Source organism: Magnolia sinica, unplaced genomic scaffold, assembly GCF_029962835.1.
Source record: "Magnolia sinica isolate HGM2019 unplaced genomic scaffold, MsV1 ctg379, whole genome shotgun sequence".
NCBI classification, from domain to species: Eukaryota; Viridiplantae; Streptophyta; class Magnoliopsida; order Magnoliales; family Magnoliaceae; genus Magnolia; species Magnolia sinica.
In genome coordinates, this window is record NW_026682826.1 from 1 (window position 1) to 51,899 (window position 51,899).

Sequence of the window (51,899 nt, forward strand, 5' to 3'; positions counted from 1 at the left end):
ATGGACGGTGGGACCCACCCCACCTGCGGAGCTCACCCTGATGGATGTATGTGATCGTCCAGGCCCTGGACGGCCTGGATGTTAGATATGATATATATTATATTATATTATATTATATTATATTATATATTATATAATATATATTTTTTTATATACCTGTTGTGGTGGGCCCTACGTGGGACCCACCTTTGCCTTCCTAGTGCAGCCTGCTGCATGAACAACAGCCATGTGGTTGTTCCTCTTGTCAGCAGCAAGCCCACAGACCCCACATGATGTATGTGTCTTATTTACACCATCCATTATTTCGACGGTGGGGCCCACCATGATGCAAGTGATGTATCCATGCCGTCTAACCATTTGTGAGATCATTTTATGGCATGGGATAAATGAGTGAGATCCAAAGTTCAAGTGGACCCCACCATTTGCAATAATAATGGGGTACAGTGACATCCACCGTTTAAAACTTCTTAGGAACTACAGTTGTTCCCACCCAAGCCGATATTTGATTTTTCACTTCATCTATCTCTATGCTAACTTATGAATAGGCCGGGTCTCAAAAATACATAAGGGTGGGCCCAATTTGATACACATCATTGGTGCGGCGCAATTGATTCGACCCATTGGATCGGCCCATTTAAATCGGCCCATTCGACTCGGCCCATTTGAATCGGCCCAATTGATTCAGCCCATTTGATTCGGCCCATGTGAATCGGCCCAATTCGAATCGCCCATTGATTAAGATTCCACCATGATGTATGTGATGATGTTTTTTGGCAGTCATGCCTTGGGAGCAATGATGATTTGACGTCCACATTGATGGGCAATGATGGTTAGATGTCCTCATTGTGACCTTCCCTTAGGCCTTGTTAGGCCTATTCTCTGCGTGGGTTAACCCAAATAAGTGGGCCCCATTCGCCGTATGTGATTGATCGATTCCGATTTATCGATTCCGGTTTTCGATTCCGATTATGGGTATGTGACACCATAGCATCATGATACATGTCCATACGCATCATCTGCATGCTTATGATGAGATGAGTGATTGATCATAACATATGTCATTGGGCAAATTGTTATGGACTCCTTGGTAAGGGAAGTTGCCCATATGAGCGCGCGGTATGCACATGTTTGCTGTATGACTGGATTACTGTACGCCCTAGTGACATCAGGGTCGTAGCCTCTACAGGAGTATTGTGGTTGACAGGATTAGATACCGAAAATCTTGTTCTACATGGGGTGCTATAGATATCCCTGGGTGAAAGTCCTTAAACCCTTATGGTACCAGGAGGTTGCTCCAACATCTAGATCGAGTGGGTGCATGAGCGCCGAGTGCCGATTTGTAGAAGACCGTGCTTTCCATTGTGTCATGGTCGGTTGGAATGGGGTGAGACCTTACCCACCTGAGAGGAAGGGGCAAAGCTAGGCTAAGTCTGACCAGCTCAAGGAATGAGTCCGCTATCGACGAGCCGAGCCTAATATTGGCAGGCGGATAGTGAGGTCTCTTCCACTCACCTTATTGCGGGTGATGGGGCGGCAATCTGGTTGGAGTGTACTAGACCCCGGTTATATTCCAGAGTTGAGTTGAATTGATATGTGGAGTCAGATGAATATTTGTATGCTTGAGTTGCATCTTACATCGCATGGCCTTTGTATGACCGATATCATTCATGCCTTGCATCGCATAACCTTGGTACGGCTAATAGTATTCATGGATTCATCAGTATGTTCCGCATTACTCTAATACTGCATAACTGTATTACTACCTTGCGCACACACTCTCACCACCCTCTAAGCTTTCTTAATCTTATGCACGACCGTTGCTTGCAGGTAACGTTAGACCACAGCAGCGCTGAGGCAGGAGCGCATAACAGATCATCTTGAAACTTTTGTCTATTATTATTGTATTTTCCTTTATGCTCATTGTACTTGTAAAGTTTTTAATCATAGTGAAAATGTGATGGAGTTTTTTATTGTTGTTTGTGGGTTATACCTTTGGTTATGCTTATTATAAATCAAACTAATGTTAAAAATCCTCATCGTAGCATCCCAAGATCGGAACCTGGCGAATGGGCACTGGGAGCCGAGAATGGGGTACTACGGAGACTGTCGGCGTCGGATTCTGCGATCGAGAATTTTGTGAGCCCGGTTTTCAAGTTTTGGGCGTGACACCTTTTCTTAGGCCTTGTTCGGTCGATTATCAAGGTCGATTACCGATCGATTGCGATTATCGTGGCCGATTACTGATTAACGATCGTGGCTAATTATCGTGACCGATTGCCGATTCTGATTGTCATGGCCGATTGCCGATTCTAATCATCGAGACCGATTATTGATCAATTCTGATTGTTGTGGCCGATTGTCGATTCCAATTATCGAGGCTGATTATCGGTCAATTTCGATTGTTGTGGTTGATTGCCGATTCTGATCACTGAGGCCGATTATTGATCAATTCTGATTGTCGTGGCCAATTGTCGATTAGTGATCGAGGCTGACGATTGTCGATTTTGACTGTTAGGTCGATTGTATAGGCCGATTGTCGAGGTCAATTATCGTGGCTGATTCTGATTGCCGATTCCGATTGTCGAGGCCCAATGTGATGTATATGAGGCCTATGAGATGAGGCCCAATGTGATGCATTGAGGGCCAGGCAATAGAGCCCATTGTAATGTATGCTAGGATCATATGAAAAGCCCATCGTGATGTGTATTAAACTCTTAAGTGAGGCCCATGGTGTTGTATATTTGGCCCTTGTGCGAGGCCATGAGCCCACTATATGTTAGGCTCTATGTGGGCCATTCCTTGGGGGCAATGTTGGTTAAATGTCCACATTGTTGAGGTCAATTGTCGATGCCGGTTATTGATACCGGTTATGAGTATGCGACAGCATAACATCATCATACATGCCCATATGCATCATTTGCATGTTTTGAGATGTAGTTGACCATTGCATATGTCATTGGGCAGGTTATTATGAGACTCCTTGATAGGCGGAGATTGTCTCACATGAGTGCATGGTATGCGCATGATTGATGCATGACTGGATTGTATGACTCATGTATCTTGCATTGTGTTTTGTGATCACTGTATACCCTTATGACATTAAGGCCGTAGCCTCCACAGGCATATCGTGGATGGCAAGATGGGACACTGAAAATGTTTGGTTTGAGCATCGGGCTGCCATAGATGGCCCTGGGTGAAAATTTCTAAATTCTCTTGGTTCTAGCGTCCATACACCAGATTTCGATCCTGGGATCCTACAAGGAGGATTTTAAACATGAATTTGTCTCGTAAGAAGCATAACCACAAGTATACCCAAATCACAAGAACAACATCATCACCACATATCCACTAATATAATCATTTGAGTAGAATGTTGAAAGGGAAATACAATATATAGATATCAAAGAAAACTCCGAAAGTTCAACCGCATGCTCTTGCCTTAGCTCGGCTGCATCTTAACATCATCAACACGCATCTATCGTGCATAAGCTTATAGAAAGCTTAGAGGGTGATGTGTGTGCACAAGGTAAGTGCCAAGTATTTAATACAATGCCATAGTCATATAATATCAAGAATACTGGTAATCCATAAATTGTACAATGTCAAAATAAGCATGAATACTGACAAGATCGTGAGTTATCAGAGTAAATAGAAATACTAACAAGATCACAAATCATAAGATAACAGAATAAGCAGAAATACTGACAAGTCCATAAGGAGTCAAATATCAGATGTCGTCTCTAAACTATATAAATGCACAAACACAGGTAACACAAAATGCCATATGCCGCGGATGTAATGCAATATGCGGTGCGAATGGAATGATCATGCTGGAGTGTGAAGTCGGGATGATAGTACGTAGTATCGCAGGCTATGGGGTCTATCACAAGGGACTTCTATCCAAACCAGTCCCATACCTAAATTTGGATAGTCAGACTCAATGTGGTAAACTCCTGATCTCAGGTTAGTCGCGCGCCCCAACCGAAATCCTAGCCATTGCGAAGGCACACGTAACAAATAGTTGCGCACCACCAACCCGAGTGGATAGTGAATGAATGAATGCATGAATGAGTATGCAACTCCTGCTCACTAAATCCACATATCAGTACAGTTCATCTCTGGGATCATCACCGGGGTCTATTACACTCCAAACCAGATTGCCGCCCCATCGCGCGCAACAAGGCGAGTGGAAGAGACCTCACTATCCGCCTGCCAATATCGGGCCCAGCTCGTCGATAGCGGACCCATTCCTCGAGCTGGTCAGACTCAGCCTAGCATTGCCCCCTCCTCTCGGACAGGTAAGGCCGTACCCCTTTCCAACCGACCACGACACAGTGGGAGACGCGGCCTAACGGTATACGGCCCTCATGCGCTCATGCATCCACTCGGTCTAGACGTTGGAGCAACCTCTGGAACCAAGAGGGTTTAGGGACTTTCACCCAGGGATATCTATAGCACCCCATGTAGATGATTTTCGGTGTCCCATCGGCCATCCACGAAATACCTGTGAGCCACAAACCCGATGTCGCTAGGGTGTACGGTGATCACAATGTAAGATGCATGAGTCATACAATCCAATCATGCACCACTCCTACGCATACCATGCACTCAGGTGAGACAATCTCTGCCTATCAAGGAGTCTCATAACAACCTACACAATGACATATGCAATGGTCAATCATAACTCACAACAAACATGCAGATGATGCGTATGTGCATGCATCATGATGCTATGCTGTCACATACTCATAATCGGTATCAATAACTGACATCAACCATCGGCTCCAATGTGGACATTTAACCAACATTGCCCCCAAGGAATGGCCTACAGCCTAACATACAGTGGACCCATGGCCTCACACAAGGGTCAAATATACAACACCATGGGCCGCATCACATGGGCCTAATACACGTCACCATGGGCCACATCCATGGGCCTCAATTATATCACAATAGGCCTCTACCCATGGGCCCCAAATACATCTCAATGGGCCTCCTATACGACAAGTGGGCCGCACTACTTGGGCCTCTCATACATTACAATGGACCGCACATACGGGTCAATATACATCGAGTGGGCCACAATACATGGGCCTGAAATACACACAGGTGGGTCCTACACATGGGTTTTCAAAATAGAAAAATAGGTGGGCCCCGTTCATGGGTCAAAAATATATCATGATGGGCCCCATGGATGGGCCGCACCAATGGGCCTCAAATGGACTTAGACTACACCAAAAATCTTTTCACTAGTTGCAGGTACAACACGTGCATCACTGTACACTTTCATTTTATGGGGCACGTGGCCACAAATGATGATCCACACGGTCCAAACATTGCCAAGGTAAATCGGCACCAACTAAACATTTTCTATGTAAATCAGCACTACTCAAATATTGTCCATGTAACCCAGCACCATCCAAACACGTCCAACACCGTCCAGCACTGTCTGGATGGTTGGATGAGTTAAATACATCGAGGTGGGTCCCACCTGCCATGGACGGAGCCGTTATGCAACACATCATCAGGGTGGGTGCGCCCAGTGTCTGGCTAGATGGACGGATGAAACACATACATCATGGTGGTTTGCACACACAGCACACACACATATATTTAAAAGAAAACACAAACACCTGGTGGGTCCCACGTGGGGCCACCTCACATGCATGATACTTATAGATATATATTATATTATATTATATATATCCACCTCACATGCATGATACTTATATAGATATATATTATATTATATTATATATATCCATGTACATATATCTTATACCAGATATTAGTCCAGCGTGCTGGACGCAATCCACAGTGGGATCCCACCGTCCCTGATGGACGGTGTGGATACACACATACATTATATAAGGTGGGGCCCACAGAACAACGGCCACCAGCCAATCCACTTCATCTGGTGGGTCCCACGTACATGGCCCACCAGATACATACAAAATATATATATTATATTGATATTATCATTATTATTTATTTGTTATAAAAACAGTGGTCCCCACATGCCCAGTGTCTGGACGTGGAAATACAAAACATACATCGTTTGTGGGGCCCTGATCTGGACAGTCTGTGCATCAGAGGGATGCCACGTCTAGACCCTAGACGGTGTGGATATAACACAAACATCACTGTGCCACCCCACGTGATGGACGGCTGGAGAATCCATAGCATCACGATGGGCCGCAGGTGTGGCGAAAACATACATCATGGCGGTCCACAAAGCTTGCTGTATCAGAGCAGCAGATGCAGCTACTTGCTGCAGGCCCTTCAAAAAAAATAATAATAAAATGAAATAAAATAAGAAGGGATGGACGGCTTTGATAAAACACATGCATCACAGTTGGGACCCATGCGGATATGGCCCACAGCTCTGGAATAAGCTGATATTTGTGTCTTACCCTCCAGCAGAGCATGTTGCTGGACGGTCTGGATAACTCAACATCAGGGTGGGCCCGTGATCTGGTAAAACGGATGGACGTTTGGATGTATCACATACATCAGCAGGACCCACAGGAGGCTGACGTCAATACAACATCTATATAACTAGTGTGCGGCAGGCCAGTCAATCCACTTCCCACCGTCCAGTCCCTGGACGGTGCGGATACGTACATCGATATGAGGTGGGCCCCACACGCTGCCATGGTAGGGGTCCACGTCCAAATAGATGGACGGCTTGGATACAATTCAAACATCATGGGTGGGCCGTTGCTCATAGGGAAAGAGAGAGAGAGGGAGAGAATAGGAAAAGGAAAGAGAGGTATCGGCGGTGATGGAGGGGCCTCGCCTCTATACGCCCCTCATTGATACAAAAATATACATCAAGTGGTCCCATTACAAGTGGGCCCTAAATCAAAACCAAGATGATGAACACCCACCTTAGATCTCTTCTTCATTCTTCCGCCAATGCGTGCTAGAGCTCCAAATGAACAACTTCAACGGTCGGGATCAAACTTGGATGGTAGAGATGGGAGGTAGGAAGTGGGCCACACATGGCTTCTCATGGAGAGGCTTAGACGATTCTTGCTTGGAGAATGAAAGAGAGAGGGAATGAAAGAGAAGTGATGGGAGAGGGATGGGTGAAAGGTGATGGGTGTACTTGTTGTAAGGAAAAGTTGACTTTGGGGGTTGCTTGGGGATGGGGTTGTACTTTGACATGTGAGGTGATGTGTGATTGATTGATGAGATTGATGGGATTTGATGTGATGTTCTCTTGGGTTTACAACAGCGCGGTGTTTTCCTCGAACTGAATGCGGGCCCACATCTTCTGTCCTGGGTATCACCTCGGCGCGCGAGACGCAACATCGGAACCGCGGCGACGGCGCGGTCGCTAGAGTACAAGTCTCGGGTCAAACCGACTCTAAAATACAGGGTACAACTCAGGATCATGCGCCACTGCTATTTACGCGTCGTGGGTCACCGAAATTCGACCGGGAGGACCGCGAAAGCCCATGGAACAGTACGAGCTAGGACACGGGTCTTACATATACCACTTTCGCAAGTACTCTTGATTGCATTTAGCGTATGCAACAAGCCTTTAAACCCTTAGGTTGCCCCTAGTGGACGAGTTGTAGTCTCGTGAGGGCCGAACACCAGAAGGGGGAGGGGGTGTAGCCTTACCCGCCCGAGGGTAGGGGGCATAGCTGGGCTGAGTTTGACCAGCTCGTAAATGGGTCCGCTATCGACGTGCCGGATAGATATTGACAGACTATTGGCCAGGCGGATAATGATACACTCACTTGGACTGTGCTGTTGGGAGAGGGGCAGTGTCATTTGGAGTGTACTAAACCCCGGTGATGATCCCAGAGATGAACAGTACTGATATGTGGACTTATTGAGCAAGAGTTGCATACTCATTCATTCATTCATTCATTCACTATCCACTCAGGTTGTGGTGCACAACTATTTGTTACGTGTACCTTCGCAATGGCCAGGATTTCGGTTGGGGTACGCGACTAACCTGAGACCAGGAGTTTACCGCATTGAGTCTGACTATCCAAATTTAGGTATGGGACTGGTTTGGATAAAAGTCCCTTGTGATGGACCCCATAGCCTGCGATACTACGTACTATCATTTCGACTTCACACTCCAGCATGGTCATTCCATTCGCACCGCATATTTTATTACATCCACGGCATATGGCATTTTTGTGATACCTGTGTTTCTACATTTATATGGTTTAGATACGACATCTGATATTTGACTCTTTATGACTCCTCATTTGTATAGTTGATTTGCATCACGTATTCTGATATTGTTCCTTATTTGTATAGTTGATCTGTATTACATATTCTGATATTGTATGATTCATGATCTTGTCAATATTTTTGCTTACTCTAATAACGTATGATTCATGATCTTGCCCCTATTTCAACATTGTATGATTATGGCATTACGTTGAATACTTGGCACTTACCTTGTGCACACACTTACACCACCCTCTAAGCTTATGCATGATAGATGCGTGCAGGTGATGTTAGGTTGCAGCAGTGTGGAGTTTGGAGTATGTAGCTGACTTCTGTAATTTTTACATATGTATTTTCCTTTCAACATTGTATTCAAGTGTTTATATTAGTGGATATGTGATGATGATGTTGTCTTTGTGATTTGGGTATACTTGTGGTTATGCCTATTAAGAGTTAAATGTACATTGGAAAAAAAAAATTTCTTGTAAAATCCCAGGATCGGAATCTGGCGTTTAGACGCTAAGAGTCGAGAATGGGGTGCCACGGAGGCTGTCGGCACCGGATTCGACGATCGGAATTCCTGTGAACCCGATTTCTAGGTTTGGGGCGTGACACGCACCTTATCACAACTGCGGTATGTTCTGAATTTTATACAATAAGGCCATCCCAAGAAAGATTTATGCATGAAGATGCATTTAGAACATTGCAAATTGCCAATGACTCATATTCAAATGAAAGAGTCCAAGGTCAGGATCATCAATAAAGCATGATTATAATGTCATAGCTTTTGTAAGGCATTTATACCAACATGAATGGTCCAGGTCATCATCTAAGATGCAATCGTCCGACCAATATTCTCCACAGTGAATCCCATCACCAGAAAGTGGGCCCCACTAGTAAAAACTGAAAGGAAGAGGATTGGCTGGTGTACCACACACCAGCTATATAGTTTGAAGTCAGCAAGTTCTGTGTCTCCTATCATGAGGTATGTGTTATATCCAAACCGTTCATCCATTTGGAGAGCTCGTCTTAAGGCTTGAGATGAAAAATAAGACAGATGTAAAGATCAAGTGTACCACACTGCAAAAAGCAGTGGGGGATTGAACCTCTACCATTGAAACCCTTTTGGGGTCACAGAAGTTTTGGAGTAATATAAAAAAAAAATTTCCTCTTCATCCATGTATTTGTGACCTTATTAACAGATTGGATAGAAAATAAATGTTATGGTAGGCCCTATGAAATTTTTAACGATGAAAATCATTATCCTCGGTGCTATTTCTGGTGTGGTCCATTTGAGCTTTGGATATGATTCATTTTTTGTATAATGCTCTAAAAGGATCTCTAAAAATGGATGAACGATGTGGATATAATAAATATATCATTGCGGGGCCATGTAACTTTGATCTCATTTGAACCGTTCGTACAACTCGGAGCTCGAGGAGCGTCGGCGCTTGTCTTCGCACGACACGTATCTACACCAGCTATATAGCTGTTGTGTGGTACACCAACCAATCCCCTTCCAAACCGAAAACACAACTGTGGCGTGCAATTCCCAACCCCCGCATTGCATGATGCTTTATATAAACAAGACAAAAGGAAGAGAACGAGAGGGAGCAGTGGCGTTAGCAGGGAAGTGGGCCCATAGAACAGTGGGCCCACTAGCAGTAGCTGCCACAACTACAGCTATATTAGCGGAACTGCTGCTGGCAGTAGTAGCAGGCGCATCCCACTGCCAGTGTTAGTAGTAGGAGCATTTGAGAGAAGAAGCAATGGGCAGCAATGAGGTAGTAACAGGGGTTGAATGTGGGTGCTGTGGCATGTGGGAGGAGTGCACCATAGGCTACATTGGGTGGGTCGAGGAGCAGTTCGGCGGCACGTGGGTGTGCGGCCTGTGCAAAGAGGTGATCAAGGACAAGTAGGTCCGGCTCGGAGTGGGCATCAAAGCAGCGCTACGGCTCCATGCCACGTTCATGAAGGCCCTGAACGTGGATCCCACACTCCAGATTGTGTGGTATATGATCGAGCTGCTCAAGAAGTTCATGTCCTCCAATTCTTCTAAGGAGAGAATCATTAATAGCTCTTAGCTAGATGAGAGTAAGAAGCACTTAACCCCAGTGGAAAGAAGCTAATTGAGAATGTATTTTGTACTTCTAACTTTTGTTAATAGATTGCATCGTTGTCTGAAATATTGTGTGAGAGAGAGAGAGAGAGAGAGTATTTTCACTGGCCATTGAGAAGCTCTTTAGGTTGAGCTTTACCCACAACGAATTTGTGGGGCCCAATGTGATGTGTGCATGGCATGGAATCCGTGCATCATGTGCACTCCTGTTCTCCTGGATACAAATTATGAGGCTGATACACTACAACAAATAAGACCAACAGCGGCACTTTACGTGCCTCTTGCACCGGCGCTGTGTAAAATAGGGCCCAGGGCCCTCAAATAGATATTTAAGTTTTTTATTTCTAGATCTGTAAATCCGCAGATTATCAGAGGATACAATATTGGAATTAGGGATTTCCTAAACTCCGTAATGGGAAGAGGATTAGGGCTTTCCTAAAAAATCCCTTTTATGGTTTATTGTTGTGAATGTTTAAGGTGTGCACAACATGTGTTTGATGAAATGTCTCTGTTCTAACAGTTTTCAATTTATATGTTAGAGTTGGCATAGTATTTCAAATTCAAATGTTGTTTGCGGCTATGATGATATGGATTTTGTTCTCTTCTATTTTCCCGATCTGAGTTAATTGCAAAGTGGCTTGCCAAACATGGTATTTCTTTAGCACGGTAGTTTATAAGCACACAGGAATGATAATCATGTCACTACGAATCAGCTTACCAAACATGGTAGTTTATAAGCACACAGAAATGATAATCATGTCACTACGAATCAGCCGTCATGTAACGGTGCCACTGTTACGCTGTCATAATGGCCGTATAACGGGAAAAATGACCCGCATTGTATTTCTTTAAAGAGACAGATGGCTCTTGTGGCACAACTTGGACCTATCAGAAACAGATGGATCCACTAACTGTCCATAATAATCGCAATAGGACCTAAGATAGGTAGTTAGGTACTTAAACTTAGGTTAATTTTCCACAACTTAAAAACTGGTTGAGACTCTTCAACCATACACATGGCATAGTTGTACAGCAATCCTGACTGTCCAAATCACTGAACCAACTATGGATGGAGCTATATCAGTGCCATGTGTAAGGTTGATGAGTCACCTACATTCATTCCCAAGAACTCAGGATTCAAGAAGCCAATAAACATTGCTTATACTTTTTTCTTGGTGCCAATATATGTAGCAGGTAATATCACACTCAGAGAACAAGGTCTAGACAGAATGAGTACTCAAATCTGCTTCGCTTATCAAAAAGTATTTATATATAATTGATATTTATTATGCTTTTCATAATATCAACTCAAACATTACATTGGCAGTTACAACTGCAACCTTCCTTACTATTCATAATGAGGAAGTAGTCCTCAATTGGCAGTTGGAAAAAGAGGAACTGTCTGATTCATTTTTCACCGATATTGTCAACTGTACATTGGAGCAGTGATGAAGTGAGATAAGTTCATTTCTTTTTATAATTGCTGCTCATAATTTTCATGACCATGACATTGATCTGTTTGCTCTTTCATTTTTGATGAATGTCTTTTTGCTTTTTGTTTTTTGTATTTCGAATCTTCTTTGCGTCTCTTGCAGGATCGAGATAGTTATTGGAAGATGATGCAGAAATATATAGGTTCAGATGTTACATCAATGGTGACACTTCCAGTTCTTATATTTGAGTCCATGACAATGATTCAGAAAGTGGCAGAGGTCTGTGCTATTTGCACTTTAAACCTGATGCTTGTCAATTTTGTGCAATGCCTTCAGCCTTGCTTATCACATATTGAGCATTATAAATTGCATTATCCTCACATATGCTGGAGTACTCCCACTTGTTAGACCTGGCTGATGAATGTGAGGATCCCTACATGCGGATGGTATATGCTAGTAAGTGGTCTTCTCTACTGTGGTGCTTATGAGTTGTGTGCATGTATTATCTAGTGTAATGGAATATTGGCTATTGTCTGCAGCATCATGGGCAATATCTGTTTACTATGCCTATCAACGAACCTGGAAGCCCTTCAATCCCATCCTTGGTGAGACTTATGAAATGGTTAATCATGGTGGCATTACATTCCTTGCGGAGCAGGTGAACTGTTCATAAGTTTACTTTGATTTTGATTTCTCATCTTTTGGCTGCTGATATTTCACAAGAACACTGTCAGCTGATTTTTTTAACACATTCATGCATACACCCACCGCCTCTCCCAACGACCCACCCGTTAATTGCTAAACCATGTTAACATTATTTGTTGTGGTTGCTTTTTCATTGTCATTTCCATGGTGTTGTTCTACGATGCTCAATTCCTTTCTTTTATCATGCTTCCAAATGTCAGGTGAGTCATCATCCTCCAATGAGCGCGGGGCATGCAGAAAATGATCATTTTACCTATGACGTGACATCCAAGTTAAAGACCAAATTTCTGGGAAACTCCGTTGATGTGATTCAGTCCTTCTAAATGCACATTAGTGCGTGGTGGTGGACTTTACCTTAGCAAAGGCACAGGGGTAAGTAAAAGAGAAGAACTTTCTCATCTTTAAAGAAAAAAAAGAAAAAGAAAGAGAGGTGTCAGGGCCCACCTGGGCTGAGCCACCTATGCTTAATTGATCTGTCAGTAAAGTGTGGACTGCCTCACCTACTAGGGAGGTGTCAGGGCCCACCTAGGCTGATCCATGCCATCACTACACCAAAATTGCTAAATTATAATTTTCATGTTTTGCTAATTAGGGATTTTTGTACGTCTGGAAGTATTTCAAATCCTTGAGGGATTTATAACTGTACCTCCGTTGTTAATGGATTTATACACCTCTTCCTGTTCCAAGAGATGATATTTCTGTCTACCTTCTGATGCTTGTTTAGCATCAAGATCTAGTGCTAAAGGAATCTACTACGGCGAATGACAAAGAAGATCAGTGGACCTCTAGGAGGAATCCGTACATCTGTGATTAGAGAATTTCTCCATATCCTTGAGCGTCCTTATGTATTGTTTAGTGGTGCTCTGTTTTGAGGGGGTTTCTGTTTTGGTTACCCTCTCTTTGCTCTATTTGTGTTGACATACGGTATCACTCACCACCAAAACTCATGACAGTTGATATAAGGCCAATATAGAGTGAGCTCTGTTCAGTCCAAATCAGATAGTTAGGTTTTTTAATAACTGTTTTGAAAGATGTGTTCAGGTTGGATTATATATTCCTACTTGCTGAAAATTAGTTTTCTAGGTTGTTTTGGTTAATAATCTTGTTCTCGACTTTGCATCGAATTAAACCACATGCTCCATCATTTGTGCAGGCCCCCATCAATTTCTTTGAGTTCCATTCCTGCGAATGTACTCCATAGGCAGATACTTCATTCAGAATTAAACCACCTACTCCATCATTTTTGTTTTTGTTTTCGAGGGGAAACTGCTTCAAGTGTGACCACTTTGGCATAAATTACTCTGGGCCCCACAAAGTTTACTAAGTACGCACGCTTGTAGGACGCAATCGCTCTATTCACACGCGTGACATGTGTGTACGAGAGTTCTGAGCTGTTCATCAGGTGTGCCCTGGACCATATGCACCGTGGCTCGAATACCTGCAGGCTGGTAAGGTAATCAGGTGGGCCATGTGAATATATTGAACATGGACTATTGTTCAATCCTTTCTAACTGTCAATATTACTCATACAAGCATGGCTCACCTAGTGACTGGACCGGCCTCTTATTTTGCCACAAAACATATCAGGATGTGAAATACCAGATGAACGACCGGGATCTTGCATGCACATGCAATGTTCGCATGTGCAAGGAGATTCAACCCCTATCATCTTAAAGAGGAATTATACTGTCTTTAGCATTCTTGGGTCACGCCTCCTTTCAAGTGGGCCCATGATATAATATATTGATCTAGACCGTTGATCTGGTGCATCCACTATTGTTTCTTGTTTTGTGGTGTACGGTTTGGACACATCAACAAAGTTATAAGTGATGTATTCGTACTTACATATATATATATATATATATATATATATATATTAGGGACTGATAGAGCGCATGCTGCTCGTATCAAGGCAGTTGATTTATTTAAATATAAGGGAGCAAAAAAAAAAACTATGATATCTGGTTGAGTTGATTCTTTTATTTTAAAGAAAAACAAAAACCAAGATGGTCATGGTTTGCCAAGTATTAAACATGTATAAACTTTGATATTCTGGTCAAGTGTGGAGGTTCATACACTTGCACCTGGATATTGGCATAAATCCACTCAAATTAAACCACATGCTCCATCATTTGTGCAGGCCCCCATCAATTTCTTTGAGTTCCATTCCTGCGAATGTACTCCATAGGCAGATACTTCATTCAGAATTAAACCACATGCTCCATCATTTTTGTTTTTGTTTTCGAGGGGAAACTGCTTCAAGTGTGACCACTTTGGCTAGCTATGTTCTTCTTGCTGTAACTCATTAATGTTTTATGCTTTTTTGATACCTCGCTAAATCAATTTCTAATATAACATTGATGATAATTTGTGCTTTATTTTCTTTGCAGTCAGCGTAAGTGAAATTAAAGCATTTTATGAGCTTTTTAAGAAGATCAGCAATGTTGTATGTTCTTCAAAAAATAAGCAGACCTGCTACTCTGTCATTGCAAGAAGAGTACCAATTAGCCCTCTGTCGTCTAATGTTGCATTCTAGTATTGGGATTTTCCATGTTGCTCTATTTGTCGAAACCCCATTTTTTTTCCTTTGTCACTCCTACGTGAAATAATAAAATGCTATGCTTTAGTTTATTTATATAATAACATGTGAATTGTGAAAGAATCGTCAAAATAAATAATGAATATTTACCTGAAATAACTTTTTATATGTTGAAGAAGTTTCACAAAATAAAAGGTAACAATAGGTAAATGCAAACATAAAATTGTTTCTATATATGAGCCATGTTTAGGACTGTCTAATATGCAGACGCATTTAAGTGTCGACATGATGTGACTTCATAAAAATGCCTTTTTTTAATTTTTAACTAAGCTATCCTTTTATTGTAAATGTGGGTAGTTGCCGATTTCTTTTCTTTTGATGTATTTTATGTTGTTCCATTGATGAACTTTTTGGTTGATCCATGACTGAAAGTTATGTAAGTAATAACTTATCTTCTGCAAGGAGCATTATGTTTGTGGTTACTATCCCATGGATTGTGCTTAGTTTTTAATGATTTTTCATATTTATTTATTTTTTCAATTTTCTTTAATTACGGAGATCTTTTTTGGTGTAGTTCTTGGATTAGGAGGAAAAACAGAGAAATTGAAAAAAGAAAGGAAAAGAAAAGATAATGCCTTTGGTACTTGTTAACATTTGTGAAATTCGATCTCCTTTCAGTTTTTGTTTAGAAATTGATATTTTCAAATTTTTTTTTTTTAATTTCCATTGCAGTTTAGGAAGTTTATTTCAGAGTTTTGGAGTTTCTCAAGATGATTTGAAGCCACATTCAGATTGAGGAGGATTGGAAAAAAAAATTCCAAATAATTTTTAAGTTTTTCATATCATATATCACACTTGATGGTGATTGGTTACCTCCTGCATCTTGCAGGTGTACATGTCAGATCTTACAACACTAATTACTTGGACATGTGAAAGCCGCAGTGATATAATCAAGGTATTCAGGCATCACAATGCTTATTGGGCTCCCATTTCATTTTACTTAGGGCTATTGTGAAAAAATGGCATTCCTCCTTGATGGCTGGCAAGCTGATAAGTGTTCTTTGATGTTGAACAAGGGGTTTGAGATAATAGAGTTGATAGTTGATGTGTAGTACTACTTACAGGTGCACTCTCATTTACAATTGTGTATAAAAGAACATTGTTGAGTCATTGATATATTTTAAAGCTACTAGAAATCTATAGGCCTTCTGTATATAGCCTTGTTAGGAAAATGGTGGATGGTAATAGGTCCTTTCATGTTTGTACGTGGAGGATAGTTCCATGTCTTTATCTCCGAATCATTTAAGTCATCAACCATTCTCTTTTTCTCATTCTACCATGAATTGCTGATTGGGTTTGCATGTCTTTATCTCCATAGCTCTCATCCTTGGAGATGGACTCTATAACTTCATCAAAGTACTGTCTTTCACCATCAGAAGCTTCCATGGTAGATTGAAATGGAAGGACCCTCAGAATAGGTAAAAAACCATGATAAGGGTTTGAACTGTTTCGCATTTGAAATTATTTATATGCAAGAATAATTGTGAATATTTCAAAGTCTTGGTTGAGTTTGTGACTTGTAACTTTAATTCTGATTAATAAGATATAAATTGGCTATCACTCTCAGCTGTTCAAGTAGTTTTGGTTGGGTTTGTGACTTTACTATGGTTCTGGTTAATAAGATATAAATTGGTTATCCCTCTCAGCAGTTCAGGCATTGATAGTTCCCAGTTTTATGACCTTGTAAGAATTACAACCCAAGTGCAGCATGGCCATGTAATGATGGATGTTGTTTCTTTATTGCAGGCCCTTGTTTACATGTTACCACATTCACGCACATGTTCGATGATAGCAAAAGGGGTGGGTAGTTCAATTGCAAGAAGAGAATCATTGCACGTGAGTTGTCTGCATTATAAAACACAACTTTCTTGATTGTAATCTTGTCACCTACCCTATTGAATAATGACAACTGTTCAAGGTCTCCATTAAATATGAACCATTGGTTGTAACTGTCTCATGGCTCATTCCAGGCCCACCAAATCAATGGCTTTGGTGACCAGAAGGTGTGCGCTTTAGGATTTTTATTTATTTATTTATTCAAGACCATTTTTAATTTATTGTTATAAATATTATATTTTTTTATTGTGAAGTAATATAAATTTTGTTTAATATTCAGTTTTAATTGTATTGCATCATTTTTTATATTGCAAATATTAAAAAAATGCAGGTTTCAATTGAATTATATAAAAAATATTATTGGCCTGCCAGGACCTTTCAAATCGACACAAAGACCTTGCCGGCGCTTTTCCGTGAAAAAAGTGTATAGAAAGAGAGCATTTACTGGCGCTTTTTATACTTGAGAGAGAGAGAGAGAGAGAGAGAGTATTTTCATTGGCCATTGAGAAGCTCTGTAGGTTGAGCTTTACCCACAACGAAATTGTGGGGCCCAATGTGATGTGTGCATGGCATGGAATCCGTGCATCATGTGCACTCACTCCTGTTCTCCTGGATACAAATTATGAGGCTGATAATTATTTTTTTGGTGGGCCACACTGTGTAAAATCATGCCTAAAACTTCTAAAATCATATGATAAACGTTGGGCCCCACAGTCTGGAAGGATTTTAATGGTGGGTGTCCCAATCCAATCATTCCATATGTCGGGGGGCCACTTAAGCTTTGGATCGATCTAATCTTTGGAAGACAGGAAATGGAGGAAGCGCACATGATGGATGGATTGGATGTCCTGCAAACATCATGGCGGGCCCCACACATGGCATTGTAGGTTAAAGTTAACCTCCAAAGTTTTATTGAGTATTTGGCCGGATCCAAGCTTAATTTGTAGGTAATGGCTGTGGTCGTCCCAGAGTTCCTGGACCATTCTAATCGGGTTTGGTCTTCCATTGTCCTGAGTCCTGCGCCCGGTCATGTTTTTACTACCCGAATATGATTTGTATTGTGTACATATGATTTTAACTCGTCTGTCGATTTCTTTCTGACTTTTACGACCCGAATATGATTTGTATCGTGTACATATGAATTTAAGCCGTCTGTCAATTTCTTTCTGACCATCTAGTTTATTTAGCACACAGGTCGCATCTAGTGATTTTATTAGGCTAATGTTTGACCCTTCTAATTACTAGCTTGGATCTTTTATACCATGTTCCTATCTGTGGGAGGCCAGGAAGTGTGGTAGATCGAGATCATTTATCATTCTTCATTTTTAAAACAACACAACCAATAAAAGCATGCACTAGCTTTTAATAGTCTAATAGACAATCCCATAGTACACAAAAACAACAATGCCTAACACTAACAAACTACTTTTGGAGCATTCCAAACACTCTTATGCATAAACCCTAAATGACACTCATAGTTGAAAACTGAAGAAAAGAGAGAAAAGAAGAGCATGGAAACAAAACACCTTGACGTCAACACACACAAAGTACGATTCTTCCTACACAATTCCATTTAATTATGGAGCATCGATTGGGCCGGAAAGGTAAATGAGGAAGGTCCGATAGTCGCCTGATGTATCGGACTGTATTGCATCCCGCAATGACTTCCCATGTATCTTTGCATATTCAACTTTTATATAGTTCATGTCGATCTCAGCCCTTGTCACCATTACCCTTATCAGCGTCGTGTCGTTTGTCCCCAAGCCTTTCATGGCCTTGTACAACACCTGAGAAATTTTTAGATGAGATTGAACTATTTAGGGTGGTGGATATACATAGGACAATATATAGTTAATTTGGGCTACCACATCTTGTTTTTGGACCCAGTCATGGACCGGGCTTGGGTCTAATTGCATAGTAAATGCACACATATCTACTACAACATGTATGGTGTGATACCTCGGCAAAGCACTTAGCAGGATTCTCAGCACATCCTAAGAGAGTAAGAAGTCCAAACATGAAATCTCCTGATGTTTCCTTCTTTACGGCCTGCAAAAGGAGTTTACTAGAGAATTATCAGCAAATGAAACAAAAAAAAAAAAGGCATGTATTTCCATAGAATAGTATTCATGTAGTGCTCCTAGTTGCCTAGGTTTAGTTAGATGGTCCAATCAATCAATCTGAACTATATATCCATTAAGTCCTTAACATACTTTGGTTGCCAAATCTGATAACTGCAGGTGTAATGAAAAAATTGACTGATTTTTAAGCAAGGTGAACCATACATATGCATGTGTGTTCCATACATATACATGTATGCATGTTGATGTAGGATAAAGTTAAGGACAATTACGTGTATGGCTAGGATTGAAAGAAATCTTACTTGAAAGTTCGATCCAAAGGTCTAGCGTGCATTATAACTTATGATGACCATAACTTTGTGACTGGTTATAAGTTCTGTGCATATAATATGTCATTTAAAAGATATCAATGAACTCTAAGTGCTAGCCAATGCCAAGGGACATTTGACTATAAAATGTGTTTGTAAAAATAAGACATTTGAAGGGTTAATTTTTAGTCAGTTATAGTTTTTATTATTTTAGGGTTTGAAGAGTCTTGGAATATCTTAAAGTCCTTATTGGAGTTATGTAAAAAAAGTTAATTTAATTTATAAGTTAATTACTATTTTTAATAAATTTACTATTTATGGAAAAATGTACTATTTCAAGAAAATTATGAATTTAGGGTTTAAGGCTTATATAAGTATTACAAAAGTGTTTTGGAAACATTCTTAATTTCATTAATAATATCACTCTTATTTATTAAGTTTTAGAGATTCTTGCATCTTTGTGGATTTAAAGCTATTTTTTCAAAGAATACGGTGATCTTTTCTCTTTTATCTAAGGGCTCGCAAAGTGATTTTTTTTTTTTTTTTTATTAGAGTGATGTTTTTTCTTGGGTAATGATGTCTAATAATTGATCGGGTATCAACAATCCTACGAGTGGTGTTATGAAGAATTAAGTATTATCTTATGCAAGCTGTAAAGCCTTTCAATAAGTTTTTTTTTTAAAATAATCAATACAATAGATAAAAGCGATGATTGTTTTATTGACTGAGGCTATGGTCGCAAACATATTTGGGGTAACAAATTATCCACCATCATTGAAGGGGCTCATGGGCTGTTAGTTTGTGGCCAAATTCCTTTTAGTCAAGGGAAAGGATTGAGTCAGTTTAGAAGTGATTTATTATTTTAGGAAACATATTATTTCAAAAAATTTATAAATTTAGGATATGTGGCTTATATAAGTCATACGAAATGACTTTATAAATAGACTTTTATCAATAATATTACTTAAAAATAAAAAAAATTTATAGAAATTTCTCCCTTCTTGTGGTGATTTTTGAAAAGAAGCATCTCTCAGCATGTGCACAGTTGAATGTCTTACACGTTCAATTATTATTATTATTATTATTTTAGAAAAAGCAAGCAAGAAGTAACTCTCTTATCATTTACCCAGAGTAGAGCCGGAAAGAGATACAAACAAAAGAGGGCCAAGAACCCTTAGAAGAAAAGAAAAAAGAAAAAGAAAAGAAAATGAGCATACACCCTAGGTTTGAGGGGAAAAAGGAAGAGAAGAAGAAGAAAAGGAAATGGAAAGAAGCCACCCAAAACATGAGGGCAAGCACTAAATTATTATACTTTTTAGTAATTAAGAAACTAGATTTATCTCCACAAATTATACTTTCATGGTAAAATTCATTTATTGAATGAAAAATACTTTTAAGAGTAAATCTTAAAAATTCATTTATTGAACCAAAAGTCTTTTAAAAGAAAAACCCTAAAAATTTTAGGAGCTTTTTACTAGTTATCATTGCTATTGTCATCATTTAAGCCTTAGCGCCCAACTAATTGGGGTTGGCTACATGTATCTTTTAACATTCCACTTTGTCAAGGGTCATAACTTCAGCTAAACCGTAGGTCATCAAGTCTTTATTACTATCTTCGGCCATTCCCTTTTGGGCCTTCCTCCTACCCTTTTAGAAGCTCCAACTTGAACTAACTAACTCCTAATAAACGCAGCTCTAAGTCTTTATTGCACATGACCAACCAAAGAAATCCATTTTCTCTCATTTTATTACCTATTGGTGCTACTCTTAAGTTCTTTCAAATGCATCCATTTATAATTCTATCATTTCTCGCTTTTCAACTCATCCATCTCAACATCCACATTTAATTTATGCTCATCTTATGAACATGTTGTTCCTTAATTACCCAACATTCTGCCCCATAAAGTGTAGTTGTTCTTATAGTTATCCTATAAAAATTTTCCTTTATTTTGATTAGTACATGACAACCGCGTAAAACGTTAGAGGCACATCTCCATTTCTTCTACCCAACTTGAATGATATGGCCAACACCCTTCACAATCCCTCCACTCCCATGAGTAATCAATTTAGGATATCGAGAGTGTTCAATTTAAGAAACTTTTTGATCAATAATCTTAATTACTTCCTTATTTCTACTCTTATTAATGTTTTTACAATTATACTCTATATACTTTTTTTTTTTTTAAATCCGGCTCATTTTATATCTTTTAAATTCTAAACATATTATGGTGGGAACATTTGTTGCAAATGAGCAATCACACAAAAGAGATCAATCATGACAATATTTTGTTGATAATTTTTGTATTTTAATGGTAACACTATAATACTAAGTAATACAACCATACTACCAAAAAAGGTAACAAAATGTGTATTTTTTCCTCATACACAAAGTATTCTTTATCAACATGTCTTTTACTTTTTCCAACACTAAAAACATAAGTTAAGGAAAAAGATGGAAAAAAATTCTAATGATTAAATTTTATAAAACAATATATTTCTACAACAATATAGTTTTACATTAAGGAATTACTCAAAAAAAATATATAGTTAATTTTATATTTCCATCATTCCTATCATTTAATAAAACACTAAATAATGCCCGATTAATAAACTTTTAAAGAAAAAAACTGGTAGAGAAAGGTACCTTTTCAAGTGAGTTCCCATACAAACGGTGATAAACAGAAGCGACTGCAGCTAAATGGGCTCTGTTACTTTGGGTGAAAATGCGGATAAAAGTCTTCTCATTTGTTCCCCATTTACCTTCTCCATCCTTATATAGCTTCTTAGCATCCTCTTCCACCGTTGATTGATTGGCCACCGTTCCCTCGTCACGTTCGGCATTTAAACATGCAATTAACAACTTCATGATAAAATAAATTTTATTATATTAGTTTTTTAAAAATTCATGAAATTATCTCCTACTTCATTAAATGATTAAAAGTATTGGTTTTGATAGAACGTGGGGCCTTGCGATAGCTCCCATGTATCTCTGGTTCCCAGCTGAATGACACATGTGTGAAAATCAAGGCTATTGATAAGTTATTATGCACTAGGAATATACATTAAAATCAAGTAAGGCTACTCATCAAGGGGAGCCAAGTAAGTGTTACTACCCTTACTGTGGGGCCCACCTTGATGGTTTATTGTATATCCATACCATCCATCCGTTTTTAATCCCATTTTAGGACGTATCTAAAAAATTAAGCAGATCCAAATCTATGGTGGACCACACCACATGAAATAGTGGAGACTGAGTGCCCACCATTAAAAACTTCATAGGGCCACTGTAAGAAAATCCGTAATGTTTATATTCCATCCAACCCATTGATAAGGTCAACCAGGGCTGGATGAACGGAAAATACAAAGATGAGCTTGATCCAAAACTTTGTGGCCTACAAAAAGCTTTTAATGGTCATTCACCACTTTTTTCATTGGTGTGGTCCATCGGAGATTTGAATATGCTTAAGTTTTGGGATAACGTAGTAAAATAAGCTGAAAAAACTAGATGGATGGCGTGGATATACAACACATTCATCAAGGTGGGCCCCACATGGTAAGGATAACACTCTTCTAAGGTGTTACTTAGGTAACACCTAATCTGCTCCTAGTTTGACCAACCTAATTGTTGGACGAATGCTAATTTTTTTTGGGTCCATGTTTGTTCATAATGTTATCTTACCTAATGAATAACATAGATCTATGACACATGCTCTAGCCACTAAGATTTCTAACATGTGTTCATCCCCTCACATTAAGGTCCCTCCTTGAATCATGGCCCACTAAAGAAGGAGAAAATCTCTAATACTCCAGCGGTGTGATGGAGGAGATATTGGTACTAAGAAATTGCATACATGACACATAAATAATGCAAAATTAAAATATCCCAATTATGGGTCCCACTTTCAATGCATCATGAATAAAAAGTACGCCTCATAGGATTATTCGACTAATATTAGATGGTTAAAAATGAAAATATCCAACTATCTTATTTCAACACAGAAGTGTTCACTAATCATAAGTTAGAATTGTTCAACCAATTTTATCTTAATATTGTGAATTATAGAATGTGGGTTTCACAATTTACTCTGTTATTTTATTAATTATGGCATTGTAAACTTTTTGATTGCATGCATATCAAGTTCCATACTCTGCCAGATTATCAAATAACTCAAATAAAATGCTGCGACTGAGCTTGGATCGGAGTATCAAACTCAAGGGCCAGGCTCAGGTTCAAACTTAAGGCTCGTTTCTCAATCGGGCTGGGTTCAGACTCTGTACAAGAACATGTCAGCCCTGGTAGAGTGTGACCCATTAGGATTTATAAGGACAATTTTATAACACGTACAATACATAAAAATCATCGTCTACTCATGTTATTTCTCTAACCCATGCCTTCCATCACACACACACACACACACACACACACACACACTCTCTCTCTCTCTCTCTCTCTCTCTCTCTCTCTCGATCTCTCTCTCTTTACTTGCTCCAACCGTACCAACCCTCATGATCTGGCCCAGGCCCAACATTAAGTGTCCAAAGCATTCTATTCAGTCGTTAAAGTCATTCTTAGTTATTTTCAGGACATGATTCATCCAAAGTGGGGCCCAATATTTGGATGATTTAGATATATATATATATATATATATATATATATTAAGCATATATGGTGGATGAATCACCCCATCTTGAAACTGGGTTAAGGCTATCACTGTAGTCGATTTATAAATATATAAAAACATATTGTTGTAGGTCTTTTAATCGGCGAATGTATACTCCACACAATGCATGCCTCGACATGTGATTGAATGCATATTTGTGAGTGATCCAACTCGTCTATTAGGTGGTCTTGACCATATAAGGTGGTCCACTTGAATTTTAATGTTAAGGCTCATTAGATTAGTGAGGCATCCTGATTCTTGGTCAATGCTGCATAATATTGATAAGACAAACAAATAGAGAGAGAGAGAGAGAACCTTCTTGTGAGAGAAGTAGGTTTTGAGGCTAAGGTCATCGTCGATTTGAGTACCATATTTTTTAGAGTAAGCTTTCTTCAATAGTCGTATCTCAGATGGGGTGCGAGAACATATTACTTCGGTCAGAGCTGTTAAATCAAGGCTCGTCAGTGTTAATGCCTGGCCCACTATTGTTGCATCACGCTCCGCTGGATCAAGCATCCAAAGCATAACTGCTTTCTGAAACAAACAAAACAACCAAGTTAAACACATTTTAGAGAAAAGCTTGTCTGATGCTCTAGTTTTTATGGGTGGGCCACTACTTAGTGATCTAGACCATTGGAACTCCCCTGGTGACCCTTCGACTAAAACCTTATAAGTTAAATGGTTAATAAAAAAATGTTACCGGTTCATGTTCAATAAAAAAGGGTCATAAATTCAACGGCTAAGATCTTTCAATATAGGAGATTGTAGGACCACTATCTATGCAGGGACCCACAAGACTGATGTTTTAGATTGCTAGGATGTAGGCGTACTCTCGTCTTAGAGTTGCTCTAGGGTAAAAGCTTGACAACTTAAATTATCAAGCTAGAGTCATTGAATTCCATTTTTGAGATGATTTTAACTCTCTTCTTTAGGTTCTTAATGTATGCTAACCTCCATTTTAAAATACTCTTGCATTTTTAATAATTTCATATGAACCCATTGTAAAATCTTATATGCAGAATTGAAAGGATCGACATATATATTAAGTATGGATATCTAATAAAATGAACAAAAGGTGTACCTGTTTGGAGAAGGTATTGCTGAAGGCGAATGCTGTGACATTCCACAACTTGCGCCTTTAGAAAAGCACCGAGATGAGATGAATAGGTTTCACATGTGTGTAGGCTTGGGGACCCAACCATGTTTATATATTTTAGATGGTTGAGGAGTTTGAAACCCATCAAAACTCTTCTCCCTTTAGCTCCACATATATTTGTTAATCTTAGTCTATCTAGAATACTTTGCATGTGACACAGTTGTAGTGCACCACCCCTTATACGATTTTAAATGAATCATATCTGGTATGCCCAATCACATTATCCAACCCTTAGAGAGATCAAGACCGTTGATTAAAAAGGCTTATCTTATAGAATTCTTACATTCTCCCACTTGGGCCACATTCATCAATGTTAAGGATTAATTTTGAAAACATTTTAAAAATATGTTCTATTATTAAAGAAAACATTCAAATGGTTAACTAATGTAATTGTTGGATAATACGGGCAACACTTCTACAATCTGGTCCATCAAGATCACTAGTATTGGATCGCAGTAGCCATCACAACATTTAATCTCGGTGAAGTGAGACTAGGCACGGTAACAAATACTACCAATCTTAACGATATGAATTAAGAACTAGGAAGTGTGGTATAAGGATTACAAATGCAGTATGATAATATGTTCTTATCCTTAAGAGGTGCAAGAGCTTTCACATGTCTCGAATGAGACATGACTTTAGTCATGCTTACTCAAAATAATATTGTGCATACTTGAAAAGAAGTAGAAATAAACTTTATATTAGAATCATCAAACTTTATAAATGAGATATTAATACATGTCTATAAAAATGGATCGTACCCAACTCCCACTAACTGAATACATCTGTTAGATCAATAACTCCCATAGTGTCACATACTCCTAAAATAGCATGATGGGGAGCCATATAGTGAGTGGATCCACAATCATCTGCTTAGAGTTGATAAACTTCAGAGACAATAGATGATTCTATACTCTTTCTTTCACAATAAGATACTTGACATCGATATGCTTCGACCTTGATAAATACTTGTTGTTATTAGAGAATTGAATTGCAGCCGATGTATCACATAAACAATTCTCTATGATTTCAAAATATGCTCCAATACTTGCAAACCTGAGAAGAAATGATATAACTATAGTGCCTTATTTGATACTTCATGATAAACAATAAAATCAGCTTTCATGGTGGATGTAGCTGTCGTTGACTGTTTCATACCCTTTTTAAGAAACATCCCCACCCACCATTATGAAGATATAACTTAAGACAGACTTCTTAATATCAATGCAGTCATCGAAATCTGCACCTAAGTATCCAACCAACTTCAAATAGTCAGACCTTTCGTATGTGAGTCTGAAGTACTTTGTCCTTTGCAGGTAATACAACCCTTTCTTTATATCTATCTAATATTGCATACCTGTATTGGAGAGATAATGCCTAACATTCCAACCGCAAAGATAATATTTGGTTGTGTATAGACTTGGGCATACATGATGTTCCTTTCTATTGACACGTATGTAAAATCTTTTATTTAATTCTTTTTCAAAAAAAATTTAATGCATTGGAATTGGCCAAATTTATCACCATTTACAATGGGTGATTGTTTAGGAGCACAATTTTGTATGTCATACCTTTCAAGTACCCTATCAATATATGCCCTCTGTGACAGGCTAAGTGGTTCACTTGATTTATCATAGCATATCTCAATGCCGAGGACATAAGAGGCATCATTAAGATCTTTCCTCTTAAACCTTTGAGATACGAATTTCTTAATATCGCTCATCATCCTAATGTCACTACTCGCTAACAAAATGTCATTAACATACAAAAACAATATGACAAACTTGCTCTCACTGATTTTAACGTAGATACACTCATCTGCAATATTTTCTACAAAACAGCATGAGGAAATTACTTCATGAAACTTTAGGTACCATTATCTTGACGCTTGTTTCAATACATAGATGAATTTCTTGAGTCTACAAACCATATTTTTTAAGTCATCGACTGCAAAACCTTCAAGTTGTAACATGTATACATTCTCATCTACATTTCTGTTGAGAAATACAGTCTTTACATCCATCTGACGTAGCTTCAAATTCATATAATTCACAAGAGCCATTATGATCCTAAATGAGTCTTTCTTAGATACTGTTGAGAAAGTCCCCTTAAAACCAATGCATTCACGTTGGTTAAAACCCTTGGCAACAGCCAACAAGCCTGACTTTATATATTTCAACATTAACCTTGGAGTCTCGTTTGGTTTTAAATATTCATTTATAACCAATCGGCTTTATTCCATGGGGTAACTCAATAAGCTCTCATACTTTATTGTCCTTTATGAATTTCAATTCATATTTTATAGCATCATTTTATCGGGAAGGGTTAGCACTTTGTTTGGCTTGTGTAGATGATTTAAAATCATTTTTCACCCCATGTTAAACTTGTGCTTCTGCATATATACGGTGTAATCATTTGAAATCGCATGCCTCTTCTCCATTTTAGATATTCTTAATGGCTCACTTTCTTGAGTGTGATTTGGATTGTCCTCCTCAATGGGTTGTATAAGAGGTTCATAGTGGTGATCTATAATGCTAATAAGCTCAACTGCAGGATTTATACCCACATGGTCCAAAATGATTGTGACGGGAGTCACGTCCTTTCTTTCTCAAATACAAAATTTCTGATGTTCGTGCTCCTACTATTTTTAGTATATTTAATGAATCCGACATTCTAAGTTTCAAAAATCCTGATGGAGAAGGAAGGACGGTAGAATTAATAGTCTTTTGACATTTCCAATTATCCTATAAAAATGTTTATGGTTTTGGGATCAAGCTCTCTCATGTAGATATCAGAGACTTGGTTTTCTTGCATTCCATAACTCAAAATGGGTTTTTCATATAGCCTTGTTGGAGACCTTATTAAGGATATGAACTGTGCTTTTAATCGCATCACCCCATAGATTCTAACAGTGCCAAATTGCTCATCATGCTACGCACCATGTTCATAAAGGTGCGATTGTACCATTTAGATAAACCATTATGATATGGGGTTCTAGGCATAATGTATAAGTTGACAATGCTAAATCTTATAGGTATCTTGCGAAGGGTCCTAGATTGCAACCTGATTCGTCATATCTCCCAAAGTATTCACCACCATGGGTTAGACTTGACGACATTAATCTTCTTATCGAGTTGATTTTCTACTTCGGCATTTGATTTTTCATTTATAAGATAGATGTGTCTAAAATGAGAATAATTATTTATAAAAATGATAAAATATTTATATCCACTCCAAGATACTATAGGGAATCGACTACAAATGTTTGTATGTATCACTTCTAAGAGTCCTACACTCATAATTCCACCTTTCTTCCTGATATTAGTATGTTCATCCTTAATACAATCGGTACATACTTTGTAGTTGGAAAAGCCTAGAGAATGAAGAATTTCTTCCCACACCAGCCTTTCCGATCTTTTAAAAGACATATAACCTAATCGTTGTTTCATAACATGAAGGAATTTTCATAGTCGAGTCTTCACTTAAATCTTATTTTATTTTCATGTAAAGCATTCACATTATAGACATGTGATGCATTCAAGTCTAATTGGTACAAATTATTAACCATAATGCTAGTATTAATCACATTCGAATCATAGTAGATACTAAACTTTCTATTATCAAATTTAGACATATAATCGGATTTGTTTAAATAAGAAATTGAGACTACATTGTGCTTTTAGAAGGCACAAAAAATGTATCTACTAGATCCAACGTATGACTTGACCTTAACCCAATCCTGTAGACTCTGATTGCCTCTACGTCCACTTTAATGTCATTGCCTATATATATTGATCGCTCGATATTAGTTGGTGGTCTGCTCTACAGCATATTCTGTATGGAATTACAAATGTGAATAGTTGTACTATAATCTGTCCACCAAGAAACTTCCAACACATCAATCAAATTTGACCCAAAACATAAAAGAACATGATCTTTACCATTCTTTATGAGTCACTGCTTAAACTTAATGGTGTCTATTTCCTGATGGCTTAGCTTCTTATAAAAGAAGGAATTATTCTTCTTAACTCGTTTATTGCTCGACCGATCCTCAGGTTGATTGACAGCTATAAAACTTGAATATTCATTTTTAGAACTATTTTTTCTTTTCATTTTTTCATTATGTTTGTCCTAAGATTACTAGATAAGCACTTTGAACCTTATCCATACTTTTCCTCTCTTTTCTAAGGTAAGGTCATTTTCCATGCTCCCTAGGACTAACATTGTAAAATCTTCCCTTTTTGGATTATTAGACCTGATTAAAAGGAGAACTAAATTGCATTGAATTAGAATGTCAACTTGATTATGTTATACTCACATTAGTTGATATGTTTACTTTAAACTATTCATGAATAAAATTAAATATTGGGCAAAATTATCATAAATTCAATTGATTGGGATCTTCAATTGAATTGCCTATGATGAAAATGGGCCCAACCAGTCAATCCTGGTGAAAATCGGTCACATCATCATCACTCATCCTATGAGAGGTAGTCATGACATCCATGTGACTCTCTTGAACATGGAATTAAGCAATGTCGATCATGTAAATTTGAGACACTTAGTACTTGTGGGTGAAATGGGTCTCTCAACTTTACACGACTAATACCATTTACTTCATACCACTTACATCCCTGCCAAACAGTGATCGTCTGCATTTTTTTTCACTGTTCGCATTAAACGCAAACGCAACTATATGCAATCCTACCACTATATCCTAATATCAAGAATCAAAAATAGTAAAATCTTCACCAATTGAGGTCACTGTGATGGCTAGCACAACCGGATCTAATTCTATGAATTTAGACTTTGAGATTGCGAATATAATCATGCCCTCAATGGATTATCAAAAACAGTTCGATTTGGCCCAGAAAGTGGATACCATTGATCGTTTAAAATGCATGGGATCTTAAAAGGAAATAGATAGATATGTTTCTTTTCCATTTCCTTTTAAATCAATGGTCCATGTTAGCTTCTGTAGTAACTGAGTTGAATTAAGACTTTGCATGATCTAAATATCCTTAATAAATTTTTCATGTTTGACCCTTAATGTTTTAAAGATAGATAGTCTAAATTAAAATGTTTAACTTGATTCACATGAATAATTAGATCAATGCATTAGTGTCTATAGAATGGAAAGTTCAGATCCAATACTCAAGGTCCACATGATGGAAGGTCTAGATGTTGAATTATTCATCTAGTGAATGAAACAGATAAAACACTCATTATAAACTGAATAGATGGTCTAGATCAAAGATCAATTCTTGTAAACAGGCTCGAAAGAGAAGGCCTAAGGGCAAACTTTATAATGGCCAAGGTTTGGGCTTATAATGTGCATCGAACATGCCCTAATGTCGGGCCTGGATTAATCAATGTAAGGGCTCGGAACGTCCCTAAACAAGACAATTAATGAGCTCAAGGATCAATAGGTTTATAAAAAACCTATTGGACTCACTGTATATAGACCTGAGCCTAAACAAAAATTAAAACCCTAAACCATAACCAGCCCATTTAAACATGGGTAGTCGCATAACTGAAGTAAAGGCAAATTAAAAAAGTTCAAGAGATGTCAAATAGGCCTAAAATTGGGTTGAATAAAGGTAGGTGTGGGCCCCAAACATGAGCCTCCATATGGTCAGCTACTAGGCCTAAGGAAATAGCCCATTGTTGTGAGCCCAAGCTAATGGCCCACACAAGGCCCACTGGACCTCCTGACTCACTGATATGGTTTACCCAATATCTATAATGGGTGTTGGTCTATTGACTGGGCCCATCAGGGTGATAAAGATGTGCAAGCTTAAATCGATGGTATGTACCCTGGGCTCGGAGAAAATGAAAGCAGTTGGGTTATGGATCATTGTAGAAGAAAAATAAAAGCCCTTGAAGGGGTTCTTGCCTGAACTAAAAGAGGGGGAAAAGGGAAACTCTAACCCTAGAGCAGTCATTGCAACCTGTCTCTTACTCAAAGGGCAACAATTGATGGGATAACTATTGTTGGCACGACAAAGCTGATAGCTACTGCCACTGATGACACTAAGAACAATGGTGTCATTGGCCATCAATCGAAGAAGGCAACAACCCCAGATAAAGTCTATCATGTCGAAAACCATGTATGTTTTTGCTGTCACCCTTAAATTTTCTCAAATGTGACCAGATTCTACAGGATCACCTCCAATTATTGTAGGGCTGGCGACAACAACAAAAGAAGGGTTTCAACCACACAAATGGTTAGTTACTTATTTTGCCAGTTTTAATGATTACCACAGTCATCCAAATCTGATCCTGAAGTTATTAATGGCGGCCATGGCTACAGGGTCGGGGAAGAAAACCCATCACCACCGTAACATGTATCAATCCTCTCTTCCCTTTTTTTGTTTCTTTATGTCGGCACAAGGGCCAACGTTAATGGCTACCTTGCATCAAAGCCAGTGATAGAAGTTTGCATTATGCCGCTATTCTATAAGGAGCCAAGATTGGATTTATGATGACCTTATAATCGATCCGGACGGATCGAACTTTGGTTGGAATCTGATGTAGAGCGGGTCGCGGACAGTTTCATGGCCAAGATGGATCAAAAAAGGCTCGGTCGACGACAGAAGTAATCCGAACCGTCGGACCTTAGATCGGGCATATCTCGCAATCCGGAATGAGTTATCTGACGTAAAATATATGATTTTAGGGTAGAACAAGCTACTTTAGCCAACCAACCCCGCTACGTCAGGTTGCGCAACCTGGAATTGCGAAAAACCCCTGGATCGACGGTCGTTTCCCTGTTTTAATTTCATTTTTACTTTAAATAATAAGTTCTAGTTTAATTATAACTCTTCATCCGTCGGGCTTTAGGAGTTGCGCCCAACGTGAAAAGAGCTTAGAATAATTAGGAGAACGGTTTGGTGAAGCCAAATAGGACACTTACTATTTTTGGCCGAAAACCTTGCGCACTAGTAGACATGCGACCGTCTATAAATAGTAATTTTACTATTTATAGTAAGTCACAGATTCTAGGAGTTTAAGTTATAGTTTGATTCTGATTTCTTTCTCATTACTTGGTACCCCGATTTAAAGGGTTGTGAACTCGTTTTTATTCATCAATTAATCAATTTCGAATTTATTAAAATTTATTTCTATTTTCTGTTTTCTTTCCTCGTGGATTCGAGAAGTCTCTGTGAGGAGTCTAGAGAAGCTCCGTGGATTCGATGTAGTTATCCTCATCACGTTCATCCCTACGTCAGAATCCATACCTGATTGGGGTTTCAAAACCTCTATGTACAATAAAGATCAATTTAACACAACCATTTGCGATTAGGCCCACCATTGAAGCAAGTCAAATTCTTCACGTTACTTGGGATTTGGGAATAACGAAGCTTATAGCCCATTTCTGGCCCTAATTAAACCATTAACGAATGAACCAGATCTGAGCCTATCTAGATCCATAGATGGTGGGTTTGGATTGTAATAAAATCCTTAATTGGATTCTAAATAGATCTTCCATAGCCGATGCATAGTTGGTTCTGATATCAACTATAAAATCTTATATGCGGAATTGAAAGGATCGACATATACATATCAAGTATGTGGATCTAATAAAATGAATAAAAGACGTACTTGATTGGGAAGATATTGTCGAAGGTGAATGCCGGGATCTTTCGCACCTTACACCTTTAGAGAAGCACTAGGATGAGACGAATAGGCTTCACACATGTGTAGGCTTGGGGAACCAACCTTATTTATATAATTTAGAGGGTTAGGGAGTTTACCCATCGAAACTCCTCTCCCTTTAGGCTCTACATGAATTTGTCAATCCTATTCTATCTAGAATATTGTGCGTGTGACACACTTGTAGTGTATCACCCCTTACACAAATTTAGATGAATCACAACTAAGTGGAGTCCACTGGTATGCCCGATCACACTATCCAACCCTTAAGGAGATCTAGATCGTTGATCAATAAGGCCCAACTCATAGAATTCTTATACTCATACCTTCCATGTACAATCATAAAATGTCTCATATATGGTAATAAAATATCTCTTAGTGTCATGACTTTGTTGAGACTAAATTTTTTTTTCATCTTACCCACGTGTAAATACAAATAGGTTGTATGACTTTGGGTGATTTCTAAACCGCTCGTGATGTAGCCTCACCATTAGGGCTGGCATTGGGCCTAGCATGGGTTAGTTGTAAATGATATTTTGAATAGGCCTACCCTGTTAATCCTTGCTTGACTCACTCAAATAATTAGATTATCATCATTTGCCTTGTGATCTTTAAGCATCTCCATATTTGTTGGTAGCCATCACTCACTAGCACGGGGAAACCAATGGTGAATATATAGGAAATGTACAAATTGAAGTGGTATTCATATATTTGAGGCGTGAACTGCTCTTTATTGTGAAGAATAGATAATAAGGATATGAGTGATGATACATCATATTTATCTTAATTTGGTCCTAAGAAATTGAAGATGTGACTAATCAAATTCGAAATAATATAATTTTTTTCATTTCTCTTCTATGTGATTAATGTTATGGTCTAATTAAAAAGTGAGGTTGTGAGGATATGAGATGAGTACTTATACCTTATGTGTAATGATTTAAGTATTATAGACCTCACAAATATCTAGTATTGTCTACTTTACGGTGCAAATTATTGTCATAGTGTTGACATATTATCTACATAATGCTTTAATTTGATCTAGTCAGTGCATTATAGAAGTAGCCAGATATATGGATGTCTTTATATTCTTAGCCACTCTCCTTTTGTGTATAGGAGGATGAGATCGAGTATCACTATTTTAGTGTACGATGACAAATGCCCTTAAATTGGTTGGACTTAGTTGTGTTAAGAAATCCACTTGATCGATTTTGAATTACACATATATGGAAAGACTCCATGATAACTATATCGAACTTTTAAAACTATTAGTATGTACTTGAAGACTTATATGTCTTCATAACTTATTTGTATGCTAGTTTCGAGTTTTGATAAAGTTTTATATATAGTATACTATTACTCTAAAAATGATTTTAAACTGATGTTTGTGAAAAAATGAATTTTTTAAATAAACTTAATAAATTGGATAAGCACATATATTAGTAGAATATTCCATATTAGGAGTTAATTCAATGCAGTGTGATCATGCCAACTAGAACAAATATAACAAAGCTTGTGTTATTGAATGCTAGTCAAGTGTTCGCTTAGTATTCAAACACATATGACAATATAATAATATTCAATTAGTCCTATACCTATTTCTTTTAATAATGATATTTTGATTTTGATTGTTATATGAAGAGTTAGATGGACAATCTATATTGTGCACATATTATAATATGATTGAATATGATATGTTGGATATAGACTCTTAGGGTTAATTGTGGGTGAGTCCCACACAATTTGCGTTCTGAATATTATCTCTAAGTGAATATTCCTCTTTCCATTTTCTCTCTAAGTTCGAATTTGAATGTAAACTTAAATGAGAGAAAGTGATTGAGGATAAGGGAGAGGGAGAGAGAGATTGAAGTAAGATGTGATAAGGATAAGTCTTATTGCATACGAACTCCCCCCAATCATCTGAAAGAACTCTACAGAGAAAATTAGAAGGGTAATAAATGGTCAATATCATTATCCATTATGTTAACTTTAGACAATTTAAATAGTTGATCATGTCTAGAGGCCATCTTAACCGTAGTATTTGATGAATGATTAGATCATTTTCACTCCCTAAGTAGCTACGCAAATAGCTAGACATGGGCTGTCCATTTCTAGCTTTGTGTGAAGGTCTCTAAAATATGTAAATAAATTAGATCTTATGGGCCCACACATTCAGTCATCCCCACCCACATGAACCAAAAACCTAAGCAACTTTTAAGTAATTCTTTGTTGAGCATTGTATAATATATCTTCTTTCTTTCTAAGATAGTAAAACTAGTAAATTATTCTAAATTTTATCTGAAAATTCTATAGAGTGAAAAAGTGCAACACTTAAGTTAATATGTTCCATCATCCATGGAGACAACAAGATTAGATTCTATTTTGAAAGAATTGTGAATTCCATTTGTGGGCTCATGAAATATATGTATACCTTAATGTTGCTACTAAGTGGCCCGAAAAGCTCTCCATTAAGGCCCCCACTAATGTTCACACCAAGGTTCTCACTGACATCTCCAGTGAATCCAAGCTCTTGAGAGAGACGTTCCTTGAGATCCTCAGAATACATGGCTTGGTATTCTTCTTGAATTTGGGCGCGTTGAGTTACATCACGATGTGCAAGAATATTGATAATCTCAGGCACGTTTTGCCCTCTTCCTGTATAAAAATCACATTGGAAACATTAATTGTAGCAAGCAAGAAGCTAACTTTAAAAAAGTACAATAGAAATAAAAGAAAGAAAAGAAAAAAGAGCTAAAGAAGTTCATCTTAAAAAGAATCTATTTCAACAAATACTGTAATTTTATTTTTCAGTTGTCTAATCATTTTGGCATGACTTCTTGCCTGGTTGTACTTCTTACGTAATTTGTACATTTTCTCTTCAGAAAACTCTTCAAGCCCTTTTTAATTTCTTCCAATCTTAGTTAGTCTTTGTTTTATGTTCTAAATCTTGGCACATAGATACGTGATAAAACTAAGATGAGGTTTAGTGTTTTAGAGTAGTTTGGGAATTTTAATCTTTTTATTTTTTCTTTTTTAAATTCTAATATTTGAAAGATGGAAAAAGCACCATGTGAAATGATCTGGATAGAATGTTCTTAAAAGATTCTTTCCTTCCCCGAGTGCATTTTTTCTAAAACAAATACACCCACTATGTGGGCCCCACAACAGTCCTACCACTACTCATAGTAGTGGACAGTGGAAGCGGATTGCGTACCGAGTAAACTCTGTGGGGTCCACCACGATTTATGTATTTTATCCACTCTATCCATAATAATTTTAGGGCTTGAGCCTAAAAATTAAGTATTTCCAAGCTCAAGTGGAATACACCATAGGAAACAGTGTGAATTGAACATCTCCCGTTGAAAATTTCTTGAGAGCTAAAGAAGTTTTGGATCAAGCTTGTATTTATGTTTTACCCTCATCCATGTCTGTGTGATCTTATAAACAGGCTGGATGAGAAATAAACATCACTGTGGGCCCTAGAAAGGTTTCAACCGTGGAAGTCATTATTCCAACTGTTTTCTATAGTATGATCCACTTGATCTTTGGGTATGCTTAAATTTTGGTCTTAACTCCTAAAATAAGATGGAAAAACGGATGGACGGCGTGGATATACCAGATACATTGACGGTGGGCCTAACGGAGTTTGCTCAGTACAATAAGAGCGTACTAGTAACTCAGTACGCAATCCGATTTCGTGGACAGTTGGCGGAACTGGTTCGCCACGTACAGCTACTTGCAGCCCGAGAAACGTTGCAGGCTCTGCACACACGCGGTTCGGGTAGGACCCCAACACATAGCAGGTGTAAAAGCTCCGTGGGCCTCACCACGATGTATCTGTTTTATCCACGCCATCCATTCATTTTAAAGAACATATTAGGAAATATGAGCCGAAAAATGATGTAATCCAATTCTCAGGTGGACCACACTACAAGAAACAAGAAACAGTGGGAATTGAGTACTTACTGTTGAAAGCTTTTTAAGGGATATTTTTTTGATAAAGCTGATATTTGTATTTTCCCCTCATAAGGTTCGTGTGACCTTATTGACAGGTTGGATGTAAAATAAACATTACAGTAGGCCTTAGGAAGTTTTTAACGGTGGACTTTCAGTCAACATTATTTTCCTGCGTGTGGTTCACTTGAGATTTGAATTTGCATTATTTTTTGGCTCGTAGCTGAAATGATCTGAAAAAATGGATGAACAGCGTGGATTAAACAGATACATCCTCGCGAGCTCACAGACACCAGCAAGCTGGTTGGTGTTGGATTCACTTACTAGATTAGCCACACTCCTTTACGTTTGGGTTAAGACCAACGGTCAGTTGTGGAATTGATGTCAACATTGTGGTGGACCTGGTGAGCTGACCGGAGGCGGATTGCGTCCTGCCCGTCTGGACGGAAATTGGTCCACAAGGGCTCTGTGAGGCCAACCGTTATATGGGTTTTATCCACTCCGTTCAACTATTTTTCCATATTATTTTAGAATATAAGTATAGAATCGGGGCACACCCAAGGCTCAAGTGGACCACACCACAAGAAGCAGCCGTGATGATGACGCCTACGGTTGAAACCTTCCTACGTCATGTTTATTTTCCATCCAACCTTTTGAAAAGGTCTAAAAGAGCTGGATGAAGGGAAAACACAAATTTCAGCTTATTCCAAAACTTCTGTGGCCGTCAAGAGGTTTCTAATGGTGGGCGTTCAATCCTCACTGCGTGGCCCACTTGAGCTTTGGATCTGTCTCATTCTTCGGCTCATCTCCTACAATGATCTAGAAAAAACGGTGTGGATAAAACCCATACATCACAGTTGGCCCCACAGAGCCCCTGCTTGGACCGATTCCGTCCAGCCGCTCCGGACGCAATCCAGACCGGCCTAACTATTGTGTGGACGTCCATGGTGGGGCCTACCTTTTTTATGGCACTGATGTCCCACATGTTGGCTGGAAAACGGATGCTACGGTCCCACTAGCTTGTGACTCGATGAAATCATCAAAGAAAATGAATGGAACTGAGAAAACAATCTAAGATTTCTAACCTTTGAAAGCTGTATTGAGATGGATGGCATCTTGTCTAGGGTTAGGATCACCATTTAAGGACACTCCCCTGCTAGGAGCTTGTGCACTTAGAGGAGGAGCTTGTGCAGGAGTCAGCATTTCTGCCATACTCTTTGATGCAGCTTCTAGCATCACGTTATCCATCCTCTCACCAAAGAAGTACTTCAAATGGACACTCACACACGCTTGTGGCCTGTTTGATTTTTTAATTACGGAGGTAATTTAAGGTAAATGGGTAATAATTATTTACCTCAGTATTTTTGGTTGGATTCCCAAGGTGATTTGGGTTAAACCTGAGGTAATTCCGTGTATTTGCCAGAGACGAAACATCAGTGTTATTTTACGGTGAACTCGAGCAGTTGGATCTTTCCATGTGTGCTCCTTTGATTGTGCCACGTGGCGACAAGACTACCATTGGGTGGGGAATGGTGGAAGACTTTAAGTCTTCTCATGGTCAGATGTTTGATCCCATGTGAAACACGGGAAATGATTACATGGGTTTCAATAGTATGTTAATTACCATTGTTAGAGATGTGTGGGGGCCCACCTTTGATGCCTAGGTGGAATCCAAACCTTGGATCTGGTTTCCCTCCTTATGTTAACCGTACGCACCAAGAATCATCATGACTCAAAACTCAGATTCAACGCACCAGGGAGTGAACGATGAACAATCCTTACCTAAAACATGTATATTCTCGTAGTGCGGTTCACCTTATTTTGGAATGGCCTTCTTTTTTTTCTTTTTTCTTTTTTGGCTTGTTAGTACGCACCCATGTCAGCCATGTCAGTACACACACTCCGTGTTAGCCACTCAAGTGTTCACATGATGAGGTCTGATGGGATATACATAGTATGTTGGACTACTTCATATTCCATGCGGAAGTTTTTATGGTTGTCAGCACCCTCCCAAATAATGCAGAGGGTGCATGAATAAAAGAGGATGTGGCCATCATCTTTTTAAAAATATTCCTTAAATCAATGAGGAGAGAAAGATCTCCAGATAAGAGAAGAACTCGGATATTATTTATAAAAAGAAAGAAATTTAAAAATTACCGGCTACAACGTATCTGACGACCTTGTATAAGTGAAATAAACCGCAAAATTTAATTTGACTCACATGATACACTTCCAAATAGTAAAAAATACAAATAATAGTAATAATAATAATATTCATCCTACAGTTTGTGGACAACCCTTGTGTGCGTTTGGATGGTAACTTACTTGAGATAATTTACTTATGTCTTAAGAAGCTTATGTTGGTTTATATTTATTAAACTGAAGTGATTAACTTTAAATAAAAAAAGATACTTATACTTCATCATAAACTAAACTTATTTCAAATAAGTTACTTATATAATATTGTAAATGTTTGGTATCCAAATTAATGGGCCTTTAATGACTAAAAGAGAGACTTTGGACGGCAACCAGCCCATTAAACTTTTATATAAAAAAATTAGAACTTATTAGAAATAGTAAGTTTTAACTTAAATCTTAAAATTAAACCCTAAAAATGATCTATTTTTAGAAAACTGTTTAGTGCAATTGCTATTAGCATTGGCCATCATATAGAACTCGTTAATAACTTTTTAACTATTTTTTTAAATAATTTTTTTATTTATGCACATACCCTCACACCCACACACACCATAATGGGTACCATGACCTTAGTGTTGAAACTCCTATGAGTTTACCACTAAGCTATGAGTAAGGGCCCATTTTAATAAAATATCGTGCCAACAAAATGAATAATCAAATGTAAAGTTATGGTTATAGCAAGCTAAGATGTATGCTAGACTCTTAAATTAAACTTTCTAATATGATGTTTGTTGATTGAGTGCCTTTAATCTAATGTAGTGTTTTTCAGTCGACTAATGAATTCTTGGGTCGACCGAAGCATGCTGTGATATTCTCGGTAGACCAAGATCTGTTTCAGTTGACCAAGAGAGTCTGTCGATGTCTCAATTAACCGAGTGACTGAGCGGAATGCGTAAATGCATGTTTTTGTTTTTAATTTCATATAGAAGTGTATAAATAAGCTTCTAATCACACAATTAGAGTAGAACAAAAGGAACTTAACACGCTTTTAAGGTTTTTGAGGGAGAAGCTAGGGTTTCTCATTTGTAAGTTATTTCATCTCTTCTAACTTTCTGATTATAGTAAATTGTTTGTTGCTTAATGTCATAGTTTTTTTTTCCTCAAAGTTTTTTCCACATAAAATTTATGTGATCTCTATAGTTGCTTGAATTTTTATTTCCCTATTGCGTTGTCTGATTCTATTTGAGGTTGCTTCCACGTCGAACATATCATGTAAAGGCTTGTCGCGTCCCCAATAAGTGGTATCAAAGTGAACGTTAGGTTTTCAAATAGAATCTAAGAAATGGCATCGAGGGAATGAAATGTGAAGTTTGAAATAAAAATTCATGGGTAAAAATAATTTTGAATTATGGAAGTTGAAGATGAAAGCCCTCATAATTTAGCAAGGGTTGCAACAAGCACTCATTGGTAAAGTAAAATGTCCCGAATCGATAAAAGAAGAGAATTGGTATGAACTTGATTAGAGGGCGATCAACGCAATCTAATTGTACTTAGCCGACGAAGTCCTTGATAATGTCATCAATGAGATAACTACCGTGGGCCTATGGGTGAAGTTAGAGAACATCTACATGAAGAAGTTGCTCTACAATTGTCTATATCTGAAGAGACAACTATACAATTTGAAGATGGTGGAAGGATCAAATCTCTTTGAGCATATCAATGCCTTCAACAAATTGACAAGTGTGGATGTGAACATCGATGAAGAAGACAACCTTAATTTTATTGGCGTCTCTTCCAAATTCTAGATTATTATATATAGAGGGACTGGCGTGGTTTAGAGGTAGAGAGAGAGAGAGAGAGAGAGAGAGAGAGAGAGAGAAAGATAGTACACTTACATACAATTGAAGAAACAAAGAAAGGTTGCAGGCTACACAGAAGAGTGTGAAAAAAGGTGCCAGCTATTCGTGAAAAAATAGTAGCAATTCCGTAATTTCACAAGAAATTTTTACATAAACCCTAGTTCACTTAAGATAATATACATTTTGTCCAGAAAAGAGATCTGTCATTAAATTTAGAACCGCTTTTTTTTTTTTTAAACATTTGAGCATAATAAGCCTATCTATATACCATTGTATCTGAGCCTCTGTGGTAAGGTGCAGGTGATCCTAATGAGAAGATGAACTCAGTCGTGTGGCAACAGGTTCGGCCTCGGTCAAGACCTCTTAGTTCCTCAGCATTTACTCTGTTTGCTGGCAACATTTCCTTCGATACCTCAGCAGAAGATCTATTTAGGATCTTCGGTAGGTACGGTAAGGTAGTTGACACCTTCATCCCCTGGAATCCCCATCTCAACAGACCTCGTGGGTATGGCTTCGTCAGATTTCAGTATGAAGACGATGCCAGAGCAGCGCTGAGAGTTCTGAATGGTAAAAGGGTTGACGGCAGGATCCTACTCGTCCAGATGGCAAAGGCAATGACATCTTCTCACCCCAACCAGCGACCCACTCGACCCACTACCCAACCCACCCGGCCAACTCCTCCCATTCCAGGGCAGACCAACAACCCCCTTAGCACCCTATCGGAGCCAAGATCGTTCGCCCAAGCGGTGCAGGATCCCATCCTCCCACAGCTCCCAGATGTTCAATCAAATGCATGTGTGACCCAAATGGTCCCAAACGTCATGCCCTATCCTGCCCATGGTACATTCACCATCCAAGCAGACAATAGGAGTGTTGCTCTGAAACTTAAAGAGCTGAGTTTAGCCCTGGTGGGCCAGGTTCTCGACGCTCACGTGCAAACTTCCCAAATCCTTCAAGAATTCAGGATCACCAGATACATGCCCTCCGCTTTGGACATTTCGTGTATAGGCTTAGACTCTTTCCTCTTGGTTTTCAAGTCGAGATCGGGAATGATCTCCTTCTTCTCAAACTCCATGCTTCACATGAAAATGGGCTTTGCTAAGGTAGAAGCCTGATGCTCTAAGCTCACCTCGCTAGGTGGGTGTTGAGGGTCAAATGTTGTATATCAGACCCCAGTTGTTATCTGAATTTACGAACCTGGTACTGTTTAACGGCCCAATTTAACTGTGTTTATGCTACAAGGTATATTTACGAGCTTAGACTGAAACTGGGTACCAAAAGCATAGATTTAACGCTCAGAATTCACCAAGGCAAGGGATGGACCCCATGGGACCAAGATCGATGGATTTACATACCAGAGATTCGAAAAAATCGAGAAACTGAATCTCAAGTGGCCTGAAAGTCAATTAGAATGCAAGATCACAAGGTTTCCACCATCTGTTCAGCTCAAAACTTCATAAATGACCTCAGGACTATAAATGAACTGTAAAAGTAAAATTTCAGTCATTAGATCCTTGTGTAAGTGGCCTAATGGACAGATTAGCACATAAATCCTCAATTTGGAGCCCACCTGATATCTAGATATAGTTCAAATTTGGTCTCAACCCCTTAAATAGGGTGGAAAAATGGATGGACGGCGCGGATTTTTCACATGCATCACAGTGGACCCCACGTACGACGTACATGTACACAGCACCTCCGCATGTGAGCCGCATCGGACCGGGAATCCCGGTCAAAGTCGGCTAACCCGACTCCTTCCACACCAGCAACAGCAGACGGGCGTGGTTCTGCCGATTCTGAGTAGTGGGGCCCACTCTCTGCCCCATTTCATGATCTGAGCCGTCCATATGACCATAGGGGGGCCACACTCCCCTCCAAATTAGCCTTTTAGCCCATGTACGTGTACAAGCGTAGATTGACGAAAAACACAGGATGAACAGTGAGTTGATTTTATACAGTGGACCACACCAAAACTCGACCAAAACGATTCCTTTCCAACTTAAATTTCACCAGGAATCCAATGAACGGGGTGGATTTCACTGAAAACATCACTATTGGGCCCATCGAGCATGTCAGCACAAGAAAATTCGCATGAAGCCCGCGTCTGTGAAAATCGGCCACAGTGAGGCATTGTACGACCCATATGATGGTAGGTTGGATGATCTGAACCGTCCAAAAGATCGGTCAGGGGGTCTTTACCCTAAACATGGAGCCATAATGGATTTCTTAGCTGTGTACTGTCCAAAAATCCCGTTCAAACGCAACTCGGCTTTTATTTTTCTGTTGTTGCGCACGTGAACCGACTCCAAACCGACCTTGCTCCCTATTGCTATAAAAGGAGACGTGAAAGAGAGCTTTGGAATAATCCTTGGACGTGGGATCTTGGATGAGCAGCCGTGGAGGCCAAACGTGAAGAAGAAAAGGAAGAGAGTGAGAGGAGGACGGCTACCCATAAACTAAGTTTTCTTCCTTCCTTCTTTAGTTTTTTTTCTTTTTTGAGATTTAGTTGATCATGATTATGGTTGGATAAACCTCTTAGCTAGGGCTAAGAGGTGAAGCTTGTAGCGTGATTGGGGTGTTAGCTTTGTTTTGACTTATGTTTATTGAACTCTCATGAATTCTAGTTTGATTATAATGAATGTTTTTAGTTTTAATGGTTGGTTGTGACTCAAATTACAATAAATCTACGATAGCTTGAGATATTTTCTTTTTATGTATTGAGATCGTGAACTTGGGAACCCTATTGTACACCATTGTCTCATGGGCATGGTTGGGTGATGGAACCCTTTCTAACTTTCACAATTCTCTTATGATTGGTTATGAGAATGGTAAATTGTTGTTGTTTGCCATAGTGTCCTGGGCATGGTTAGGTGACGGAATCACTTCCAAATCTTCACCATTCTTATCTATTGATGATTAGATCCATGAGAAGTTCAGAGATCTGACAAATCTCTTCCTACCAATTGGATAAGATAGGACTCTGATTCCAGTTGTATCCTTAAATCAATGCAAGCTAGCTTCTCAATTGCTACAAGTGGATCCTTGGCACCCTAGTTCCCTACCTTTGAATTCTCTAAGTTTTAGATAAATATTTCATCATTATTCCCACAATTATATATGATTTAGATTTCATCTTAATCTAGTTCTAGTTCTACTTAGTTTCAGACTACGTAAAGGTTTCAATCCCTTGGGATTCGACCTCGGTCTCACCGAGTTTATTACTACATCACAACCCTATACTTGAGGTGTGAACAGTGGAGGAAAATAGATTCAGCTATTTGGAATCCCAGCCCACGCCTGGATGGAATCGGTCTTCAAAGCTTTGGGAAACACCTTTGGGGATGTGGTGGAAGTGGAACAGAAGCTCAATTTAGGGACTTGCTCAAATACTAACTCGAGTCAAAGTTATTATTCCTCCGGGCACAGACACTCATTCACCCCGGGAACTAGTGGTAGTAGGAAAATCATTTCCCATCTGGCCGTCCATAGAGCATTCTGACTTGCCTTTGGAGCCACAATATAGTTTGCTCAGGGACCAGGAAACGACCAGGTAGTGGGTAGAGAGATCCTTCCACTACCCTGCCTCCCCAGGTGCGCAAGAGGCTACCTCCCCTTCCCAACCACAGGCCATTCCAGCCTCTTAACCTATTAGCCCTCGCCTCATATCGTCTCATAACCCACCTAGCCAACCCCTTCCCAGCTACCCTGCCCCTGGCCCTCGCCCATCCCCTGATCTCCCCCATCTTCCTCCTAGCCAACCACCTCCCAGCTACCCTGCCCCGGGCCCTCTCCCATCCCCGCCCCCCATCATTTTGAACCCCATTTAACCATGCCCATCCAAGGCCTACAGTGGCAGAACCCCTCCCATCAAGCAACTTAAGTCGTGAATACCAGCCCCACCCGTTAGCTCCCTCCCATGCCCTCTTCCCAGCTCCACATGGCACTCCTTTTCCATGCCATCTCATCCCCTCATCATGCTCTCTCCGAAGGGAACAGCCCCTTGAGGATTAGGAGAACTTTGAAGAAATTCCTAACGATCTTGACATAGAAGCTTGGAATGCAGCTTGGGACAAGAATTCATCCCCCCTTGAGGTCAGCTGGCCGTTGATCTCTCACCCTATTTCGACCCAACGTGCACTCCCCACAGCTTACCCCAACCCCCACACCCCGGCTCTTTTATCCCTCGTGTAAGACCCGTATCCTAGCCTGTACTGTTCTATAGGTTTCCGCGGTCCTCCGGTCGAATTTCAATGACTCACGACATGTAGACAGCAATTGCCCGTAATCCCGAGTTGTATCCCTCATTCTAGAGTCCGCTCGACTTGAAAACTGTACCCCAGCGACCGCGCCGTTGCCATGGTTCCAACACCGTGACTTGCACACCGATCCAATACCCAAGCCAGGAGAGGTGGGCTAGCATTCATCTCGAGGAAAAACGCCGCGCGTTACTAATCCCAAGAGAATCCCATCAATCATATCAATCAAGTACATATCACTCCCATCACTCACACCTATCCCCAAGTACAACTACCCATCCCCAAAATTTAACTCTCCCCATCACCCATCACTCACCCATCACTTCTCTCCCATCACCTCCCTCTCTCTCTCTCTCATTCTCTCTCTTACTCATTCTCAAGCAACCCGCGTACAAGCAAGCTCCATGAGAGAGCTTTGTGTGGCCCACTTCCTATCTCCCATCCCCACCCTCCAAAACCAATCTCGACCATTGAATCTCATTCATTGGAGTTCTAAAATGCGTTGATGGAAGGAGAAGTCCATGATCAAAGGTGGGTGATTTTATTATTTGATTTTGTGATTTGAGGGCGCACATATGTGGGACCCATCTTGATGTATGCATTATATAGGGAGGGCCCATAGTGGTGGGGTCCCTCCCCTCCTCACCATCTCTCTCTCTCTCTCTCCCTCTCTCTCTCTCCCTTAATGCCGTGGGGCCCACCTGATGCGTGTGATATATCCACACCATCCACCACGTCGGCCCCACTTTGATGTATGTGGTGTGTCCACATCGTCTAGCAACTTGGATGGTGAGACCCACAATGGTGTATGTGTATCATCCACACCGTCCAAACCTCTAGACAGTGGGACCACCTGCCACGTGTGTGGGGATCCACCTTAATACACGTGAGATCAGTCCTGGCCGTACAGGGCCTGGACGCTACCCCATTTCAAAAAAATTAATTAATATATAATAAATAATATTATATTTTATTATATATGGTGGGACCCATTACTAGGAAGCAGATTGGCTAGTGTATTTCACACGAGCTATGCAGCTGATGTGGGACGTCAGCAAGTCCCGTGGACCCCACCGTGATCATGAAGCCTGTGTTATATCTAGCCGTCCATCTGTGGACGAGCAGCAAAAACAACTGCTGCGTTAACGTGGCATGTGGTGTGCGGTGTATCTAGTCATCCATCCATATACACAGACGTGGCCCACCTTGGTGGATGCTTTGCATCCACACGTGTGGGGCCTACCTTGTTGTATGGCCCTATCTTGCACCATCCAGCAGCTGCTAAACGGTGGGGCATTACCATGATGTATGGGTTTCACCCACACCGTCCAGGACGGTGGGTACCCATCATGTGATACGTGTCTCATTCCCACTGTCCATTTGTTTTGGTATGGGCCCACGCACACGAGTGGCATGTGTGGGGTGCGACCCACCTAGATGTACGTATTCTATATCCTTGCCACGTGTGTGGCCTGCCATGATGTATCTCTAGCCCGTCCATCATCTGGACGGTGTTGTGGACTCCACCATGATGTAGATTTTGCTCCACACCGTCCAGTTGTGGACCCCACTTTCTACACATGTGATGTCCAACCATCTGTTTGTTTGAGGACATGGGCCACACCTTGATGTATTTATTTTATACCCACTCCATCCATCTATCCAGATTAGTGGGACCCACCATGATTTATGAAATTATCAACGCCGTCCATCATCTGGATAGCGGGTGTCCACCATGATGTATATATTATATCCAGACCATCTAGGGCGTCTAGAAGCCCTGGACAGCTATCCGACTATTATAGTGGCGCCAGCAAGTTCTGTGATTCCATCACGATGAATGTGTTTCATCCAACCGTCCATTTGTGGCCCCAGCAGCAGGGCAGCTGTTGTGTAGATGTCAGCAAGTCATGTGGGTCCCGTTTGGTGCATGTATTATATTCCACGCCATCCACCTATTTTACATCCATGCCGACCATATGTGAGATCCGTCGTGATGTATGTATTGTCTATCTATGTCATTCGTCCAGTTTCCCAGATCATTTTAAGGACTGACCCACCTTGATGTATTTTGACCCATTTCGTAAGGCCCAATGAGATGTATTTACGGTCCATATATTGCGGCCCATTATGATGTATTTGAGGCCCATTGTGATGTATCCGAGGCCTATAGGACGTTGCCATTGTGTTATATGTGAGGCCCATGGCGATGTATATTAAGCGCTTATGTGAGGCCATGGGCCCACTACACGTATGGCTCTATGTGGGCCACTCCTTGGGAACAACGATCATAAAATGTCCACATTGATGGGCGATAATGGTTAGATGTCTACACTGTGACCTTCCCTTAGGCCCTTTGTCGAGGCCGATTCCGATTGTCGAGGCCGAGTCAAATTGCCGAGACCGATTCTGATTTCGATTGTCGAGGCCAATTTCGATTGTTAAGGCTAATTCTGATTCTGATTGTCGAGGTCGATTATCGAGGCCAATTCCAATTGTCGAGGCCGATTTCCTATAATGGGTGTTGGTCTATTGACCGGGCCCATCAGGGTGATAAAGATGTGCAAGCTTAAATCGATGGTATGTACCCTAGGCTCGTAGAAAATGAAAGCAGTTGAGTTATGGATCATTGTAGAAGAAAAATAAAAGCCCTCGAAGGGCTTCTTGCCTGAACTAAAAGAGGGGAAAAAGGGAAACTCTAACCCTAGAGCAGTCATTGCAACCTGTCTCTTACTCAAAGGGCAACAATTGATGGGATAACTATTGTTGGCACAACAAAGCTGATAGCTACTGCCACTGATGACACTAGGAACAATGGTGTCATTGGCCATCAATCGAAGAAGGCAACAACCCCAGATAAAGTCTATCATGTCGAAAACCATGTATGTTTTTGCTGTCACCCTTAAATTTTCTCAAATGTGACCAGATTCTGCAGGATCACCTCCAATTATTGTAGGGTTGGCGACAACAACAAAAGAAGGGTTTCAACCACACAAATGGTTAGTTGCTTATTTTGCCAGTTTTAATGATTACCACAGTCATCCAAATCTGATCCTGAAGTTATTAATGGCGGCCATGGCTACAGGGTCGGGGAAGAAAACCCATCACCACCGTAACATGTATCAATCCCCTCTTTCCTTTTTTTGTTTCTTTATGTCGGCACAAGGGCCAACGTTAATGGCTACCTTACATCAAAGCCAGTGATAGAAGTCTGCATTATGCCACTATTCTATAAGGAGCCAAGATTGGATTTATGATGACCTTATAATCGATCCGGACGGATCGAACTTTGGTTGGAATCTGATGTAGAGTGGGTCGCGGACAGTTTCATGGCCAAGATGGATCAGAAAAGGCTCGAACGACGACAGAAGTAATCCGAACCGTCGGACCTTAGATCGGGCATATCTCGCAATCCGGAATGAGTTATCTGACGTAAAATATATGATTTTAGGGTAGAACAAGCTACTTTAGCCAACCAACCCTGCTATGCCGGGTTGCGCAGCCCAGAATTGCAAAAAACCCATGGATCGATGGTTGTTTCTCTATTTTAATTTCATTTTTACTTTAAATAATAAGTTCTAGTTTAATTATAACTCTTCATCCGTCGGGCTTTAGGAGTTGCGCCGAACGTGTAAAGAGCTTAGAATAATTAGGAGAACGGTTTGGTGAAGCCAAATAGGACACTTACTATTTTTGGCCGAAAACCTTACGCACTAGTAGACATCGCGACCGTCTATAAATAGTAAGTTTACTATTTATAGTAAGTCACAGATTCTAGGAGTTTGAGTTATAGTTTGATTCTAATTTCTTTCTCATTACTTGGTACCCCGATTTAAAGGGTTGTGAACTCGTTTTTATTCATCAATTAATCAATTTCGAATTTATTAAAATTTATTTCTATTTTCTGTTTTCTTTCCTCGTGGATTCGAGAAGTCTCTGTGAGGAGTCTAGAGAAGCTCCGTGGATTCGGAGTAGTTATCCTCATCACGTTCATCCCTACGTCAGAATCCATACCTGATTGGGGTTTCAAAACCTCTTATGTACAATAAAGATCAATTTAACGCAACCATTTGCGATTAGGCCCACCATTGAAGCAAGTCAAATTCTTCACGTTACTTGGGATTTGGGAATAACGTAGCTTATAGCCCATTTCTGGCCCTAATTAAACCATTAACGAATGATCCAGATCTGAGCCTATCTAGATCCATAGATGGTGGGTTTGGATTGTAATAAAATCCTTAATCGGATTCCAAATAGATCTTCCATAGCCGATGCACAGTTGGTTCTGATATCAACTATAAAATCTTATATGCGGAATTGAAAGGATCGACATATACATATCAAGTATGTAGATACAATAAAATGAATAAAAGACGTACTTGATTGGGAAGATATTGTCGAAGGTGAATGCCGGGATCTTTCGCACCTTACACCTTTAGAGAAGCACTAGGAAGAGACGAATAGGCTTCACACATGTGTAGGCTTGGGGAACCAACCTTATTTATATAATTTAGAGGGTTAGGGAGTTTACCCATCGAAACTCCTCTCCCTTAGGCTCCACATGAATTTGTCAATCCTAATACAACTAGAACATTGTGCGTGTGACATAAAACACTGCCCTAGAGTGAGAGTGAGTGATCAACTCAGTGGAGCTATAAGGCAAAGGTTGATATGTTATCAATTCAATCTAGTAATGATAAAGCAGTACAACGACCATGTCCTAAGTACTCTTGTTAATGCAAGAATGGTATGTATTAATGATGCATGCCCTCGCTTGCACTCCCTCAGCGACATCATCTCATAGTCGTGCATGCTAAACTCCCACTGTACTCAACACCCACGCCAAAGGCACATGTAATGTGATGCATGGTCGTGTTATCCAAGTTCTTACTTAGACTTATTCATACAGCAAGTTTGTGAAGCTAAGGTACCTCCTTTTATATCATTTATCCAAATAACGATCCATCTAGGGTCGTCAATCTAGCTAATCACAGTGGACAGGAAAGTTCAGGTCACTACGAGAGGCTCGTCACCTCGACGTAGGCCTAGTTTCTACTCGAGGTCACTATGGGAAAGGCTCGTCACCTTAGCGTAGGCTGACAGCTCAAATACAGTGTCCCATACCACCGTATTCGGCTCACGAGTTTTGGGTTACTCACTGGTCACTACGGGGAGACTCGTCCCCTCAGCATAGGCTGATAGCTCGACTACGGTGTCCCATACCACCATGCCCAGCTCATGAGTCTTGGCGGATCGTGGTACTATGGTTGAAACAGGCTTTATATTGGTAAGTGGTACCTTAAATTCAAGCAGTAGCATCCATACATGGTAAACCACTATCGATAATCACCGTACGACTCAGATTCATCGAACATGTCTATGGTGGAGAAACTAATTCAGCCAGTCGATCGGAAGTCGTTACCGATTGGCTGGACTATGTGATAGTCCCAATCATACTCAGCTGCAATAGGCATTCATATGTGATAGTCAAATAGCATTTAACAACCAAATCACATATAAATCTCATCCATGCATTTTAACGAACACGTAGTGCACATGTTATCACACATAGGCATCCATACATGAATCATGAAGTCGAATGTAAATTACATAAAGGAATCTATCAATATATCTAAGATAGTTGAGAATCTCATCTCAACACCTTTAATAAATGCATTTCATCAAACAATCGCCCATTCAGACATTTTATCAAACACTTAGAATACACATTTCAAACATACATGTAATGAATTAATTATAGCATATATTATGGCAAATCCTTTCATAAAGGAGTTGTCATACATACAATGATCATGTATTCTTAATTAATAATCATGGCAAGCACAAATCAAAATTTTATATTCATTCAAACATTTCAACAAACACATGGAATGCATAGTTAATAAGCATAGTTCATACACATGTAATATATAGAAGGCATTATATCTAAAGGGTATATGGTTGCAATTAAGTTAGTTATAAACCATTACTGACATTGAAAGCTTTGAAAACCATAACCTAAACGTTTATAGTCTGCACCTTTCGTCGGTACACTCGTATCAAGCTCAGTTTGAACACTACGTCTTTGTCTACAGCACAACAGCTACCTATAGCATGAAATAGGTTAGCTATTTCACCGATCTACCTATTTGGATACCTAAAACAGATTAGGGTTAGGATTCTTTAGCCAAAAATGGAGTCAAAATCGCCGGTATAGTGACATGGAAGAAGGGATTCAGCATATGGAGTGGAGGGAATGAATCCCAGCAACAAACCACTACTCTCTCTCTCTCTCTCACTTCTCCTCACTTTATCCTTCTCTTTTCTCTCTTCTCTCTCATAGGGTTTGGGAAATTCGTATGGAATGAGAGGGGTGTCATCCCAAATTCACACTGCAGCTTGGTCATTTCATTCGCACCACATATTACATATTGCATTACATCCTCGGCATATGGCATTCTGGGTTGTTATGTTTCTACATTTATATGACCTAGATGATGTTGATGGTATTCATAGCTTTTTCGAATTGCATATTATATTGCATCCTCGATATCTGATATCTGGTTCATTATGCTTCCACATTACATAACCAATTTACATTATTTTCTCAGTATATGACATTGGCTTGCTATGTCTTTTCATCGCATATCCTAGATGAGGTTGATGATATCTTTATGAACTTGTTAGTATTTCTGCTTACTTTAATATCGTATGATTCATGATCTTACCAGTATTTTTGATGTTGTATGATATGGTATTATATTGAATACTTGGCACTTGCCTTGTGCACACACTTACACCACCCTCTAAGCTTTCTATAAGCTTATGCACGATAGATGCGTGCAGGTGATGTTAGGTTGCAGCAGCGTGGAGCTTGGAGTATGTAGTTGACTTCTGGAGCTTGATTTTTGACATATTTATTTTCCTTTCATCATTGTACT

General features: G+C 39.5%; 3 protein-coding genes and 1 long non-coding RNA gene across 5 annotated transcripts; 3 read left to right on the forward strand and 1 right to left on the reverse strand.

The window, feature by feature from the left end:
* Positions 1-12,062: 12,062 nt before the first annotated feature.
* Positions 12,063-12,784, forward strand: LOC131236324 (oxysterol-binding protein-related protein 3C-like). Its single transcript, XM_058233448.1, has 3 exons — positions 12,063-12,207; positions 12,291-12,409; positions 12,657-12,784. The coding sequence occupies exons 1-3, from the start codon at positions 12,135-12,137 to the stop codon at positions 12,777-12,779; spliced, it is 315 nt and encodes a 104-aa protein (XP_058089431.1). The 5' UTR covers positions 12,063-12,134; the 3' UTR covers positions 12,780-12,784.
* A 3,267-nt stretch (positions 12,785-16,051) lies between these two features.
* On the forward strand, positions 16,052-17,085 carry LOC131236326 (uncharacterized). The gene is made up of 3 exons (XR_009166687.1): positions 16,052-16,473; positions 16,802-16,891; positions 17,026-17,085. It is a non-coding gene; the product is annotated as an uncharacterized LOC131236326 (long non-coding RNA).
* A 1,144-nt stretch (positions 17,086-18,229) lies between these two features.
* Positions 18,230-37,990, reverse strand: LOC131236325 (annexin D5-like). Of its 2 annotated transcripts, XM_058233449.1 has the most exons (6): positions 37,790-37,990; positions 35,182-35,405; positions 24,257-24,475; positions 21,925-22,140; positions 18,851-18,940; positions 18,230-18,678 (listed from the first exon to the last, which is right to left on the reverse strand). In XM_058233449.1, exons 1-6 carry the CDS (start codon positions 37,950-37,952, stop codon positions 18,469-18,471), a joined length of 1,122 nt encoding a protein of 373 aa, XP_058089432.1. In that variant the 5' UTR covers positions 37,953-37,990; the 3' UTR covers positions 18,230-18,468. The 2 variants fall into 2 exon arrangements, with proteins under 2 accessions (XP_058089432.1, XP_058089433.1); XM_058233450.1 differs by lacking the exon at positions 24,257-24,475.
* A 3,029-nt stretch (positions 37,991-41,019) lies between these two features.
* LOC131236323 (uncharacterized) lies at positions 41,020-41,817 on the forward strand. The gene has a single exon (XM_058233447.1). The coding sequence runs from the start codon at positions 41,020-41,022 to the stop codon at positions 41,815-41,817; it is 798 nt and encodes a 265-aa protein (XP_058089430.1).
* Positions 41,818-51,899: the final 10,082 nt, after the last annotated feature.

Coding starts and splice junctions, on each gene's coding strand:
- LOC131236324 (XM_058233448.1), top strand. CDS start 12,135: ATGCTGGAGTACTCCCACTTGTTAGACCTGGCTGATGAATGTGAGGAT. Junction 12,208..12,290: donor CATGCGGATGGTATATGCTA/GTAAGTGGTCTT, acceptor TATTGTCTGCAG/CATCATGGGCAATATCTGTT. Junction 12,410..12,656: donor TTACATTCCTTGCGGAGCAG/GTGAACTGTTCA, acceptor TCCAAATGTCAG/GTGAGTCATCATCCTCCAAT.
- LOC131236325 (XM_058233449.1), bottom strand. CDS start 37,952: ATGGATAACGTGATGCTAGAAGCTGCATCAAAGAGTATGGCAGAAATG. Junction 35,406..37,789: donor TCTCAATACAGCTTTCAAAG/GTTAGAAATCTT, acceptor ATTTTTATACAG/GAAGAGGGCAAAACGTGCCT. Junction 22,141..24,256: donor CCTACTTCTCTCACAAGAAG/GTTCTCTCTCTC, acceptor TTTATCATGAAG/TTGTTAATTGCATGTTTAAA.
- LOC131236323 (XM_058233447.1), top strand. CDS start 41,020: ATGAACTCAGTCGTGTGGCAACAGGTTCGGCCTCGGTCAAGACCTCTT.